Genomic DNA, 72,089 nt, shown 5'->3' on the forward strand with positions numbered 1-72,089 from the left:
AAGCTGATTGGCCGGTAATTTTTCATGTCCTTCATGACACCTTTCTTATGGCATAGGATGATGTTCGCGTTCTTCCGAAATTCCGATGCACTTGCGCTCATTACGCATTGCGTATACAGGTTTGCCAGTTTTTCAAGTGCGATTTCCCCGCCATCCTTCAAGAGGTCTGCTGTTATCTGATCCTTACCAGGTGCTTTGCCCCCTTTCATTTCTTTCAAAGCCTTCCTTACTTCTTCTGTCGTTACTGGTGGGATGTCTATATCCTCTTAACTGCTTTCTCGTTCAGCATTATTCTGTATGTCCCGGCTGCTGTACAGATCTCTACAGTACTCCTCGGCTACTATGACTATTTTATCCCTCTTTGGGATGACATTGCCTTGCTTGCTTTAAGCGCACACATCTGATTTTTACCACACGCCAAGACGTCTCTTCACTGCTTTCACGCTGCCTCCGTTCTTTGCAGCATATTCGTCCCTCTCGTCATTTTGCTTCCGTATGTCAGCTGTCTTACGCTTATTGACTACCTTTGAAGCCTCCACGAGTTTTATTCTGTCAGCTGGGGTGGAGATGTCATGATTTGCCGTTTCCTAATTAAATCTTTCGTCTCCTGGGAATGTTTTCCCATATCCTGTCTAGCTGCCGTGCCCCCGACTTCTACTGCACACTCCGTGATAATGCGTGTAAGATTGTCGCTGGTTTCCTGTGTCGTGAACTTTGCTTCCTCGGTTCTGCAGCGCGATCCTGAATTCTTCTACTTTGCGTCTTACTGTTAGCTGATTAATCTGCTTCTTTCGTACTAGCTTGTTGCGGTCCCTCCTCAAATCTAGCCTAATTCGAGACGTCACCCTACGGTGCTCACAAAACTTTACCCTTCCGAGCACTTCCACATCCTGCACGACGCCAGGGTTATCGCATTTCATTTTTATGCTCCCCATTCAGGCTGCTCCACGTCCCCTTCCGGCTCGTCCGTTTGCAGAAGAAGGTATTCATGATGCGTAGGTTATTCTGTTCGGCGAACTCCACTAGTAGGTCCCCCCTGCTATTTCTACAGCCCAGACCATAGTTCCGAACTGCCTTGTCTCCAGCCTGATTCTTAACTACTTTAGCATTGAAGTCTGTCATAACTACGGTATATTGTGTTTTTAATTTACAAATTGCCGATTCCACATCTTCATAGAAGCGTTCAACTAGTTGGTCGTCGTGGCTGGATGTGGGCGCGTAGCCCTCTACCGCATTGAGTTTGTACTTCTTATTGAGCCTAATTACAAGGCCTGCTGCCCTTTCGTTAATGCTATAGTATTCTACGTTGCCAGCTATGCTTTTATTCCCAGTTCTCTTCTGTCCATAGACCACTATAACATAGGGCGTGTCCATTTTTCAGCACCGTAAGGGCTTCACTTGTCCTCGTATCCTCACTAAGCCCTATGACATCCGATTTTAATGCCCTCTAATTTCTCGAACAACACCTCTTGACTCGCTTTTCTAGATACGTTCTCATGTTAAACGTTGCTAGGTTCAGATTCCAATGGCGGCTCATCAGGCTCCAGAGATTCTTCGTAACTTCTGTTGCGTCACAGGTCTGACCGCCGCCGTGGTCAGTTGCTTCGCAGCCACTGGAGACTGAGGACCATGGGTTAATTGGCCTATTCATAGGAGGTTGTGGCCGTTACACCAGGGTGGCAAATCCTGCTCTGGATATTACCCGCAATCGTCGCCGGGCTCAGGCCATACCCCAAGCCACATTCTGCAATTCCATCAATACGCGGATTTATTGTTTTAAATACGGTGGGAATGGTCCGGCACCGGGATTCAAACCACGGTACTTCTGCACACGAGGCGGCGGCTCTACCCCTACGCCACCGCGGCACGTCAGCACCACTTTACAGTATATACAATTCCAATCCGATCCAATTCGATACAATTCATTCTTTTCCAGTCCAATCCAATTCCAATTTAACTCCAATTCAATCCAATGCTCCTCGCGCATCCGCAACACTGTGTACACAGACGCCAAGGGTCAAGCCACGGACAAAGCTAGGTTTGAAGGTGCTTCAACTCTATTAACCTGCACGGCAATAACACTTACCTCCAATAGGGGATGTAGGAGATGGGCAAGGTGACTGGTGGTGCTTAGTGGGTGTACGAGCATGGTGAGAACTGTGCAATTTCAAATTATAATTAAACTCTTGGCATTTTGAAATGTTCTTGCTGATTTGTTTGGTTCAAGGGTCGTTGTGCTAAGCCACGCTTCTCTCTTGTTTACGGTCTTCTCCTGTGCCTTTTGTAAAACGTCGTTTTTTATTGTTCTTTTGTCGTGCTCGGGCGTTTGAGTCGGTGTACTTTGTCAGTAACTTGGTTTTCCTAGTGGGTATGCACCCTTTCGGTGAAGAGGGAGGAAAGTACGTAGCACGGAGGTTTCACGGCTTTTCTGTTCTGGTTTATCCGCCAGCGGAGGGGCTGCACGGATGCTATTTAAGCCCAGCCTGATTGTATGAAAATTTTTCATGGTATCTTCTTTTCAACGTGTGCGTACGTCACCACGTCAGGATTTATGTGACCTTCGTAGATACATAGTGCGTTTCTTCTACTTTTTGGTCCTGCGACAATGCCATCCCGGAGGCTACGTTGGGATGGGGAATTTATTGAAGAACTCAGGGACGGACAAATTTTCTCGCTGGAACCACATGTTAACACGCACTTCAAGAGCACTAAAACGGCAGACACGGACGAACGTAGAACTATACATCACCCCTGCCTTCTTTTTTAGTGCGTTTAAGCACGTGTTATGTAATACCAACGAGTTATGTCATGCAATCCATGAGGGCTTAATAAATTACCTGCGAAATATGCATGTAGTTGGCTGCTGTGCCAAAGGACGCCAGTTCAATCTCGGCTGTGGTGGCTGCTTTTCTGGTGGCGGCGAATAGCGAAAACGCTCATGTGCCGATAGTTCGGCGCAGGTTACAAATCCGTCGGTTGTAAAAATTAATCCGGATTTTTCCACTACGGCGCGCCTCATTGCCAAGGTGCAGCTTCGGCACGTTACGCCCCAGAATTGATTCAATAGTTTGAATTACATCCCTCAAAGCGCTAAAGTAAAAGATGCACTCACCAGTATTAAAAATTTGACAATATAGCTTTACCATTCATTCCCTACTCATAAATGTTGTGGTGTCATTGGAGCTTTCTTCTCTTGCTAGATTACTTTAGTGAAAACCAATTTGTCTAACTCAGTGACCCGAACACAAAACTCTGAAGCGGCTTCTCCAGTCATAGCGTGACGAACGAGCACTCAGTGGAAGCAATTTTTTGGGTGACTAAAATGAAGAATTGTAAACTCCTACACACGATGAGAACGATAATCGTGTGCACTATTTTGCGCTTTCGTTTCAGTTCAAGACGAAGTCAAATTTTGGCAAAGAACTGTCGTCTGGAGTGCAGAAACGAAAATTGAAAGGGAAGAGAAGGTGCTAAACAATCAGACACTCAACCACGCAGCGACAACCAGAACGAGAGGCTTTATTCGTTCCTCTAAGTGCGACAACAACCACTGTTTCGCATGAGTTTGGTGTATCTCAGTGCACGTAATTACTTTGGAAGTGTAGCACGGCTCGTTACGTGTACGCACTAACACGCCACGACGTGAACATAGGCTTCGAGGCCCTGGGGATGGAACTGAAGGGTCACACGCAGTTGAGAGCTACGGCACATCGGATATAGGGACGATGGATAGGGTAGATGGATGCGCTGCACAATTCTTGTGACGACAGGAGATATGTGATGACGCATGCTGAGAAAGACAGGAGACGAAGGATGACGATGCTGGTCACTGTGTCTGTCTGTGTTTGTCGACCGCATTCCCCCGTCACACGGCTGTCTAGTTGGGCGCTACTGTGGGATGTTAGGCCTTTTTTCGACCTGCCTTGCTTTTTTCCTTGCTTCCGTTTAGGTCCGCAAGTAAACTCTCGCGAACGAAGCAAGATTGAATTGGCAAGGCATAGCCACTTCCTTCTGTTCCAGCAGAAATAGTGCTGACGTATCTTAAGTTATTGACATCTAGTTGCGAGATGTGTCGTTAGTCGTTGCGCAAGTTGCGCTCACAGGTGAAAAAATATCAGCGGAGACACTCTTATTTTTCCTTCCAAGTGGGCTTTCTGCGTAAATAGAGAATCGAACGCTCCATCCACGTTACCATCACACAAACACTGCTCCACTCTGCCATACAGGCGAAGCCAACGCTACTTCATAGGCCTTGTGCGAGGCGCAACATTTAGGATACAAAGGAGCGAATTGTAAGAACACAGGACACTAGTCAGGAGCGGGTCTTCGTCGGCTCAACGGCGTCTTCATTGTCGCTCTTCACAACATGCCATCTATCACATCACCAACTATCCTAACAACGATGTCTATTGAACATCATTCTAAGGGTCGGGTTTTCTTCCAAACGGCTTTATTTGAGCGGAGCACGTCACGACAACCGTGTAACTAACACATTACCACGCTAAGAATTACATATATCCCCATCACTGTTAACGTTCAGCCTCGTTCTCCGCATAACCTCCATAGGAAACTACCATCGAAGCCTTCGTCGTTGTCACATTACGAACGAGCAGTTAATGTGTTCTCCGGAGAACAAAAAACACGATGCCAAAACAAAAATATAAACTTAAAGTTACAAATGCTCTGGTTACCTAAGTACAGGGGAATGAAGTCTTTTTTTAATTATTTTAGAGCGTTGTGCTGACGCCGTTTTTGAGTACAGCGTTCCGTAAAGTCGTCTTACTAACAACACCTATATTTCAAACTTATCGCCAATAATATTGACAAATTTCATTCGTCACTGGTTGAAAATTGTGAGTTCCATTTTTGGAAGCTTTACCGTTCAACTGAGCCCGTAAACGCTGATCCTCACAAGACGCGACGGCAGGAGCTTTTAACTGTAAGGTTCCATATGTTTGAACCTATTTAGGCGTAGTGATTTCCTTCGGGAGCGTTCCGTGTGACGAGGGACGATGCGCGTTGTTTCTTACAACCATCTTCGCTTCACCGCCTCAGCAGGTGGCGAGCATGAGCCCGGCGGGGGGAAGGCCGGCTCTCATCCGCCCTCCGCAACAACAGTCCGCGTGCCGCATTCGCAGACCCTCCGTCTTGCACGGGAACCGGCGATGGTGGTGGTGGTCCGGGTGGTCCAAGTGGTGGTGATAGTGGTGGTGGCGGCAATGGTGGCGGTTCCCGTGAGCATCGCCACGGCCAGTCGCAGCCTAGGACTCCTTCACCTTGGTGGGTTCACGACTCTGCATGGAAAGTTGCACGTGACGTCAGCGCGCTGCTGCTCTTATTGCCTGCAGATTTTACTCGAACATGCATTTTTCTCCGCGCACTCATGGTGAGTGAAGCTCGCGACCGACTGCGAATGAGAAAACGACGGAATGAGGGGACAGGGGGCACTGAAGACCCGTATCGTGCGTGACCGTATACCGACCCGGGCATTTTCCCGGCACTTGAGTTTTCAAAGACAATCCCTAAGTTACTAAATACGAAAATTTTAGTCTGCTTGCTTGCGTACCTGCCTGCCTGTCTGTCTGTCTGTCTGTCTGTCTGTCTGTCTGTCTGTCTGTCTGTCTGTCTGTCTGTCTGTCTGTCTGTGTAGGGATAAGGGACACTCACGGAGCATTCCTCGGTCGCACGGCCTCCAAACTCTGGTGTCTCAGGCGTCTGCAAACAAAGGCGAGGAAGTATAAGAAAAAAACAGGAACTTAACAGCTTATGCTGAAAAAGACTGCACCACCGAATACACCGAATACTCTTAATATCATGTGCTCAAGCAATCCGAGGAATGCTAACACTTGTGCAGAATTATGTGCTACGCACGCCACCAGAAGGGGTAATCATTTTCAGATCCAACAGCTAAAGAACAACCCTATGGCGAGAATTTCCTCAAAGTCAACAAGGTTTCCCTGCGATTTCCCAATCTTCCCGACGGAGCTTTAAACCCAACGCAGCATCACCACCTTCCTAAAACCTACCGAAGCGCAAAGCCACAAGTTCTAACTAAGAGTGCCAAATTTTGATTGAAAAGGTTGCATTTAGTAAAAATTAACTGCCCGAATTGATGCGAATTGACTCCGTGGCGCGGCTGCTCTTTTTCTGCTGGAAGCAAGAAACAAAGCCAACGCTGCGTACCATATTTTTCAAGGCCCTATAAATATCGAAGAAATTTCGCTGAACGAAATAACTTAGATGTGTGAATTGTGTTGTTAAATTACGAACTTCGCAATATCACAAAATATTAGGCCCTATGGACAACAGCAGAAGGAGGGGCCAACCTAAGTCGTTAGTTAGTTTCACACCTCCATTGCCCTTGTTTTCCTTATCGATGCCTGGAAACAAGAAAGTGGAAAGTAGAAAGGCCTTCATTCCCTGATAGGGTACATCTCGGTCACGTGGAGAAGAACAACAAAGGGCAAGGAAATGGGGACTGGGGTAAAATTGTTAGGGTCCTTAAAGGAGCCATGAAGAGAAAACACAAGTTTGGTTCATTCAAAAGATTGTCTCGTTAGAATCATACTGACACCACTTTTAACGTAAACTTCGCTCAAATAAGCTACATAATTAGGAAAAACGGGAATGGTCATGAGACCCACCAGCTCATTTCCCGCAACAGAACCTATGATGTCACATGAGCTAAGCTCTGCGATGGGCGGAGGCTGGCAGAAGCAGACGCAAATTAGGTAGAGCTTATAAACTAGACGAACGAGCGATTTGCGCTTAAATTTAGGGCACATTCTTTACAAAGCAATAAGAATGATGGGACAAACAGTGGAAGTTACGAAAGCACATGTAAACATAGAAGTACTGATGTGGTCTGCTGTTCGTACTGCGCACAGCATGCTTGGTTTAGCTGCACAGCACTACGGGGCTTGGGGTTGTCTCAGACGACACTGGCCGATTGACGCAAGTAACGGTGTCTTACGTGACCCCATTTGTCGAGCGAGCACTGTTTCAGGGAACGAATATTTTCTCCCAGAACAAAAACAAGCCAGGTTTAAATGCGCGCAAAAACAAACCAAACGCTTGCCACGGTATGGTGGCGCCATCTAGGTTACGGAACGTAAAGAAACGCGGGAACAACCCAACACCGCTGTACAGGGTGGAGACAACCTTTGAGCGGTCCCGTGCCGCCGCAATTGGGCCAACGGGCTCAACGCGTTATTCTTTTCGTTTCCCACGAGACCTAGCAACGTGAAACAGACAATATGATTCAAACTTCTTCAGTAAACCGCGTTGCGGCGATAATTTTAGCGCGGTTTTGACACAATGACTTGCTTCGGCGGCGAGCGAGCAACTGAAAATGGCGGCGCCAGCGTATACGTGTCTCTACCCTGTACGGCGGATGCGTGAATGAAGGGGTTCTAGGCTGCAGAGTGGTCGGTTCCAGTGATGTCCCTTGGGACCACGAAAACGCACGACTGAGCGGGAAAATCAAAATATTAACCTAAATTGTTTAATTTCTCAGTGAATTAAGCGCCGTTTGTATCCGGACAAGCGCTGGGGGCACTATAAAACACGAAATCTTTCGAATAAAACCAACTTGCATTTTCTCTTCATGGCTCCTTTAAGGACGGCATACTGAATCCTGGAAATTCGAATCAATAAATTATTCGCTAACGCCTCATAAGTATACAAAAACGTTTCTCGAGTGCTGCCACCGCACAACGATAAAGGTGCTTACTGGCAACATTACACTCAAACAGATCTTCAAACAGATTGATTGGCCGTGCCGTGAATTCACGCGAAACAGAACCTTCATGAATACCACCTCAGATACAAGCACCCATCTGGACCAACATAATTTAGCCAGTATAGCTGAAATCGCATTCAAACGTGGTATGACACGCTCAACTCCGCCCTACTCCCTACAAACTATTCTAACCCTACACTACTACGGATGACGCAGAACTGCATGGAGAGTGAGGAACGAAAGAACCCTGCCACTATCTTCGTCGAGGCAGAAGGACCAAGAGGAAGCTAAATGCGAACCGTCACAACTGTCGCCATCAACTTCGTCTGACGCCTCGGGCGGGGTATCGCATTACATGAGGTATGTTGCAGTGCCCAGCGACGCTTGATAGCAAATTTGAACACGAGCAAAACCCACAGTTCCGTTGTCATCGCAACACACTTCCCGTGATCGTCTGTCAATCTTCAATCTCTATATTTCCCAAGGTGCGTTGCGATAACGTCAGTAAATCAATTTATCTATATTCTCTCCCAATATATGTCGAAGCAGCCGTGGGTGCTTCAGCTGCGGCTTGACTAGAAGTGCTTAACAATAAGATTCCCAAGGCCAAAACAGCGACCCTCGCGACGCCCTCGCCGGTAGTATCGAGTAGCTGTCAATGTGGACGCTGCAAAGGAAAAAAAACGCAGTGCATTGCATGTCTGGCTTCCACTTATTCAAAGTGAGCGGACGATCTGGCATGTAACCGAGGCTCTCATGTGTCGAGTTCTAGTACACCTCTCACGCAGCAGTATGTAAGGTCCTATCAACCAGCCACATACCAGCCACAACAAAAACCAGCCACGAGAGGCAATCTTCCTGCCACAAAAAACTTTCCGCGTCGAAGACTCGGGGCTGCCTTGCATTCAACCCGCCCGGTTGCCAATATTCTTCACCCAGCCACCACAACCAGCTCAGTAAGCGAGAAAAGCAAAAAAAAAACAAGGTGAGCTGCGGCTGACCCAGACAAGGACGCCCCATTTTGCACAGCTAAAGGTGACCCCGATGGCGCAGGAGCCGAACTGTCTTCCCAGGCGCCAAACTCTATTCTTCTCACACGATCGATTCGCAAAGGGGGCAATAACTAAAGAAATTCTGCTACCGAAGTGGGCGCTTTAACACCGGACAGGAAGTAACGAAAAAGAACCGAGAGGATGCTCTCGTGGGTCGAAACGAAAGCCGCTGCCGCCGCGCAAGCTGGCGTTTATCTCACTTGGCGCTATGTAGCTGCAGCCGAAGAGAGAGGCTTCCACGAAAGCAAATGCATCCGCTATTCGTGAGCAAAAAACGATCAATACAAAATACAAAAGAAAAACAAGAAGCCACTGCACTCCGGCTAAATACTAAACTGGCAACGAGTAACGAGAGAGTTAAAGAGGGAACTTTTACGAACACAACCTAGAAACACGTGGATTGATATAAGCCTTTTCTTGGGTCTTTTTACAGACCTTCAACGCGCCTGAAACCTGCACTACACAGGAACGTACACGGCGGCGTAAATTTTATTTTCACGCTTTTCGCCGGTTCTGTTTATCTTAGTTCTATTAAACACCTCATATTCCCCGCAGAAACACAGAAGCAACACCGTAAAAAGAGACGCTATGCTCGGGTGCAAGCTAAGAACAGCTCTGTAGTGTATCACTCCACCAAAGCGACGGACCAGGATGTCAACACGCGTTCTCGTTTTAGAAGGAGATTGCACGTAATGCGAGATTCTGCTTTTTTGAGTAGCTTGTTTGTCGTCGCTGCAGTCTTTTATAAGCAGATAAGGTCCTAAAACTTATCGGAAACGATTTGTGTCGCGCACGAAATACTCGCAGTGACGCACTCGTTGTGCCGCGCGGAGGAACAGTCGCCTGTGGTCGCGAGGCCCAGAAGAAACTTTCGTTGCCGTTCTTAAGTTCTACCTGAGTATGAAAGAAACTCTCCACTCCCGCTTTGGTTGCCCTGCTCCACCAAGCCCGTTCTCTCCCCTCACGATGACTTCGTGTATGAGTACGACCTCCTCCTTTTTTAGTCTTATTTAATAAAGCATAAACAGCAACAACGACACACCACTCATGATGCGATCAGCGCTCGAGCTCTAAGAGCTACTACAGATTACCACGTTCGTTATGCGCTTTAAAATTTCGCAAGCACCGACCTTTTCGCTTTTCCTCCGCTCCAAAAAAAATGATGCCGTCGCCAGTGTGAATTTCCGTTCCAACGACCTCGTGCTCAGCAGCACAGAGCTCTACTTAGACATTGACCATCCACGGCGGTGCTTTTGTTTTTCTATTTTTTTTGCCAGAGCTCAAAAAACGCCGTAGTGGAGAGGGAATTCTAGTGGATCCTAGCCAACCTAAAGGGACATTTCTTTTGTCTGTTGATATTTTCATGGTTACACAAACTGATACAGGAAAATATAAAAGGCAAATGAATGCTCCAATTCACTCCGCACACATAGTTAACCAGCCAAGCTTTAACGCGCGATTGCTGTCTACGCGTGTTTTACCCCTTATGGTTTATTAATCTTTCTAATTATACGTTGATCGATTCTAGTATTCTGATTGTGCGGACGGTTCTTGCCATTGCCACTTCGACGCAACTCCTACCGCAGCAGCTCGCTGCGAGCGCGTTCTGTGGAGAGAAAGACTTCTTTCGCTCTCTCCGATGCGCTGTTCCTGCTTACAAGTGTCGGTAGATACGAGAGTGCGGCTCCGTCATCTGTAAACCCAACCAATTTCTCTCCCCTTACTTCGAACTTCTCTCCAACCTGGCGGGTCCGCGCATGCGCATCGGGTATCAACGGAGGAGGTTTCTGCGTACACGAGACCAGCGTATTTCCCTTTCACATAAAAAGCGCCGCCTGAAAAATGCGAGAGAAAGTCACAAGATTGCTGCAAGTATGTAGTCTTGCGAATCAGTCAAGTTACCAGAAGTGGTGCCTCAGTCGATGCTCACGAATAACCGCAAGAATCGAATGGGTGCTCAAGCGAGAATATGCAAAGTTAAAAAATCTCTGCGGAACGACTATGACTCCGAAGTATTAGGTGAAGGGATGCTCCAGCTAGGTTCCCAGTGCACCCCTGTACAGAGACTAGACTGTGGAAAGAAAAATAACCACTAACGATGCACCGCCGCGAATCTCTTGCCTTTACTACCATTGCTATAAATGGTAACCGGATGCCTGCATGGACCGACGTCATTTTCGCCAACGGTGCGACGGGATCAAGTCACACCCGCTCAAGCCATTTGCGCAATCCGTGACCGCCGGCCTCCCGTTTCCCTCTTACCGCGGTTTTTTTCGTCGTACCACTGATGATATTTCTCCGCATCAAGTAGTAGGAGAGCGGTGAGGAGAACGTGCCGTACCGCTTGCAGTGGAGGTGACATATATCCCCTAGTATAAACCCTGGAAACCCGAACTTACCCGCAGTTTGATATGGTATGCACAAAATACAGTGTTGTGCTCATATAAACCACTCTTCGTTCTGTTTGTCGAATCGTTCGTTATAATTAGTATTCTTCCTGTATTATAGACTGGTTGTTACAAAACCAGGAAATCACCCGACAATCCTGGAAATAAACTTCACTGTAATATTCGCGACGAGTCTCTATGGACGGGTGAGCTTTAGGACGTTCGTTTGTTAAATACAAGTGACACAAACCTCACATCAGGATATTTCTGCATCCCGCTCCTCGATGTGTAACCGAATTGGTTATTCGCTGGGTTGCAACATATAAAGGAGTTTTAACTGGCGCCAATGATCCAACCGCACAATACACCGACGCAACACCCTACCCTCATCGTCCAGCTCACGTAGGCATCGCGGTCAACAGCGCCGGAAACGACTAACTGCCCTCACCGCAATGACGACATCCAATGACTCTGCTGAAGAGATCGCCGTAGCTCTAGCAGCCACCACATACAACAAATCCCTGAGTACCTAAACACACGCGCAGTCCGCACGCCGAGGTTACCAACTGGCAAAATTTCTGCATCGGCTTTGTTTATTTATTTATTTGTTTGTTCAATACTGCCAGCAGCCTTTTAGCTGCCAAGGCAGGAGTGTACAAAGCAGTGAAATTGATTTTGCAAACTGCGAGCACAGAAGAGGAACAAGAGATAACTTAGACATATACAACAAATATGCTGAATATTAAAAGAACGATAACAACAAAAAACAAATATTACTGAATTCTGTAATGTGTGAGGAACAAGTTCGTAACAGTACGATTTGGCATGTAAATGATAAAGTACAAACTGGAACGCTTGCACACCGCAAGTCACTTTGAGAAATCCACATAATATGAATACCCGGTCACGCGGCGATGAACAGCCATGGACTGGCTAATGACGCGGCTCGCCAACTGATACACCACGTTATTGTGTTAGAAGCGACACGTCAGTAGACCTCCCAGGCTCGTTGCAGCCGCTGAAAACATGCGCAGATATCAAGGATCCAAGGCTTTCCTTTTGCCTTTGTTTACATGGCAAGGCCGACGACAAATTCTGCATAGAAGCAACTTGACGAGCCCGTCAGCTCGATTCCGGAGCTAAGCACCATGCGGCAATATGCATGCACGTAAAGTTTCTGCAGCAATTACAATAAGACACATCTGCAAGCTACCTCAATGCTATCACTGTATTTGAATTGAATACATTCAAGTTGGTATACAGACAAGGGTTCCATTGTCAACAAGCTGCAACGGGACCCTTGATTATTTACTAGAAAGTAAAGAATACACAGAAAGCATCACAACCAAACAAACAGTAACTAAAAACAAGTAACGAAAAGGAATGAACACAGCTTAGGGAGCGCTGAAGTACAATGAGAAAAAACAAAGAACCGGGTCAACAAAATGTTGAGCAAAAATCAGTGTTGCACATTATTACCACAATACTAATTCAAACAAGGTAAAAAAGGTTGGCAGCAAAACAAACAAAAAAACATTAAAAACATTAAAAACAAGCTCACTGACTAAGGAATCAAGCGAAGATAACATTCTGAAAATGAGCAGGGCGACAGAAAAAAAGAATCATTTGATGTTTTTCTGACAAGAACAAAAAGCACCTAAACGCACACTGAAAACTAAGCTCTCTATATACAAGTACGGTGTGTCTACAAACATACAGTTTAATAAAACAGCGATAAAAAAGATAGAAAGAGCACACACGTGAACTACGTCGTAGAACAGCAACATGCCCAACAATAAAAATGAAAACAACAGAAATGAAAATTTGCGGTCAGATACGTAATGCATTACAAAGTCCCAGGTAAAAACGTCATAGTCATTCCAGGCCCGAATATTTGAAAAGCGGAAAGCAAGAAAAAAACGAAAGCCTCCAAGAATTGCTTTGCGAAGCTGCGTCTAAGTACAATTTACAATGAAACCATCGGCGCTAGAAACACTACGCTGTCAATCCACACACTTCTTCCCTCGAAGCACGCGACATATCAATATTTTCTGCTTCAATTTTGTTCAGAATCGCGGTAAAGTATTTGATAAATTTTGCATACCATATGACACATATCTCGACACATTACCGGCATGAACGCACACCCGCAGTGGCGCGCCACGACAGCTGATTGATTGTAAGGTTTAACGAACCGACGCAACGCAGGCGATGAGGCGTGCCGTAGTGGAGGGCTCCGGATTAATTTTGGCCACCTAGGGATCTTTAACGTGCGCCGAAATCTCGCACACACAAGCGTTTTCGCTTTTCACCTGCATCAGAAAAGCGGCCGCCACGACCGAAAATTGAACCCGCGACCTCGTGATCAGCAGCTCAACGCCTCAGCCACTGAGCCGCCGCGGCGGGTGGGCCACGAGAGCTGAACCTACTACTTAATAAGGCTACAAATCAACAACCACAACCACCCAAATCTCCGTAAGTATATTCCCCTATCCAATACGCCACGCTCTGCCACCATTGTCCTAAACCCGGTACCCTAAACCATAGGCTAGGTGGAGTGACAGAAAATCTTACACCTCCCTTCATTTCACAATCTCTATTATTAAGCAGTGTATTTGCCTCGCTGGCCAGTCCGGATCCGACATTCAGTTTATTAATTGGACGCAGGCGAGGACTGCTAGCATTAACCAAGGTACCTTGTTATAAGGACGCCTTTCACACGGCAGGGATCGTAACAACTGTCCATTGCTCATTCGAATAAAGATTTATTAATTCAATCAACTTAAACAAGAGCGAACAAAGAAAATGTTTAAACTATTGACGACGGCAGCCTGAAAGGCTGTCTGATTTGCAACGAAAGATGGAATGACGATGATGTGCAGTTCACACGTTAAAAATAAACAGACAAAAGTAGTATATAAGCTGGCACTTTCCGTTCAACCCTGTGTTTTAGAGTCTCCGGAAACTTCATACGTCCGGTCCACCAGAATACACAACAGCAATTTCGTTGTACGGGACGCCGTATCAGATGTCCGCGGGCAAATAGCATCTTTTGCGGTGATGCTCAAGCGCAGACGCTAAGCAGCCGCTATCGCTAGCCTTGGAATTGTATAGCGAAGTTCTTGTAGTTTTTCGCAAAGTGTCAAAAGCGAGGCCACGTTGCTTTGCGTTAACTTCTCAGGGTCGTAGCGTAGCCCGGGTAGGTAATTAGTCGGTTCTTTCGTGAGTGTCTCAAATAAATATCTTCTGTTCTCATATATTATATTTTGAGTTAATGGTCATTACAGCGCAAAACACGACAAGAAAGGTCAAGCGGATGACACAGACAGGCGATGACTCTCGACTAAAGTTCACACGAAAAAAAAAAGAGCCTTATCCAGAGGGTCGCCACCCGAAGGATCATGAACAAAAATAGTAGAAAAAGCCCTACAGAGAACTTGAGCGTTACACATTAGTTCTAAGCCTTTCAATCGATACACAAATGTGCTACCTTTTTGTCGTCTAATGTGACAGAAGCCTGGAAGACGAATACCGGCGACTTTTTACAAATGTGCGCAGCCTCTTCAACATCCGTGACGTTTGGTTCCTATGTTTGATTGATATCGAAGTGGCACCAAACAGTGTTGTAAAATAACACTGCTGGAAATGTTCCAATAAATGGGAACTCGCCTACCCTGTCAAGGACCCTCTGCCTCACATATACTCGATTTAAAGACAGTGGGGCAGAGTACACATCAGAAGTGGGTCAACGTACATAGCTGTTAACGTACATAGCTTGTTCTGTGCTGCAATCATCGTGGATCCTCACCAAATGTCCAGGCTCACCACACTTCTGCACATTTACAGCCCTGGATATAGTTTACTTTGGCATTCTCTAGTATTAGACTTTAGTCGATGTGTGCATATATGCATGACGCACCAACGTTCGTAGCACCCCCATCTTCCTTTCCTGACACGACCTGAGAGGATAGTTTGCTGATAGCTAGGAGTAGGAATGCACACTTTCGACCCAAAGTTTTGCTGTTTATAAAACACTAGCAAGTGATCCCGGCACCAAATAATGTTCAGTTGGCTGCAGCAGCAAAGAATTCTGATACAATGAAAATTTCGCTTGAGCTCGTGCTCGCTGCATCACTTAAACCCTTGCTCACCACATTTATTCTGGATTAATCCCAATAGTGTCTCCACCACTTAGTCACATACCTGCCGTGTCTATCGTTGAAACGCCCCCACAAAATCTATTCCCTACGCGAATGCCGGGAATTGTGTTTTGCAAATGCACCTTTGTAGAAATGCAACGCGTGGCATGAACGGGCTAGTAGTGGCTTTGTATGACCATGAGTGGACAACGATATTGAATAAGCAGGAAGGGTAGTAACGAATGCCACGAGAAAAAACATTAACTATCATTATCTTTACCAGCAGCTCCAGAATCATCATCCTAACCTGCCAGGGCGATATCCTAAATTATACATGGGCGCACCTCAAGGATAATAGTTATAATAGTTATTTCTTCTGGCATATCCTATTACTCTCTTCTTACACTTACTATACAGGAATATTCTACCATTATTGCTCCTACGTAAGAGGCTTAATCCTGGCATGTGGAATTTGCTTATTATGCATACAATGAGTAAAAAATCACAGTTTGGCGCAAATCTTTGAGGATTACTAAGTACACATTTAAAGGTCAATTATGATTGGTTTACAATGTTGCAGGGCATTCATACCTCCGAGTAAACTGTAGCCAAGCCACTCCACCGATTGTCACTACTAAACCAAACTTCTAAACTTCGCGTTTTTAGGCATGAAGTTTCTGGTTGACGTCATATTTCTTGCCAACTGCATACATAACCAACGCGAGACGCGATGTCGGTAATTAATACTTACCATTATATCTGCACAAGATATATCCGTAAACTTTTGTTTTTAAGGACCGTCATAAGATACGCATTGCAACAGGTGGATCAAACCGATATATGCATTTTAAATAAGAGTAGCAACAGTAATTCTAAATATGTTCGTGAGTCTGTTCTACCACATTGCGTTCGGATGACCAAGCAATGTTTCGGAGGAAGTGAATTTTAAAAATAACGGAGGCCATGGTAATGCAGCTCAAAAGAGTACACTCACTTTTAAAATTTCACCTCGCGGGCCAGATAATGCCAAACTAATCGTATTCAAAGCCTAACCAGAAGCCTTCTCCGCCCCTTTCATTGCATCCCGTGTAAATCAGGCGCATGACAGTGAACCAGACCCGTGGGTGCTTCTAACGGTGCTGAACAAGATATGTCCATATCATCAAGCAAACGAAGATGACGCAAGGTTTCAGCATTATTCAAACCCTCACGTACCGATCGTGCGCTCAAAAATAAGAAAAGACAACGCGAAGATGTCAAAAAGCAGTCGAGAAATTGTCGTGCGCAGTTGGCAGCCAGCGAATCGAGTGCCACGGCTTTGGCAGGTGAGTATTTCTATTGCAGAAAATGTAGATTTGTATCTGGTACATTGTCGGAGAGCGATACGCAACGATTCGCTTTAGTCCGTGCAGCCATGCGCCGGCCTGAAGTTGCAGCAACAAACAAACATCTGAGACACCATACTATAGCAGTGCATTAACAGAGTATGCCTCGTGGAAATGGGCTCTTCGTGAAGGGGATGCATCCTTTAAAATACGCCTTCTATCTCTGTTATGCTTTCGCGTTCATTTCGAAAAACACACACAAAAAAGGCTTGACTTGATTGTTTTTTTTTTTTGTTGAGGACAATGGCAACTTCTGTGTGAGCCGCGTAACGTCTTTATGTAGATGCGTATGCAAGACGCAAGTTCTTTTCAACCTCGCGTAAATGGCCCTGTATTTGAAATTCGGCGCTTGAGGACAAGCCCGAGCTCTGATCTTTACTTTGAACCACGAATCCGCATGAAAGGAAAAAAAAAGTTTTAGCTAACCCACTTCTCTCACTTAAGTATAATTATTTCAACTGCAAATAGAGCGGAAAGAAGACCTATTGAGGGCACTTGAAAGAAGAGTCGGTGTTAATCTTAGGTTCTTTTCAAATCAGTGTCCCAAATAACACAACCTGTCAGGAGCGTAAAACTTCAGGTGCACAACATTCCTGGGGAAATACAACTAATCATGTACCGAACTGTCCTAATTGTTCGTGAACCAGGTGTGATAAGCTAGTTCGAGAATTTTAATGCGGAGCATTCTCTGTCGATTAACCGCACAGCCAGGACAGTGCATTTCTACAAAAAGACATAATTGGTTAAGTAACACACCTAAATAACGCAAAAGTTGATGATTTGTCGAACAGAATATTGAAATAAAAATTATAAAAACCGTCAGAATAACAGTTGCATAAATGAACTTCTGAAATAAACAATATGCACCGTATACATCTCCAAAAAAAACTAGGAACAAACTAAAAGCACCGAACAGAACGTTGAAATACCACTTAAAAATACGCAAAATAAGACAACCATGTTACACTCTCCATTTTCAGAAAAATGCATAATTAGCGGAAGTCACACAAATAATTACTGGCTATAACAGCGTAAGTGAAGACATACAATTGGTGGAGCAGACTTCGAAAAACCAAAAAATACAAAATATAGGAAATTTTAAAGGCAGTTTTATAAATTTACTGCGTACTCTTTGTCTCCAGTCTATGCCTCTTCAATCACACCTGAGTGACCCTTGACACATTGACTTTAAATGATGGAAAGTACAGCGATTATATCACTTAGCCGTTATGCATACATTCTGGCACTTTTATTCCGCTTTAAACCGGCAGTTTTATTCTCGCAATTGGGCTGTATCTCGCATCTCCTTAATTCAATACGATGGATGCGTGCTAGTTTTGCAGAGAACCATGCTTTACAAACAACAATGGCGACGAAATTGCCATTACCAGCATTCGACGTAAAAACACGCTCTTTATTCGTCCTCCCAGATCCACGCTCCATCAATTTTGCAACAGAAGCACCTGTCTTCCCACGCGCATAAAATTCCTGACATAGGCCATCGTAGGCAAGATGCCGCCACTCCGGCAGTCAACGTGAATGAGAGAGCGAAGACCCCATATGCCAGCTTACGAAACAATTAAGGAGTAAGTGTCCGAGAAGCCGAATTCCTAAAGCGCGGGTGCCTGCCGGTGATCAAATATTAGTCAACGAGTTGGTGCACTAACTCGCTCGCAAAGGACTAAGCAATTCGGATTAAAACAACTTCCTCTTTTCGGCCACCACAGGGTAATCCACTTCTGTCTGAATAGAGTTTCAAAGTTTTACAGCATCGTAACGAATGTTGAAGAAACAATACGAGTGCTGGATAACCAAGCACATTCTAATTCGAATAAGAAGCCTTATTCATTGTATGAGCAAGTCCTAGCCCTTACGACTGGTGGGCTGCCGAATGGTACTCCAAACTTTGAAACACTTTTTGCGAAGCATTTCGCACATAGGAATGCAAACACATGAGGCTTTTTTTGTTGTTTTGTTTTGTTTTTTTGTTTTTTTTGAAGTGGGCCAGATCGAGAAACACAAACTAAGTCGGATAAAACAGCAGTGACTAGAAAATAGTTGACATAACGGCCTGAAAACACGTACGCAGATCGGATTTCGTATTGAAAATGAGCCAGATCCAGCTGTTTCACGCAACAAAGTGAGCCAAATCCATTTGCCCAGTGGGTGTTTGCTTTTGGCTTGATTGTGCGGACTGTTTTATGGGTGTTTTTGGATGCTTTTTTAAATGCGAATGCATTTCTTAGTCGGGGGTTGTCGTGCTCCGTCGTCGTGCGCCTGCATTCCTCCAGCGCGAGCGCACGTCTCGTAGTTCTGCCTTCGTCGTCATCGTCGTCGTAAATGCGAATGCATTTTTTAGTCGGGGGTTGTCGTGCTCCGTCGGCGTACGCCCGCAGGTGTTATCTCTCCGCGCTCCTCCTCGCCCCTAGCAACAGCTGTGGCGCGCCTAGAAACCGGAGCAGTGGTAGCTCGGGCGGGAGTAGCGGAGGGCAAGGGGAGAGGAGGAGCGCGCTCGGGCGTGTTAGGGCGCTCGCATCGCGGAGCTCGGGTGGAGTAGCGGAGAGTGAGTGTAGAGGAGGAGCGCGCTCGGGCGTGTGAGGGCGCTCGCATCGCGGAGCTCGGCGGGAGAGAGAGCTCGCGCGCGGGGCGGGCGTGTTGCGCGGGTCTCTCTCTCCTCTCCGCGTACCCTCTCTCCGCTCGCTGCGCTCGGAAAATGTATATAAATGCAGTGGAGCGCACGCCTCTCTCCGTTACTGCTTGCCGCAGCGCACTCATCGGTGCACCCAATGCATTCGCATTTCCGCACGATCCCCTTCGGGGAGGTGGGGGGAGTTTTTTTTTTATTTTTCGTAGCTGGCTTATTATGACGGCAATTGTAAGATAAGCTTAAGATATATCCCCGGATTTCAACAACGAAGTGAACGGAAGAAGTGAACGAAATGAACCTGAGAGATGTCAAGCAATGATACCACTTCGCCTCACCCTACCCTAAGGAACAACTCTGGTTGTATTTATTTTCTTTACTCCCATATTTACCATTTCACTACTTAACTAAATAGCCGCCGCTTAGAAGCCCTGGCAAATCCACCCCCTTTCCCCTGTGAGAGTAAGAACCAATTCATTAAGGTGAAGAAGATATGAAGAGCCTTCCTCTGAAGCGTTTTGGGAAATCATGGCAAAGCAATGAAGAGCTTGCTTACTTAGTGAGTTCCTTCAGGCGCACCCAAAGAAAATTATCCTAGGGAAAAATTCGAAAAGAGCTGCTAATGGTGCCAAGAGGACTCATCTGTCTCCATCTCTACAGTTCTTGAAGCCCTGTAGCATATTTTAAATGCCGTTTCCACTAAAACTCACTTGCACCATGCTTGAGAGTCAGTTTAAATAACGCTTTCATAAGAATGCCGCATCACCTTGAGCGTTTCAATTCATTATGAGCCAAATCCAAGCTTATCACCCCAAATATTGCTCATAATCACGGCATAATTTTAAATTACTTGTGGCCGTGAACCTCGCCTACCTAACATGTAAAAGAAATCATATAATAGCTTTGACAGCGTTGCATTCTGGTCCTGTAAAAAACTTCAGCTTATTTCTCAAATTCGCGTGAGGGGGATCTGGCTGATTTCGAAAAAAAACGCCTCGATTGACAAAATGGCACCACAACATAAAATCCTTCACTGTATCCGTCCAAGAAGTTAGCAAAGTTCGTAAGGCATCCAACGCATACGCCGAAGGTCGTGGGTTTAGTCCCCACCCTGAGGGCGTGTTTTAGTGCGCAGTACTTAAGCGCCGGCTCCTGTGTTTTCACGGCAACGTCATCCCTCGTTGTAACCGAGCGGTCGAAGGGAATGCCGAAAGACAACGAGATGGAACGAGTAGGATTTCGCGGCGGCATGCCGAGACGGTCCGACAAAGCGAGAAGTGATATTATATTTGCACCACTCAATTACATGGACATTATCTCCGGCGGCGATGTGCAAGGAGGTAACCGAGAGAACGAAGAGGCCATCTAAGATAGAGCGAGCAGGAAAGCGGGGGATATGGCGAACGGCGCGAGACATAGAGTGCGTTCCAATTTCCCCTTTAGACGGCTTCGTTGCCATCTTCGCGGGCAGTCCGCCATGTTAAGCCCCGTTCCAATTCGAACAAAGCAGTCAACGAGACCTGACGTTCAGGAACGGTGGACGAGCACTACTGCGCATGCGCCAACTAGACATCAAAAAACAAAGCGACTTTTTTTTTTTGCCGGACGTGACGTCATGGTTAAAGAAAGATGGCAGCTGTTGCGCGGTCATCTCGCTGCGCTCTTCTCGCCGTGATTTTTGCCTGCCGCAGCGGTGCATAGGTGTTTGGCTTACAATTGTGATGAAGGCGCTCTGGAAGAACTTCTGGAGAGCACTTACGGTGGTGTGCAGCGTGTGATCGGGACGCTGAGTGTGTGCGACTGCCTAATTTTCGCGTAGTACATTGCGACGGTGACCGCGGGCGCTCTGCATCAATTCTGCCGCCTCGATTTACGACAGTGATGAGTGCGTTCCCCTCGAACTTCTGTACTGTGTTTTATTAGAGCGCCGTGTTGAGGCCGCTGGGCGTTTCGCCGCCTACGTGGTACGTGCCGTGGCGAGAGGCAGCAACGCCGGTCAGACGAGGGCACTGGGATGGCGCATGACCACTCCCATCGTAACAAAGCTAGCCACTGCAAACGTAGACCACAGGGCTGTGTTTTTGTCCCAGTACAACGGAGTTAACCTGTGCGAAGGTATAATTGTGTGTTCGGAGTCGTGAGGCAGGCAGGTAATGTTCACCATTGCGAAGGTGTAGTAACTACCATAATCTGTCTGCTAATCACTTTGTTGGTCTGAAACCTTAAGCCAGCTGATAATAGGACATGCAGCCCGGTGGGAGGTGGGGCTGCGCACAGGACAAAGGTTTTTTTGTTGTTACCAGCTGTAGGAACCAAGCCTTAATAATACACATCCAGGCCTCAAGTAGTGAATGAGAAAATATTAACTAGTTGCACTTAGCCCTGGTGCCAAGCATTTTTTTTTTTCGTGGGCCCTCTCAAGTTACCGTTTTTAAAATTATCCCTTCTAAGGCACGTTCAAGCTGGTAGAATGCCATGCATTCAACAGATGCTAGACAGTTCACCCAATATGTCCTTGATGTGTGCTGTCACATGCCGAAGAACAATATTGTACTTTAGTTGGTACATTTAGGAACAGATCTTATGATGTGCAATGCTTTCAAGTTCATTTCTTCTGTGCTTAGCGTGACTGAGGACTTGTCTGCAGCAATCTTACCGCAAATAAGTTATTGCTTGTCGAACAGCACAAAAGTACCACTACAACTTAAAACTGAAATTAGTCAGGAATGAGGTTTTGCTTGTCAGTTTTCTCTCTACAGCAGTGATGGCAATGGCAGCTGAGCAGTGGCGTTGCTGGGTAAACTTGCACCCGGGGCCCAGAAAATTTGTCTCCCCCTCACATATACAAAACAAATATTAATAATAAAACTAGTGTTATTGTTATTATTGATATTATTAATGTTTTCTATTGTTAGCATATGAAGGCTGGTTCACACTTGCGACTGGTGGTACCAAAAGCGATTTCTGTCACTTGTCACTCGGCATTGCTCTCATCGCGTGGCAAGAGCGATTGGTCTCGACAAATTTTGTGTCTTTCATTTGGATACCAATGTAAAAAAACTTTTTACAGCTACTGAATGCATGGGCTTCGAAACGTCAATGCAAGCATGCATAATATGCGACATGCGATGCGAAATGAAGCCATAGGATACTTGATGTGTAGTTATTTATAAAGAACTGGCAATATATTAGAAAAGTAAGCAGCAAGATAAGAAGCCGTGTGTTATTTAGGCAATAATAGCTACACAAGCTTGGTTTAGAGAACCCCAAACGACGACTCTGGTGCAGATCTTGATACCCAACACCGACCTTTTCCGTGAATTAGGAATCGATAAAAATTCTAACAGTAAGGAGCATCATGGTGTGTCACTCGTGAGCATGAAAACACCATTAGCAGCCGAGAAAGGAGTGGCCAAGAGCTACTTGCGGCAGCACAGGGTGTAATGCGCCAAACCAAAGTAGGGTAGGGGAAAAGTGAAGGCTGATATGCAGCAGTGTGGGAGTACCACATCTTACAGTCGATACCAAGCGAATGGATGCCTGCAAGAGCAATGGAGGTGTGAGAGTCTCGGGCCTCGTCAGAAAACGACACTATAAGGTGGTCGCCAGAGGCCTTCGGAAAGCTTTGCAGACCGCTGTGTCGGCTAAATCATGCAGATGTCCCGCGGGCCTGGAGGAGGGTGGCCAGCAATGATAGGGCTGTTTAAAGGCAACACATGCAAGACAAATAGTCGCTTCATTCGCATCAATTTCGCTGTGTCTAGGAACACACCTTGAACAAATTATGCTTGAGGGACCACAGGCGGAGCCTGGTGAAAGAAGGCTGGGGGAGAAATAGAAGTTGTTCCAGCAAATAAACAACAGCCGGACTTAAAAAAAAGCTATTTCCAAGTATTGTGCACGAAAAGTGGTATACAATGTGAAAGAAACGGCCGCCCCATAAATTAGGAAAAACCGCTTGCGCCTGCCTGTTTGTCACTAAAGGCAGCATCTGTGGCAGCATGCAACTGCTGGAAATTTCTCTAAGTGAGAATTTCAGTACGTTTGAAATAGATACATTGTCGGGTCTCTTTATTTCTATGTTTATGTGATTACTGAGAATGGAAGCAGATAGAAAGGGAACATTTAGTGTTGAAAGAGACGACTGGCCGTACATGAGTCGTCTAAGCGGCCAGTGCACGGCTAGTCGTGTGGATGTTTGTCTGCGACAATGCTGTGATTTCTTTCGTACGTTGTAAAAAGATTCCACCACACATTTGCAAATAAGTTAATTGACATTGGCGTCTTGGGAAAACGAACACAGTATAAAGTATAAAATGTGAGGTTCGGGCTTTCCAGTGAAGCAGCCACCAGCCAATGGAGGAAATCTGAATCGAAGGAGGTTACGAAGCGATAAAGAAAGAACTCTTGAGTAAAATATCAGATTCGTACGGCCCCGAGTGTATCAGCGCCACACGCTGGCTCACAACCGTTCGGTTGCGCCCATCCCGATGTGTTGGTGACGATTTCATTGACGTTGTTGTACAGTCGACTAGCTCAAGACAGATCCTAGATGAAACAACCTTTTCCCAGTAGCTGAGGAAATAATATCGCCCTCTCCAACCAAAAGTAATAACCAAGAACAAAACGTTTGGGACCCATCTCGATTCCCTCTTCCTTCAGGGGTGACTGGGGTCGCGTGGTAGCGCCGGGCACTCACAAAGCGCCTCGCTGTGGAGCGCGGTGCCCGCATGTACACAAGTGGGAGGGTTCGGAGGGAAGGATTTATGTTCTTTGCATCTTTTCCTCCAGTTGGTCATGCTTCCGGAGCGTTTCATTGAAGTCTCTTTTGCGGTCTGATTTTTTGCAGTACTGGGCGACGGTTTTCCAGCCGGACTTAGTCGTTGTGCTGCCTGAGTCGTTCCAGTAGATTTTTCCTCCCCAATGCATGGGTAGGGGCACTCAGCTCAAAAATCGTGTATACGACACTGGGCGTCCTGTCCTTTGTCTCACAGTCTTTATTTTTTTTTCTAGTAATGTTCACAAAGCACTCAGCAGAATGCTTTCACTAACACAGAAACTGCCCCTCACCCCCACCTCAATTATCATGGGGTCTCCCGACCATATTCCGGGATGGGAGCACTCAGCGGATCGAATGCCTAATGATGGAAAGTGGGTGACGTAGCTGGTGTTTATCTTTTTGTTATGCACTTAATTCGTTGTCCTGTCCTTTTTTTCTCACCCTCCACCTCGAAAGATGAACCTACCAGAGCCAAATATTTAGGTCATCAGCTTCAAATATTTCTTCACTTAGAACTCCTTGGGACGGCCACATGAAAACCATGATAAAATGGAAAGATGATGAACACACGGCTATCCGCTTTATTTTTGTGCGCAACGCAGATACTCATTTATATTGCTCTTAACTTACAGGGGAATGAAATAAAAAAACGTAGATTTACCTGATTAAAAGTTAGGTAAATGAAATAAATGCCTACATAACTGTTCTATTTCTTGCATAATTTGTTCGACAAGCTACTCGTTCGTTGTTCTTTTAGTTTAATTACACGGGGCCACATGGGATATGCCCCTTCCATATCTTCGTACAATTGCCATGTGCTGGCTGCGTCACTGGGCACGATGAAGGAAAGTCAACGACATAAAAAATATGAGCTATCAACACCCGATATCAGATCCTTCGCGATTGCTCAAATCGCAAATTGGTTGGTTAGTGCAAGCACTGAAGGAATCTGTAGGAGAAATCGCGACAACCCATTTGTCTCGCCTAATGTTGGACAACTGAGCTCCCACCCCTCCTCTTCCACTTGCGCCCCTCCTCCCAACACAGGCTTAATTTGTACAGTTAGCTCCCCCGCACCAACCTTCATTGCATGTTTCACACTTACTTTCATTTCGTTTTAATTATCAGTCCCCACTTCCTCAAGATTCAATCTTCCCCATGATTTTTTTTTTCAGGTCATTTTCACCTTTGTTTCCTTCTGAAAATATGACAACCGGACCGGGGTACACGGTCTCCGACACGTCACTGCGAAGACTCCAGAAAATGCTAAACATTCACCATGACCCGTACACAACATCTCATGTGCGTAAAAAAAGCCACATAAATAACCGCCGAGGACACATGACCAAAGTCTCGTAGGCTTGGATGCCTCCCCCTTCACTCCTCTTGCCTACTGATCTCGTCCACCACCCCAACAGTGGTTCTGGACGTGATGAAGGGGCTTTGTTAGGCCCCTGTCGACCAGGCATTGAAAAGCAAGCTCGCTCGCTACACACCCCTCTGAGCGTCGCAGTCGTATACCGATGCACCCCCTCTCCAGGAATCGTTCCTTGTTCGCCTCCGCTCACCCTGCAGCCAATTAACTTTTCAAGCCGCACCCATCCTCAACTACTGCGACATTCCTGGATGCCAAAATTCTCCTCACTTTCTTCCATTGTACCAGGAAACAAATTTGAATAGACTGGTGGGGACGTAAATTGAACAGGCCAAAGCTGTGGTCTCGTAACAGTTGTCTTCCAGTTTTCAACGTCAGCATTACACATTGTAGGGGCACAAGTGGCTCCCCCCCCCCTTTACCGAGGGGATGGTACCCGGGGCCCAGGCACCCCCGGCCCCCCTTAGCGACGCCACTGCAGTTGAGTGTTTTTTGTCACTACAAACGACAACTTACCTTTTGTATATATGTTTAGAGGTGTGTGATTATCAACTTTGCGTCTGTGAATTGAATACAAGTTAAACTTGGCTGTGAATTCAATAAAATATTTTTGAATACGAATAGTAAAAGCTGGCTGTGAATTGAATATTTTCAAACCACACTATCTTTGTTTTGGTGTTTCTAGAGTGTATAAAACATAACTACACCAAAAAAGACAGCTTAGGCAGTCAGAAATAGACACATCTCTGCTCAGGTACTTGTGCTTGTCATACAAAAAATTTAATGTAACAGAGAAAATAAAACAGACATGGAAACCAGTGCAACAAGAATTTTGCATACATTGAGGTAAAGAAATATGGGTTCCTCAAAATACTGTGAACACAGTAAGCATATTAGGTATATTTAATGTGATAGGCAGCAGTCCCCCCACACTCCTCAATGATTGAAAGGAGGCTGGGCATGCTAGTTGCCGGTGGGACCTCACCAACAAGCCAGCAATAACGTTTAATTTCTCACTTCTGCTGTTATATTTATAGGAAACCTATTTTAGATTATAAATTTTCCTTTCGTAGTGTTTCACTTGACCTAACATACACCACAGTTAGCGAACACTTGCTTGGTGCAAGGCTTCTGCATTAGGCTTTTGGCACGGCTTCGGTGTCATGCAGAAAAACCAACCCGCAAGTTCTTACCATGTAGTGAAGCTTTAAAGTTTGCATGTCTTCAGATAGAGCAAAAATTCGTTGCTCTACTATTTGTAAATTTCAAATATTTGAAACAGTGCTGCAAATCGAATATGAAAAAGTACTCGCACAGTATTCTAAGTTGCGAATGCTCACACACCTACAAATATACTGCCTGGTCACTTCAGTATAAGTGTATAATTTACACAAATAATTTCATGAACGAGAGTTAAAAATGTAGTAAGGTGTTTCATGCAAGTTTGACGCATTTATTGGAAATCACTGATAAGCATTGGGTGCAGTTGATTGGATGCTTAATTGCTCTGTCTTCCCTGTACTATCTCCTATATCCCCTCAAACTCAACGGGCATGGCTTCATTTCTCCTACTCCCCTCTTTAGACACTGCTATGCTTTCCTTTCTTTCTCCACCGGATTCGACCTCCCTCGAAGAATACGCCATTGCCCCAGCAATAGAGCACGCTACTCTTAATGTTCCTACCACCACGCCAGTATATATCTTCTCCGACTGTCAGTCAGCCTTTCGTAATTTCGCTAACCATGAGACCCACCCACACACCACTGATTTCATCACTCTGACACTTGCATCGAATCCTCGGCCACGCTTCACACTGGTTTGGGTTCCTGGCCACGCTGGCATGTGTGGAAACGCCTTAGCAGACGCGCTCACTCGAGCACCTTTCCCGGGTTCGCCCATGTGCTGGCCAACCTTGTACCACCCGCCGACGGTTCGTACTCAACACTGCGCTTCCCGCCTTTTACCAATTACACGCCCAACGCCTATCACGCACCCTGTACCTACCCCCCCGGTTCCCATCTAACTCGTGAGGCTCCGTGCCTCATTCGACAGGCTCAAACCTTTTCACTCCCCTCCCATCACATTCTTCACCGCATCTATCGGCGCCCTGGCCATCCTTCCTGTCCCACCTGTTCTTCCTACCCATTCATCCCTCATTCTTATTGGGACTTCATCCCACCATCTCTTACCCAATCCCTCACTTTCATCACTTCCTGGGAGCTCTGGCTGTCTCCCCCGCCGACAGTGAACATCCAGGCTGCCCAGGAAGCTCTCTACAAACACGTGCACCGGGTCCGCACAGGCATTCAGGAGTACTACGTGGATCCGGTGAATTGAACTTTCAAATTAGGACCAGGCATTCAGGAGTACTACGCGGATCCGGTAAATTGAACTTTCAAATTAGGACCTGGACTTAGAAATAAGTGTTTGTTCTCTCTCTCTCTCCTTCCTTCCTTTACAGGGTGGGCATTCATAGGGGCACGTGTTGGGTAATATGTTGTGTTGTAGTATGTGTGGGTCTGTAGGCATCTGTACAATGGCTTTGGACTTAGAGGTTGGTGAGGGAATCTGGCAGGTCTTTTCTGCTTTCTCCGAATCCGTGGCTAGTAAATTTGAGGGCAGCAGTGCGTGCCACCTCATTCCCTTGTAGAAAGGCGTGATGTCCAGGTGAGGTAGATGATCACTAGCTTTTGTATGCGTCGAAGTGTATTTGAGGTGTGATGCATCCTTCTTGATAAAGGGACATGCTTACTGGGAAGCACGGTGGAATCTGTCATGGCTGTGCTTGCATCTGTTTTTTGCAAAGTTACCATCACTCCCAAACCTCCCGCCTCAACCACCTACCACACAAGACACCCTTGAACTCCTCGTATATCCAGCGCCCCAAGAACAGCTACAAGTGCCCGTCCACATCCGTCAACACATTTGTACAGCTGCCATACCGCGATATACGCATCAATACGCTCGTCAGGAAAGCAATTAACCCTCTGGAGACCAACGAAACTAACGTGGATAATTACAAACTTTTCATGTCTGTGCGCCAAGAGTCCTCTGCAATGATTGAACAAGAATATGCAGCAGGACCATGACCTCCTGAATATAATGTCCCGGAGCTTATGATAGCACGCAGCAATTACAAGACACGGGGTTCGACGAACCAAAGCGACGCACAGGAATCACCTTTGTAGGTCGTAATAGTCTTGTCTTGTTATTTCTTAGTCAACGAACGTGTGGTGAGCGACAAGAGTTTCGTGCGAACGATCGTTCGTGGCTGGCCGGTCGCAATAGTCTTGTCTTGATATTTCTTAGTCAATGACCGTGTGGTGAGAGTTTCGTGCGAACGATCGTTCGCGGCTGGCCATGATAGCACCGCCGTTTGATGTTGAAGGCATATGCGCACTCGCACGTCGGAGACGAAACACCCAGCGGCCTCAACACGGTGCTCTAATGAAATGCAGCGCAGAAGCTTGTCGCGAGCGCACTCATCACTCTCGCCAATCGAGGCGGCACAACTGATGCAGAACGCCCGTGTTCACCGTCGTAACGCACTACGCGCAAATAAGGCGGCCGCACACGCTCAGCGTCTCAATCACACGCTGCACACCACCGTGAGTGCTCTCCAGAAGTTCTTCGAGAGCGCCCTTATCACAATCGCAAGCCGAACACCTATGCACCGCTGCAACGGCAGGCAAAAATCACGGCGAGAAGACCGCAGCGAGGTAACCGTACAACAGCTGCCATTTTTTTTATACTATGACGTCACATCCGGCAAAAAAAAGCCGCTTTCTTTGTTTTTTGAAGTCTAGTTGGCGCATGCGCAGTAGGGCTCGTCCACCGTTCCTGAACGTCAGGTGTCAACGAGTACTGCTTCGAAGAGGCAGCATCGAAGTCAGCAACGATGCAGGATACCTTCCTGTCTAAACCATTAAGCAACGGAAGCGCCATCTTTTTGTGTACGAATGTTGTGACCAATTAACTGGTTATTTCATTGAACCATTTAGTATAGTTTACTAGTGAGGAAGATACCTTTGTTTACTTTTTAAATTACATATTCTTTGTAATAATAACGATTATAATAGTTAGGAAACCTGCGGCTTGCGTTACTCAACATGTCTGCACCAAAGTGACAGCGAACTAGAATACTTGGGTTAGTCACTGTACTTGGGTAGTGGAAAAAGCATAGAAAAAGCGGCGGCTGCTCGCTGAAAGGGCGAAGACGGCAGGCCGCACCAACGGAGTCCTGGACTGAGGACCCCGACCTCGATCCCGCTCGACTTCACTGTTAATAAAGTTTGCCCCTCCTCCTCCCCACGTCGCCCTTGAAGCCAAACATGTTAACCGCCGCGCGTGGCGCTCTGTGCCGCGCCCGGGGTGATTCCGAAGCGGCGCGCGTTGAGCAAGGTGCCGCTATGCTGCGGTTCGGTGATTCACGCTGTGTTTTTACCTTTTTTAACCACTGCACATGATCATTTTGTGTTTAATTACAAGAGGAGGCTAGCAGGCATTACACTGATCCTTATATGTTCTTGATTCTTTATTTTATTGTTACTATGGAGAGGCTGTTATGCTTGCGAAGGTCTCTGATTGCAGAAGGGCCACAGCTGATGCAGTTTGAAAGGATTGCGCAATAATGTGGGATGGGTCTGCACCCCGAATAAATTTATGCGATTAATTTAAATATTTTACGCTTGCGATTTTTTTACCTTGCTTTTTATTGTTGAGCTCCTAACTGTTCATAATTATCTTACGTCTCAAGACGTTGGCAGTAGGGTTCATGAAGTTGTACATTTGCAATGCGGTAATTATTTTATGGTAATGGATGACCAGCATGCCGATGAACTGTGCAGTTGTAAAATGACCGCGCTATAAAATGTGCCGTGTGGTGCTTTTCTGAGAATTACCGTTGGGAATACTGATGCTTTTCGCTGACTCGACTGAAGTCGTTAAAACAGGCCTGTCCTGTGTGGTGTGTGCACTGCAACGGCCCGGGTGAGGCAGCCCTCATTTTCTCGGGCTCGGAACGTGCTCGGGCTTCAACAAAACTTTTTTCGGGCCATGGTAGCCCGGACGCATCCATGCAGTATTTGAGGCTCGGAAATCGTGTATGGCAAATTCTCAATTGCTAATACCAAGAAGTTACCCGCCGCGGTGGCTCAGTGGCTAAGGCGTTGCGCTGCTGAGCACGAGGTCGCGGGTTCGATTCCCGGCCGCGGCGGCCGCTTTTCTGATGGAGGCGAAAAGCAAAAACCCCCGTGTGTACGAGATTTCGGCGCACGATAAAGATCCCCAGGTGGTCAAAATTAATCCGGAGCCCTCCACTACGGCGCGCCTCATCGTCTGCGTTGCGTCGACGCGTTAAACCCCACAATCAATCAATCAATTAATACCAAGAAGTTTGCTCATTGATAGTTTACATTATTGAAAACAAAAAAAGCGAAGTACAAAGTCGCTACGGTGCCGTTAAAAAAATATTTTGCCGATATTCTCTAAAATTCATTTTTTGTACCAGGATATTTCTGTTGTACGAAGCTCAGTCCAGGTTCTTAAAAAAGTAAATTCAATATACTCGCTCTATGTTCTCTTCTTGTCCCTTAATGTTACACCTATCATCTTCCGCTCCATTTCTCGCTGAGTCGTCCTCAATTTAAGTTGAACGCTCTTAGTGAGCCTCCAGAATTCTGCCCCGTAGGTGAGTACCGGTAAGATGCAGCTGTCATGCACTTTCTTCTCCGGGAACAATGGTAGACTGACATTCATTATCTGAGAATGCCTGCTGTATGCACTTTACCCCATTCTTATCCTTCTAATTATCTCTGCCTCATGGTTGGCATCCGGGTTCACGACTTGGCCTAAGTAGATATATTCGTGTACCACTTCCACTGCCTCGCCAGCTATCTCAAACCGCTGTGCTGTTTCGAGGTTATTGATCGTTACTTTTGTTTTCTGCATATTAATATTAAGGCCCACGGTTCTACTCTGTTTGTCCAGTGTGGAAAGCATGCTTTGCAATTCGTCCCCCGAGTTTATTAGCAAGGCAACGTCATCAGCAAATCTGAGGTTACTGAGGTATTCTCCATTACCGCTACTCCTACCTGTTCCCAATGCAATGTTCTGAATACTTCTTGTAATCATGCTGTCAATAACATTGAAGAGATTGTGTCTCCTTGTCTGACGTCCTTCCTTGTAGGTATTTTACTGATCTCCTTATGGAGGAGGATGGTAGCCGTGGACCCATTGTAAATATCCTTAGTATTCTTCCGTAATGCTCATCTACACCCTGGTTCCGTAATGCCTGAATGACTGCTGAGGTTTCGACCGAGTGAAATGCTTTCTCATAATCTACGAAGGCTATATATATGGGTTCAGTATACTCAGCGCACTTCTCTAACACCTGATTGATCGTGTGAATATGGTCCATTGTTGCATAGCCTGTACGGAATTCTGCTTGTTCTTTAGGTTGACTGAAATCTAAGGTGGCAGAAGTTCTGTTAGCGATTACCTTTGTAAGTCCCTTGTAGACGACTGACAGTAAGCTGATCAGTCTGTAATTTTCCATGTCTTTCATGTCACCTTTCTTAGGGCATAGGATGATGTTCGCGTTCTTCCGAGATTCCGGTGCACTTGCGGTCATTAGGCATTGCGTATACAGGTTTGCCAGTTTTTCAAGGACAATTTCACCGCTATCCTTCAAGAGGTCTGCTGTTATCTGATCCTTACCAGGTGCTTTGCCCCATTTCATTTCTTTCAAAGCCTTCCTTACTTTTTCTGTCGTTACTGGTGGGATGTCTATATCCTCTGAACTGCTTTCTCGTTCGGCATTATCCTGGATGTCCCGGCTGCTGCACAGATCTCTACAGAACTCCTCGGCTACTATGACTATTTTATCTCTCTTTGGGATGACATTGTCTTGCTTGCCTTTAGGTGCATACATCTGAACCCCCCACCCCCTAAGACGCCTCTTCACTACTTTCAGGCTGCCTCCGTTCATTACAGCATATTCGCCACTCTCCATATTTTGCTTCGTATGTCAGCTGTTTACGCCTATTGATTAACTTTGAAGCCTCCGCTGGTTCTATTCTGTCAGCTGGGGTGGAGATTGTCATGGTTTGCCGTTTCCTAATTAAATATTTCGTCTCCTGGGAATGTTTGCCAGAATCCTGTCTAGCCGTCGTGCCCCCGACTTCTACTGCACACTCCGTGATAATGCGTGTAAGATTGTCGCTGGCTTCCTGTGCCGTAAGCTCTGCTTTCTAGGTTCTGCAGCGCGATCCTGAATTCTTCTACTTTGCGTCTTACTGTTAGCTCATTCATCGGCTTGTTTTGTACTAGCTTGTTACGGTCCCTCCTCAAATCTAGCCTAATTCGAGATCTTACCATATGGGGGTTGCTACACCTTACCCTCCCGAGCACTTCCACATCCTGCACGACGCCAGGGTTATCGCATAATATGAAGTCTATTTCATTTTTATGCCCCCCATTCCGGGTGTTCCACGTCCCCTTCCGGCTCGTCCGTTTGCAGAAGAAGGTATTCATGATGCGTAGGTTATTCCGTTCGGCGAACTCCACTAGTAGGTTCCCCCTTCTATTTCTACAGCCCAGACCATAGTTCCGAACTGCCTTGTCTCCAGCCTGACTCCTGTCTACTTGAGCATTGAAGTATCTCATAACTACGGTATACTGTGTTTTTACTTCAGAAATTGGCGATTCCACATCTTCATAGAAGCGTTCAACTAGTTTGTCGTGGTGGCTGGACGTGGGCGCGTAGCCGTGTACCGCCTTCAGTTTGTACCTCTTATTGAGCCTACTTACAAGACCTGTTACCCTTTCGTTTATGCTATAGTGTTCTTCTATGTTGCCAGCTATGCTTTTATTCCCAGTTCCTGCTGTCCATAGACCACGGTAACATAGGGCGTGTCCATTTTTCAGCCCCGTAAAGGCTTCAGTTGTCCTACTATCCTCACTAAGCCCTATGACATCCCATTTATGCCCTCTAATTCCTCGAACAACACCTCTTGACTCACTTCGCTAGATAAGTTCTCATGTCAAACGTTGCTAGGTTTAGATTCCAAAGGCGGCGTATCCGGCTCCAGGGATTTTTAGCACCCTCTGCTGCGTCACAGGTCTGACCGACGCCGTGGTCAGTTGCTTCGCACCCACTGGAGACTGAGGCCCGTGGGTTAATTGGCGTATTCATAGAAGGTTGTGGCCGTTACTACACCAGGGTGGCAAGTCCTGCTCGGGTGAGGTAGTCTGTTACCCGCAATGGTCGCCGGTGTCAGGCCACACCCCGAGCCTCATTCTGCAATTCCATCAATACGCGGAATTCTTTTTTAATCCGGTGGGAATTGTCCGGCACCGGGATTCGAGCCACGGTTCTCCTGCGCGCGAGGCGGGGGCTCTACCCCTACGCCACCGCTGCAGCCCTGCACCACTGTACAGTACATACAACTCCAATCCAATCCAATTCGATACAATTGAATTCATTCCAGTCGAATCCAACTCCAATCCAATCCAATCCAATGCTCTTCCCGCATGCGCAACACTGTGTACACAGACGCCAAGGGACAAGCCACGGACAAAGCGAGGTCCGAAGGCGCTTCGCCTCTAATAACCTACACGGCGATAACCCTTACCTCTATAAGGTGATGTAAGAGATAGGCGAGGTGACTGGTGGGGCTTAGTGGGTGTATGAGCGTGGTAAGAACTGTGCAATTTGAAACTATAATTAAACTCTTGCAATTTTAAAATGTTCTTAATGATATGTTTGGTTCAAGGGTCGTTGTGCTAAGCTACGCTTCTCGCGTGTTTACGGTCTTCTCTTGTGCCTTTTGTAAAACGTCCTATTTTTATTAGGTTTTGAGTACCATAGGATCGCGCAATATCCATCCGCGTCCGTGCGCATAGAATTTACAATCGCGAAAAATCCGGCGCCGGCAGGTATCGAGCCTGTGTCTGGTAGGCCAGACACAGTCCCATTAGGCTAGGTCCGTGTCTTACCCATTCGGCTAGGACCGTGAGTTAGTACCCGAGACTCAATCTGCTTACTACGTCGCCTGTAACTGTGTGGAGTACCTAAGGACCTCCCAATGTCCGTCCGCGTACATCCGTGCGCACACCACCATTAAGCGAAAATCAGGCGAAATTCGATTTCAGCCGTGAGTTGCAGTTTCCTTTAGGAAATAATCAAGGGGGAACTCACGGCTCATATCGAACGATGGTTGGGGCGCAAATCGGGTGTCACTCGGGGCGCACCTTGGATGTCATTTCGAGTCCCCGTACTCTGCACCCTCGCCATGATCCACGGCGTGGAGATGTTGGCATTTTTGGGTTTTTATCGTGCTTGGGCGTTTAGGTCGGTGTACTTTGTCAGTAACTTGGTTTTTCCAGTGGCTATGTATCCTTTCGATGTAGAGGGAGGGAGTACGTACCACGGAGGTTTCACAATTTTTCTGTTCTGGTTTATTCACCGGCGGAGGGGCTGCATGGAGGCTATTTAAGCCCACCCATATTGTATGAAAAATTTTCATGGTATTCTCTTTTCAACGTGTGCGTACGTCACCACGTCAGGTTTTTTTGGGGCCTTCGTAGTCACATAGTACAGTTTCGTCTTTTTGGTGCTGCCACACGGCCATCCCGGAGGCTACGTTGAGATGGGCAATTTAATGACGAACTCAGGGACAGACAAATTTTCTCGCTGGAGCCACATGATAACACGCACTAAAACGGCGGGCACGGACGAATGTAGACCTAGACATCGCTCCGTGCGTTCTTTTTTAATGCGTTTTAAGTACGTGTTATGTAATACCAGAGTCCTTCAAGCATTGAAAGACTCTGGTAATACCAACGAGTTATGTCATGCCATCCATGAAGGCTTAATAGATTACCCGGGAAATATGCATGTAGTTTGCTGCTGTGCCAAAGGACAACGGTTCAATGTCGGCTGTGGTGGCTGCTTTTTTGATGGCGGCGAAAAGTGAAAACGCCCGTGTGCCGATACTTCGGCGCACGTTACAAATCCGCAGGTTGTCAAAATTAATCCGGAGCTTTCTACTACGGCACGCCTTATTGCCAAGGTGTATCTTCGGCGCGTTAAACCCCAGAATTGATTCAATAGCTTGAAGTACATCCTTTGAAGCGCTAAAGTCGAAGATGCACTCACCAGTATTAAAAATTTGACATTGTAGCTTTCCGAGATCCCTACTCATAAATGCTTAGGTGTCATTGGAGCTTTCTTCTCTTGCTTGATTACTTTACTGAAAACCAATTTGTCTAACTCAGTGACCCGAACACAAAACTCTGAAGCGGCTTCTCCAGTCATAGCGTGACGAACGAGCACTCAGTGGAAGCAATTTTTTGGGTGACTAAAATGAAGAATTGTAAACTCCTACACACGATGAGAACGATAATCGTGTGCACTATTTTGCGCTTTCGTTTCAGTTCAAGACGAAGTCAAATTTTGGCAAAGAACTGTCGTCTGGAGTGCAGAAACAAAAATTGAAAGGGAAGAGAAGGTGCTAAACAATCAGACACTCAACCACGCAGCGACAACCAGAACGAGAGGCTTTATTCGTTCCTCTAAGTGCGACAACAACAACCATTGTTTGGCCTGAGTTTGATGTATCTCAGTGCACGTTATTACTTTGGAAGTGTAGCACGGCTCGTTACGTGTACCCACTAACACGCCACGACGTGAACGTGGGCTTAGAGGCCCTGGGGTATGGAACTGAAGGGTCACACGCAGTTGAGAGCTACGGCGCATCGGATATAGGGACGATGGATAGGGTAGATGGATGCGCTGCACAATTCTGGTCACGACAGGAGATATGTGATGGCGCATGCTGAGAAAGACAGGAGACGAAGGATGACGATGCTGGTCACTATGTGTCTGTCTGTGTTTGTCGACCGCATTCCCCCGTCACACGGCTGTCTAGTTGGGCGCTACTGCGGGATGTTAGGCCTTTTTTGGACCTGCCTTGCTTTTTTTCTTGCTTCCGTTTAGGTCCGCAAGTAAACTCTCGCGAACGAAGCAAGATTGAATTGGCAAGGCATAGCCACTTCCTTCTGTTCCAGCAAAAATAGTGCTGACGTATCTTAAGTTATTGACATCTAGTTGCGAGATGTGTCGTTAGTCGTTTCGCAAGTTGCGCTCACAGGTGAAAAAATATAAGCGGAGACACTCTTATTTTTCCTTCCAAGTGGGCTTTCTGCGTAAATCGAGAATCGAACGCTCCATCCACGTTACCATCACACAAACACTGCTCCACTCTGCCATACAGGCGAAGCCAACGCTACTTCATAGGCCTTGTGCGAGGCGCAACATTTAGGATACAAAGGAGCGAATTGTAAGAACACAGGACACTAGTCAGGCGCGGGTCTTCGTCGGCCCAACGGCGTCTTCATTGTCGCTCTTCACAACATGCCATCTATCACATCACCAACTATCCTAACAACGATGTCTATTGAACATCATTCTAAGGGTCGGGTTTTCTTCCAAACGGCTTTATTTGAGCGGAGCACGTCACGACAACAGTGTAACTAACACATTACCACGCTAAGAATTACATTTATCGCCATTACTGTTAACGTTCAGCCTCGTTCTCAGCATAACCTCCATAGGAAACTACCATCGAAGCCTACGTCGTTGTCACATTACGAACGAGCAGTTAATGTGTTCTCCGGAGAAAAAAAAACACGATGCCAAAACAAAAATATAAACTTAAAGTTACAAATGCTCTGGTTACCTAAGTACAGGGGAATGAAGACTTTTTTTAATTATTTTAGGGCGTTGTGCTGTGACGCCGTTTTCGAGTACAGCGCTCCGTAAAGTCGTCTTCTTAACAACATCTATATTTCAAACTTATCGCCAATAATATTGACAAATTTCATTCGTCACTGGTTGAAAATTTTGAGTGCCGTTTTTGGAAGCTTCACCGTTCAACTGAGCCCGTAAACGCTGATCCTCACAAGACGCGACGGCACGGGCTTTTAACTTTAAGGTTCCATATGTTCGAACCTATTTAGGCGTAGTGATTTCCTTCGGAAGCGTTCCGTGTGACGAGGGACGATGCGCGTTGTTTCTTACAACCATCTTCGCTTCACCGCCTCAGCAGGTGGCGAGCATGAGCCCGGCGGGGGGAAGGCCGGCTCTCATCCACCCTCCGCAACAACAGTCCGCGTGCCGCATTCGCAGACCCTCCGTCTTGCACGGGAACCGGCGATGGTGGTGGTGGTCCGGGTGGTCCAAGTGGTGGTGATAGTGGTGGTGGCGGCAATGGTGGCGGTTCCCGTGAGCATCGCCACGGCCAGTCGCAGCCTAGGACTCCTTCACCTTAGTGGGTTCACGACTCTGCATGGAAAGTTGCACGTGACGTCAGCGCGCTTCTGCTCTTATTGCCTGCAGATTTTACTCGAACATGCATTTTGCTCCGCACACTCATGGTGAGTGAAGCTCGCGACCGACTGCGAATGAGAAAACGACGGAACGAGGGGACAGGGGGCACTGAAGACACGTATCGTGCGTGACCGTATACCGACCCGGGCATTTTCCCGGCACTTGAGTTTTCAAACACAATCCCTAAGTTACTAAACACGAAAATTTTACTCTGCTTGCTTGCGTACCTGCCTGCATGTCTGTCTGTCTGTCTGTCTGTCTGTCTGTCTGTCTGTCTGTCTGTCTGTCTGTATGTGTAGGGATAAGGGACACTCACGGAGCATTCCTCGGTCGCACGGCCTCCAAACTCTGGTGTCTCAGGCGTCTGCAAACAAAGGTGAGGAAGTATAAGAAAAAAACAGGAACTTAACAGCTTATGCTGGAAAAAGACTGCACCACAGGGCTATGGTACACCGAATACTCTTAATATCATGTGCTCAGGCAATCCGAGGAATGCTAACACTTGTGCAGAATTATGTCCTACGCACGCCACCAGAAGGGGTAATCATTTTCAGATCCAACAGCTAAAGAACAACCTTATGGCGAGAATTTCCTCAAAGTCAACAAGGTTTCCCTGCGATTTCCCAAGCCTCCCGACGGAGTTTTAAATCCAACGCAGCATCACCACCATATTAAAACCTACCGAAGCGCAAAGCCACAAGTTCCAACAAAAAGTGCCAAATTTTGATTGAAGAGGTGGCATTTAGTAAAAATTAACTGCCCGAATTGATGCAAATTGACTCCGTGGCGCGGCTGCTCTTTCTCTGCTGGAAGCAAGAAACAAAGCCAACGCTGCGTACCATATTTTTCAAGGCCCTATAAATATCGAAGAAATTTCGCTGAACGAAGTAACTTAGATGTGTGAATTGTGTTGTTAAATCGCGAACTTCGCAAAATCAAAAAATATTAGGCCCTATGGGCAACAGCAGAAGGAGGGGCCAACCTAAGTCGTTAGTTAGTTTCACACCTCCATTGCCCTTGTTTTCCTTATCGATGCCTGGAAAGAAGAAAGTGGAAAGTAGAAAGGCCTTCATTCCCTGATAGGGTACATCTCGGTCACGTGGAGAAGAACAACAAAGGGCAAGGAAATGGGGACTGGGGTAAAATTGTTAGGGTCCTTAAGGACTGCATACTGAATCCTGGAAATTCGAATCAATAAATTATTCGCTAACGCCTCATAAGTATACCAAAACGTTTCTCGAGTGCTGCCACCGCACAACAATAAAAGTGCTTACTGGCAACATTACACTCAAATAGATCTTCAAACAGATTGATTGGCAGTGCCGTGAATTCACGCGAAACAGAACCTTCATGAATACCACCTCAGATACAAGCACCCATCTGGACCAACATAATTTAGTCAGTATAGCTGAAATCGCATTCAAACGTCGTATGACACGCTCAACTTCGCCCTACTCCCTACAAACTATTCTAACCCTACACTTCTACGGATCACGCAGAACTGCATGGAGAGTGAGGAACGAAAGAACCCTGCCACTATCTTCGTCGAGGCAGAACGACCAAGAGGACGCTAAATGCGAACCGTCACAACTGTCGCCATCAACTTCGTCTAACGCCTCGGGCGGGGTATCGCATTACATGAGGTATGTTGCGGTGCCCAGCGACGCTTGATAGCAAATTTGAACACGGGCAAAACCCACAGTTCCGTTGTAATCGCAACACACTTTCCGTGATCGTCTGTCAATCTTCAATCTCTATATTTCCCAAGGTGCGTTGCGATAACGTCAATCAATCAATTTATCTATATTCTCTCCCAATAGACGTCGAAGCAGCCGTGAGTGCTCCAGCTGCGGCCCGACCAGAAGTGAGTAACCGGATGCAGCAGCACAATAAGATTCCCATGGCCAAAACAGCGACCCTCGCGACGCCCTCGCCGGTAGTATCCAGTAGCTGTCAATATGCACGCTGCAAAGGAAAAAAAATGCAGTGCGTTGCATGTCTGGCTTCCACTTATTCAAAGTGAGCGGACGACCTGACATGTAACCGAGGCTCTCATGTGTCGAGTTCTAGTACACCACTCACGCAGCAGTATGTAAGGTCCTATCTACAAGGCCTATACCAGCCACAACAAAAACCAGCCACGAGAGGCAATCTTCCTGCCACGAAAAACTTTCCGCGTCGAAGACTCGGGGCTGCCTTGCATTCAACCCGCCCGGTTGCCAATATTCTTCACCCAGCCACCACAACCAGCTCAGTAAGCGAGAAAAGCAAAAAAAAAAACAAGGTGAGCTGCGGCTGACCCAGACAAGGACGCCCCATTTTGCACAGCTAAAGGTGACCCCGATGGCGCAGGAGCCGAACTGTCTTCCCAGGCGCCAAACTCTATTCTTCTCACACGATCGATTCGCGAGAAGGGCAATAACTAAAGAAATTCTGCTGCCGAAGTCGGTGCTTTAACACCGGACAGGAAGTAACGAAAAAGAACCGAGAGGATGCTTTCGCGGGTCGAAACTAAAGCCGCTGCCGTCGCGCAAGCTGGCGTTTATCTCACTTTTCTACATAGCTGCGGCCTAGAGAGGGGCTTCAACGAAAGCAAATGCATCCGCTATACGTGAACAAAAAACGAAGAATACAAAATACAAGATAAAAACAAGGAGCCCCTGCACTCCGGCTAAATACTAAACTGGCAACGAGTAACGAGAGAGTTAAAGAGGGAACTTTTACGAACACAACCTAGAAACACGTGGATTGATATAAGCCTTTTCTTGGGTCTTTTTACAGACCTTCAACGCGCCTGAAACCTGCACTACACAGGAACGTACACGGTGGCGTAAATTTCATTTTCACGCTTTTCGCCGGTTGTGTTTATCTTAGTTCTATTAAACACATCATACTCCCCGCCGAAACCCAAAAGCAGCAACACCGGAAAAGGAGGCGCTATACTCGTGTGCAAGCTAAGAACAGCTCTGTAGTGTATCACTCCGCCGAAGCGACCGACCAGGAACACGCGTTCGCGTTTTAGAAGGAGATTACACGTAATGGAGATTCTGCTTTTTCTGAGTGGCTTGTTTGTCGTCGCTGCAGTGTTTTATAAGAAATTAAGGGCGTAAAACTTATCGGAAACGATTTGTGTCACGCACGCAATACTCGCAGTGACGCACTCTTTGTACCGCGCGGAGGAACAGTCGCGTGTGGTCGCGAGGCCCAGGAGAAACTTTTGTTGCCGTTCTTAAGTTCCACCCGAGTATGCAAGAAACTCTCCACTCAAGCTTTGGTTGCCCTGCTCCACCAAGCCCGTTCTCTCCCCTCACGATGGCTTCGTGTATGAGTACGAGCTCCTCGTTTTTTAGTCTTATTTAATAAAGCATAAACAGCACCAACGGCACACCACTCATGATGCGATCAGCGCTCGAGCTCTCAGGGCTACTACAGATTACCACGTTCGTTATGCGCTTTAAAATTTCGCAAGCACCGACCTATTCACTTTTCTGCGTTAGGCAGCTCGGATCCGCGGGTCCAGCAAGGACTCGCTGAACGAGCAGCCCAGGTCACCGGCGCCCTTCAAGCGCTGGTCACCACTCGCCGTTGACCCAACAGCTCCAGAATAAAGTTATTTCTCTCTCTCTCTCTCTCTCTCTCTCTCTCTCTCTCTCTCTCCTGCGCTCCAAAAAAATAACGCCGTCGCCACTGTCCACTGTGAATTTCCGTTCTAACGATCTCGTGCTCAGCAACACAGAGCTCTACTTAGACATCGACCATCCACGGCGGTGCTTTTGTTTTTCTATTATTTTTTGCCAGAGCTCCAAAAACGCCATAGTGGAGAGGGAATTCTCGCGGATCCTAGCCAACATAAAGAGACATTTCTTTTGTGTGTTGATATTTTCATAGTCACACAAACTGATACAGGCAAATAATCAAGGCAAATGAATACTCCAATTCACTCCGTACAGAGAGTTAACCTGCGAAGCTTTAACGCGTCACTGCTGTCTACGCATGTTTTACCCTTTATGGTTTATTATTCTTTCTAATTATACGTTGACCGATTGTAGTATTTCGTTGTGCGGACGGTGCTTGCCATTGCCACTTCGACGCAACTCCTCCCGCCGCAGCTCGCTGCGAGTGCGCTCTGTAGCGAGAAAGACTTTCTTTCGCTCCCTCCGATGCGCTGTTCCTGCTTACCAGTGTCGGTAGATACGAGAGTGCGGCTCCGTCATCTGTAAACCCAACCAATTTCTCTCCCCCTTACTTCGAACTTCTCTCCAACCTGGCGTGTCCGCGCATGCGCATCGGGTATCAACGGAGGAGGTTTCTGCGTACACGAGACCAGCGTATTTCCCTTTCACATATAAAGCCCCGCCTGAAAAATGCGAGAGAAATTCAGAAGATTGCTGCAAGTATGTAGTCTTGCGAAGTAGTCAAGTTACCAGCGGTGGCGCCTCAGTCGATGCTCGAGAGCAACAGCAAGAATCGAATGGGTGCTCAATCGAGAATCTGCAGCGTTAAAAAATCTATGCGGACCTACCATGAGTCCGAAATATTAGGTGAAGGGATACTCCAGTTAGACTCCCAGTGCACCCCTGCACAGAGACTACCCTGTGGAAAGAAAAATAACCACTAACGATGCACCGCCGCGCCTCTCTTGGCTTTACTGCCGTTGCTATAAACGGAAGCAGCGTGTCTCCATCGACCGACGTCATTTTCGCCAACGGTGCCACGGGGTCGAGTCACACCCACTGAGCCGCACGCCATTTGCGCAATCCGTGACCGCCGGCCGCCCGTCTCCCCCTTACCGCATTTTTTTTTCATCTTGTCAGTGATGCTATGTCTCCACATCAAGTAGTAAGAGAACGGTGAGGAGAGCATGCCGTACCGCGTGTAGTAGAGGTGACAAGTCCTAGTATAAACCCTGGAAACCCGATCTTACCCGCAGTTTGATATGGTATATCCAAAATACAGTGTTGTGCTCATATAAACCACTCTTCGTTCTGTTTAGCGAATCGTTCGTTATAATTATTATTCCTACTGTATTATGTACTGATTGTTAAAAGTCCGGGAAATCACGGGACAATCCTGGAAAACAACTTCACTGTCATATTCGCGACGAGTCTCTGTGGACGGGTGAGCTTTAGGACGTTCGTTTGTTAAGTATAAGTGACACAAACCTCACATCAGGATATTTCTACATCCCGCTCCTCGATGTGTAACCGAATTGGTTATTCGCTTGGTTGCAACATATCAAGGAATTCTAATTGGCGCCAATGATCCAACTGCACAATACACCGACTCAACACCCTACCCTCATCGTCCAGCTCACGTAGGCATCGCGGTCAACAGCGCCGGCAACGACTAACTGCCCTCACCGCAATGACGACATCCAATGACTCTGCTGAAGAGATCGCCGTAGCTCTAGCAGCCACCACAAACAACAAAACCCTGAGTACCTAAACCCACGCGCAGTCCGCACGCCGAGGTTACCAACTGGCAAACATTTCTGCATCTGTTTTGTGCATACTTGCGCACCGCAAGTCACTTCGAGAAATCAACATAATATGAACACACGGTCACGCGGCCAGCAACGGGCATGGACTGGCTAGTGACGCGGCTCGCGAACTGATACACCGAGAAGTAGAGGACCTCCAAGACTCATTGCAGCCGCTGAGAACATGCACAGGTATCACGGATCTAACGTTTTCATTTTGCCGTTCTCTACAATGCAAGGCCGACGAATATTGCTGCATAGGAGCAACTTGCTGAGCTCGTCAGCTCGATTTCGGCTCTAAGCAGCAGACGGCAATACATCATGTTCTCAGTTTCTGCAGCAATCACCATAAGACACATCACCAATCTACCGCAATGATATCAAAGTAACAAAAATATGTAAATAAAAACATTAAAAATATGCGCACTGAACAACTAAGGAAACAACCGAAGATAGGATTCTAAAAATGAGCCGGGCGACAGAAAAAAGCATCATTTGATGTTTTACTGACAAGAAAAAAAGCAACAAAACTCATACTGAAAAATAATTTCTCTATACACAAGTATGGTGTGTCTACAAAGATTCCCACTGTAACAAAAGAGCGATTAAAAAGAAAGGAAGAGTACACACGTGAACTACGTCGTGGAACAGAAACATGCCCAACAATAAAAATGAAAATAGGAATGAAAACGCAGGGCCAGATACATAACGCATTACAGAGTCACACATAAAAGAGTTATATTCTTTCAAGCCCCGAATAATTTAAAAGCGGAAACAACCAAGAAAAAGAGAAAAGCCTCCAAAGAAATGCTTTGCGAGGCTGCGTCTAAGTATTGCAAAATACCAGCACGGCGGTAACTGCGCAGATGACATAAATACAATTTACAATGAAACCAACGACGTTAGCAAAACAACGCTATCAATCCACAAACATTTTTTTCCTTAGAAGCATGCGACATATCTATATTTCCTGCTTTAATTTTGTTCAGCAGCGCGGTAAAGTGTTTGATAAATTTTGCATACCGTGTGACACATATCTCGACACATTACCGCAATGAACGCAAACCCACAGTGGCGCGCCACGAGAGCAAAACCTACGACTAATGAAGACTACGAACCAACAACCACCGCCACCCAACTCTCCCTAAGTTTATTCCCCTGTGCAATACCCTTGCTCTGCCACCATTATCCTAAACCCGGTACCCCATATCATAGGGGGTTGAGTGACAGAAAACATCGCGCCTCACTCCAGTTCACAACCCCTCTATAAATAAAGCAGTGTATAAATGCGTCCCTGGCCGTCCGGATCCCGACATCCAGTTTATTAATGGGACGCCGGCGGGGACTGCCAGCAATAGCCAAGGTATCTTGTAATAAGGACGCCTTTCACACGGCAGGGATCGCAACTACACTCCATTGCTCATTCGAATAAAGATTTATTCACTCAATCAATTTAAACAAGTGCGAACAAGGAAAAAAATTAGTCTATTGACGAGGTCAACCTGAAAGGCTGCCTGATTTGCCACGAAAGATAGGATGACGATGACTTGCAGTTCACACGTTAGAAATAAACAGACCAATGTAGCATATGAGCTGGAGCCTTCAGCTCAACCCTGTGTTTTAGAGTCTCCGGAAACTTCATACGTCCGCTGCACCGTAATACACAGCAGATATTTTGTTGTTTGTTGTACGGGACGCCGTATCAGATGTCCACGGACCAATAGCATCTTTTGCGGTGATGCTCAAGCGCAGACGCTAAGAAGCCGCTATCGCTAGCCTTGGAATTATATAGCGAAGTTCTGGTAGTGTTTCGCGAAGTGTCGAAAGCGATATATTTGAGAGCAGGGGGAGGCCACGTTGCTTTGCGTCAAATTCCCGGGATCGTAGCGTAGTCCATGTGGGTAATTTGTGGGTTCTTCCGTGAATGTCTCAAACAAATGTATATCTGTTCCCACATATTATATTATCAGTTAATGGTGATTACAGCGAAAAACAAGACGAAAACGTCTAAACGGATGACACAGACAAGCGATGACTCTCGACTAAGGTTTACTCGGAAAAAAAGACACAATGTCCAGGGCATCGCAACCACAAAGAGCATGCACGTAAAGAGAAGAAAATCCCCACAGCGAACTTGAGCGGTGCAGATTAGTGCTAAGCCTTCCAATCGATACTCCAATTGTGCTACCTCTTTGTCGTCCAATGCGACAGAAGCCTGAAAGACGAATACCGGCGCCTTTTTAGAAATGTGCGCAGCCTCGTCAAGCGTCCGTGCCCTTTGGCTCCTAGCTATACATAATATCGAAGTGGCACCAAAGTGTGGTGCAAAATCACACTGCTGGAAATGTTCATTTCAATGAATTGTGGTGTTCCCTTAGACACACTGAGGCAGCGCCCCTTCTGCCCTACATATAGTACTTGATTGAAAGACAATGAGCCAAAGCTAGCACACATCAGAAGTGGGTCAACGTACATAGCTGTTAACAAACATAGCCTGTTTAGCGTTACAATCACCATGGATCCTTACCAACTGGCCAGGCTCACCACACTGCTGCGCATTTATAGTCCTGGACATATTTTACGCTGGAAATCTCTAGGACAGCATTCAACTTTAGTCTATGTGTGCATATACGCATGACGCACCAACACTCGTGGCACAACCGTTTCCCTTCGTGACACAACCTGAGAGGATTCTTTGCTGAGATCGCTAGTATAGCAGGAAGGCACACTTTTGACCCAAAGTTCTGCTGTATACCCCAGCATCAAAAAATGTTCAGTCGGCTTCCGCAGCAAAAAAAAAATTCTGATACAATAAAAATTTCGCTCGAACTCGTCACCACTGCATGACTTGAACCCTTACTCACCGCATTTTATTCTAATTTAAACACAATAGTGTCTCCTCCCCCCAGTCGTTGATGATGATGATGTTCCTTGGTGAATGGCGCATACCCAAACAGGGGATCGTTAAAACCTGAGTGGTATGAAAAAAGATCTAATTTATTTACAGGCTCCTGTAAATAGGGAATTTAGAGCGGTTAAAAATCCTTTTTGAAAGTAAAACCCAAGATTAACAATTGACGGGGGAGTGGAATTTGGAAGACTTAAACTAATTCCTAAGTTTTCGGCGTAAAAGAACCCAGTCAGAACGGAAATCGAATATAGTTTTCTATGAACCACGGAAGAGCCGAGAACACACCGCGGCGGCGGAATTCCGTCTTGGATGCCCTAAGTGAAAGGATAAGCGGCACCGATAATGCAATCCCCAGGCTGCGAAGCGGCGCTTCAAGAAGCTGGAATCTGATTCTAGAAAAACGTGGACAGGCCATCAGGTAATGATCGACAGATTCATCTTTATTACAGTAGCTACACAGAGGAGATTGTGCGAGATGTGACCTGTAAAGACACCTATTTAATTGTGGAACACGACAGCGGATAGCGGTAAAAATAACCTCAAGGTTACGCGAAGGGCCTCAATCTGGTTTCCAGAGAAATTTAAGGTGATGAAATTCTGACAGCGGTATTAGATTCCTGCTGGCGTTGAAGTTTTAGCATTCTACGATACCTTTCCACCGTAATTGCCGATGTTCGCTGGATGACCTCTACGACTGACCGAGAAAGCGCTATCCCTGCCAGAGAGTCAGCAGCTTCGTCTAGAGAAATGCCTGCATTCCAAGGAACCCAAAGAAGGCTAACCTCAGTCATGAGTGGCGCAAGAGATCCAAATGTTCGTTGTATAGGGGAATCTTTAGGTGCAATTAGGCCAGAGAAAACTGAAAGAGAATCTGTGCTTACAACCGGAGAAACAATCGATGCACCTAACTTCTGTAGTGCCAATAGGATCGCCGAAGATCCAGCATAAAATATGTGGTGAAATCATCTAACCAAAGCGAAAAGCACCAGTTAACGGAAGGGGAATATATACCCATTCTTGATTTTCTTAGCACTGTGAGGCATCTGTGGCAACAACTGCATCAGGCTGAATGAAGGTCAAATGATCTTCGAGGAGCCCATTGAGCATACGAGAAGGCCATAATTTGGCATTTTGGGGGAAGATGTTGCTCAAGTTCATCTTGAGGAGAACACTCCTATCAATAAAAGGAGTAACCCTCTTGATCAGCACCTGTAATGGAGAAATAAAGCTTTATATCCGCAGTCTTCATCGTTGAAACGTTCACACGAAAACTATTTCCTACGCGCGCGCCGGGAATTGTGCTTTCCAAATGTAACTTTGTACACGCCCCTTCATGCAACGGTGTGTCACGAACAGCCTTGTGATGACTTTGTATGACCATGAGGGGACAACGGTATTGTGTAAGCAGGAAGTGTTATAATACCGCGAGAAAAAATAATGGCTATCAGCATCATCATCAGCAGCAGCAGAATCATCAGCCCAACCTGCCAGAGCGATATCCGAAAGTTTGCAATGGCGCACCTTAAGTTAGCCAAATTGTTGTAATAACGGTGACACGGTAATAACGGTGATACAGGAAGATTCTCCAATTAATACACGTAAGAGGCATAACCCTAGCCTGTGGTGTTTTCTTATTATGCATACAATGAGCACCAAATTCACAGGTGTACGCAAATCTTTCAGTAACACGAAATACAGATTTGATGGTCAATGATGATTCGTTTTTAATGTTGCAGGGCAATCATAGCTCCGAGTCAACTGTAGCCAAGCCACTCCACTGATTTTCACTACAAACCAAACTTCTGAACTCGCGTGTTGGGTATAAAATTTTTCGTTGATGTCGTATTTCTTTCTAACTGCATACATAACCAACACGAGACGCTATGTCGACAGTCATCACTTACCATTGTATCTGCACAAGAGATGTCCGTAAACGTTTGGTTTTGAGTACTGTCCTCTAATACATGTTACAACACGCGGATAGAACCGACATATACATTTTAAATAAAAGTAGTAACAGTAATTGTAAACCTTTTAGTAGCTTTGTTCTGCCACAATGCGTTCGGATGACCCAATGGTGCCTCCGAGGAAGCGAAACTTAAAAATAACGAGGACCGACGTTTGAAAACACTACTGTCATTTTTGAAATGTCACATCGCGGGCCTGACAATTCAATACAGATCGCATTCAAAGCCTAACCAGAAGTCTACACCACCCCTTTCATTGCAATCCTGTGTAAATCAGGTGCACGACAGTGAACCAGACGTGTGGGTGCTTCTAACGGTGCTTAACCAGATAAGTTTATATCATCACGCATACGAAGGTGACGCAAGTTTTCAGCATTCAGCAAACCCTAACGTACCCAACTTCCGCTCAAAAATAAAAAAAGACAACGCGAAGATGTCAAAAAAGCAGTCAAAAAATTGTCGTGTGCAGTTGACAGCCCAGCGAATCGAGCGCCATGGCTTTGTCAGGCGAGTATTGCAGCAAATGTAGATTTGTATCTGGTACGTTGTCGGAGAACGGGACACAACGCTTCGCTTTATACTCCACAGCCGTGCGTTGGCCTTAAGTTGCCAGCAACAAATATATACTGCGCTCTGAGCCATCATACTATACAAGTGTGACGCCTAACATCGGCAAGAAAACATTAACAGAGTATGCCTCGTGGCGTGTGCTCGTCGTGAAGGGAGTGCATCCCTTCAAAATAAGCCTTCTATTTCTGTTGAGTTTTCGCATTCCTTTCCATAAACACGCACAAAAAAGCTTGACTTGATTGTTTTCTTTGTTCCGAACACTTGCGACTTCTGTGTGAGACGCGTGACGTTTTTATGCAGATGCGTATGCAAGCCGCAAGTTCTTTTCAGCCTCGCGTAAATGGGCCTGTGTTTGAGATTCGGCGCTGAAGGACAAGCATGGCGCCCGAGCTCTGATCTTTCCTTTGAAACACGTAGACGCACTAAAGAAAAAAAGTTTTACTCTTCGCTTCTCTCATTTAAGTATAATGATTTCAATTGCAAATAAAGCGAAAGTAAGACCTATAGAGGGTACTTCAAGCACACCTAGGTGCTGATCTTAGATTCTTTTCAGATTAGTATCTAGAATAAAAAACGTTTTATCAGTATAACACTTGCGACAAGAAATCGATGCAAATGAAAGTATTTGTGTACCAAAATGTCCTAATTGTGCGTATACCAGGTATCATGAGCTGGTTCGAGAATGTTATTGCGTAGCATTTTTTTGCCGAGTGCCCCCACAGCCAGTACCGTGTAACGCTCTGCATTTCTACAGAAAGGCATAATTTCGGGCGTAACACACGTAATCGTTATGATAACATAAAAGGAGATTACTTGCCGAGCAGAATTTTGAATTAAAAATACAACAAATCGACACAATAACTATTTCGGAAAAATGAACTCATGAAATAAAAATACGCATCACATTCATCTCCTCCAGAAAAACTAGGAACAAACTACAAAGCCCAGAACAGGACGTTGGAAATACGAATGAAAAAAAACACCGAAAATTTAAAACCGTGGCACGCACTACATTTTAACCGAACTGCGTAATTAGTGAATGTAGACCGTTTAATCGCTGCAGCAGCTTAAATGGAGATACATGATTGGTGGAACTGACTTTGTAAAACCAAGAAGTACAAGAAATAAGAAATTATAAAGACAGTTTTATAAATTTACTGCGTACTCTTATGATAAAAACTGCGGTGACTATATCACCTCGCCGTTAAGCATAGATTCCGGTACGAGAACTCTGGATGCGTGCCAGTTTTGGAGAGAACCATTCTTTACAAGCAGCTTTATTTGTTAAAAAACTAATTCCTGCGATGACGGACCTGTTCAAGAATGCCGACGTAATAGCCATTACCAGCATTCCACGTGAAAACGCAGTCTAGATAAGATGGGAACCCTTCGTCCTCCAAAATCCCCGTTCCCCTTTTCCATCAATTTTGCAACACAAGCATGCCCACTTCCATAAACTTCCTGACATAGGCCATCGTGGGCAAGATACCACGGCTCCGGCAGCCAACGTGACTGAGCCAGTGACGACCCCATATGTCAGCTTACGAAACAATGAAGGGGTCATTGCCCAGAATCCAAATTCCTAAAGCGCGGGGACCTACCTATGATGAAATATTAGGCAAGGAGTTCGTACACTAACTCGCTCGCGATGATAAGGTATTTCTAAAAAAAACACTTCCTCTTTTCGGCAACCATAGGGCAAACCACTTCTTTCTGAAAGAAGTTTCAAAGCTTTACAAGATCGGAACAAATGCTGAACAAACAGAACGACTGTGTTGGGCAACCAAGCAAATTATAATTCAAATGAAAAGCCTCATTCACTGTATGGGCACGTGCGGCCCCCAGACTTTACGACTGCTGCGCTGCCCAAAGGTCCTCCAAACTTTAAAACACCTTTCGCGAAGCATTTCGCCCATAGGAGCGCCAACAATTGACAAAATGGCACCGCAACATAAAATCCTTCACTGTATCCGTCCAGGCAGTTAGCAAAGTTGGTAAGGCATCGAACGCACACGCCGAAGGTCATGGGTTCAGTCCCCACCCTGAGGGCGTGTTTTAATGCCCACTACTTAAGCGCCGCCCCTGTGGTTTGACGGCAACGTCGTCCCTCGTTGTAACCGTGCGATCGAAGGGAACGCCGAAGGGAAACGAGATGGAACGAGCAGGAAATCGGGGCGCCATGCCGAGACGGTCCGACAATGCGAGAAGTGACATTATATTTACACCACTCAATTACATGGACATTATCTCCGGCGGCGATGTGCAAGGAGGTGACGGAGAGAACGAAGAGGCCACCTAACGCAGAGCGAGCAGGAAAGCGGGGGATATGGCGAACGGCGCGAGACATGGGGTGCGTTCCAATTTACCTTTTTGGACGGCTTCGTTGCCGTCTTCGCGGAGAGTCCACCATGTTAAGCCCCGTTCCTATTCGAACGAAGACTGCTTCGAAGAGACAGCATGGAAGTCAGCAACGATGCAGGCTACCTTCCTGTCTAAACCACTAAGCTACGGCAGCGCCACCTTTTTGTGTCCTAATGTTGTGACAAATTAACTGATTATTTTGTTTAACTATTTAGTATAGTTTACTAGTGAGCAAGATACCTTTGTTTACTTTTTAAAATACATATTCTTTGTAATAATAACGATTATAATAGTTACGAAACCTGCGGCTTGCGTTACTCAACATGTCTGCACCAAAGTTGTCGTCTGCGTTTGTGACCGCTGCGCCGTTTCAATTCTGCTTCCTTAAGACGTCTAATTTGACCATTCGTAACCTGTCTACCAAGCTGTCCGCGATTTGGAACGCAGCCATGGTCTCCCGCGTTGACGCGCTACAAGAAAACGCCAGATACCGCATCTTCGTGCGTTCCCTGATGCGGTACGCTAGTGAGAAACTATGGCGGCGATCACTTTGTGAGACGCAGCGGGTATGCGCCGTCACCCAGAATACTGGTTTCCCTCTGCGCACAAATTTTCCATTAGGGAGTATCGAAATCGTCAGCCAACATTTTTTCTACACGTCTTTTTTCAATTGTTTCTAAAAAGTTATCTTCATCTAAAAAGCGTACACGATTCATACTCAAGATGTATCTGCGGCGCGTTAATCAACAACACCAAATTAAATTATTACACAGCCTTCAAATACGTCGTCACTTCACATTCCCGGGCTTAGTTTCAGTGCTTATAACCCCTACTGCAGAATTAAATCCGTTCATACCCAACAATGCTAATCAAAGTGGGAATGCAAGTAGAAAACCCGGAAAACCCTCCGTATACGGCGACCGTCTCCCGAACGCGTTATTCTAGAGAAGCTCTTCAGTGACGAAAGAAAAAACAAGCGCATAGCACCGCACGGCTGGACTGAAAGGCGGGCGGAATCTATTTATTTATTTATTTATTTATTTATTTATTTATTTATTTATTTATTTATTTATTTATTGATTGATTGATTTATTTATTTGAAATGCTCACCAACAGCGCAATGGCCTTCTCGGGTGATGCATAGAATACAGACATATAAGGCATACAAAAGACAGAATATGAAAAGGGAAGTAACAGTACAATTATATGGGTATATATACACAATGAAGGAGAGTTATTAAAGATACACATACATTTTCTGAGCAACAAGAGCACGGATATTGTGTGTACACTAAACGACAAATACAAGCACAATCGTGATGATTCTCTTCGCTCCGACACACAAGAACAGAGGGAGAAGTGCATGTGCGACCGCGCTATAGAACATGTGCATTCAAGATGGAAAATTTTTCAAAGAGCGTTTAAAAAGAACCTTGTCGTTGCAAAAAATGTCAATGGCAGATAAAAAAGACAGTTAAAGGCATGTTGGCATCGGTTAGCTGGTACCAAGCTCAGAATTTTGTCAACATGAAAGCAGCCATGCGGCCGCAGTGGCCTGCTTGGCACTTGGTGCTGCGCAGTAATTTATGCTAGTTTTAGTGCGCCCACATTTTGTTAACATATGCGGTTTATGCGTGACACTCCAACCGTGAAATCAATACTAAAAGAATGCAATAAAACTTTGCATTTGCGGAACAGAGGTTAAAAATAAATTTCGCGCGATGTCACTGGCAGGGTTTATGAATGAAAATTTTATATTTCCCGTTTGTCCTCTAAGATACTACTACAGCTGTGCCGAGACTTACGTCTCCCTAATTTATAATTCACAGTCATGTTGCGAGAAAATATCACTAGGAGGTTGCCCTTTGTTCCGTAACTTCCGCGCGGCCTTTGAGGTTCGTATTTTCATTGGAAGCGCCGCTTCATGGCGTTCGATTGCAGGAATGTTAAAACAGCTTACACCCATTCTTCGCCCTTAAACGTGTCTATATTCATACAGAGTTATGTTCCCAGATCATTACTGTAATTGACAACCGGATTTTTCAAGATACTCTCCATAACTATGCAGCCGCTATAGCGGCTGCACCGATGTGGTGCAATTGTATGAATTTGGTGGAACAAGTCATAGAGATTCTTACGCACTATAAAATAATACTCTAAGCTCACCGAATTTCGTAAAGCGAGCTAGCGCGGGAGTACGCCGATTAGTAGTTTTAAGCAGATCGCAATTTCGTTTCTAAATTATAGAAATGGTGACACACGAAGAACCGACAGAACCAGAGTCCTACTTGAAGTAATGTAATAAAGCGCAGTACTTTCAATTACCCATTTTCATTACCTTTCACTTATTTGGTCAAAACAGCGATTACGACAGTGCAGCGGTCACGTTCAGCGCAGCCTAGAATTTTACGCCCACATAAGTAACCTGGTAAAAGTAACCTTTTACCAGGGTAAAAGGTTAAAAGTAGCCTTTCAACCTTTTACGTTTTACCACTGAGGGATGGCAAATGTAACCTTTTGCCATTCTCTCAGTGGGCATTGTTGCGGTAAGGCAGACTTAATTATCGCAGATTTAAAGATGTCTAGTACAAGCATTTATACCCCCATGGGTTATTGTGCACTGTTTCTAACAGCAAGGCCACCGATTTGTACCCTAATGGACACTAGACTCTGAGGCGACACATCTCGCGCCTTCATCTCCAGTTTCTACAAGACACCAACGTTCATGAGTCTTGGGGATGTGCAGTGCGTAGTTTTAGAAGGGTGCAACGCGGGCTGCGCGTTCGCCTGCGGACCGTCCTTTCAAGATCTGCTTGCCAACAGCACTTCGTCACGTCTTCAATATATTGCACCTTCATTCGGTTGCGCATGCGGCTGATTGAAACTCCGGTTCCCGCGACCCACACATGAACATGTACAGTCATGGACAAAAGGAACGTGAACGCGAAAATATGAACCGTAACAGACAAGCAGCGCGATTTCTTCTCATCATCATCATCATCAGCCTGTCTACGCCCTCTCCAGGGCAAAGGCCTCTCCCATTCATCTCCGATTACCCCGGTCCTGTGATAACTGCGACCAATTTATTCGCGCGAACTTCTTGATCACACCTTGATTTCTTTCCATGCAAGGCAGAATGACGCGTGGCGTAATTGCAAAAACAAAGTTGGAAGTTTTTGCTTTCCAGATATACCAAAATGGTGCCATTATTGGACGTCTACGAACAGTATTTTTTAATTTTGCCTTTTCTGTACTCTTAAACCTCTATGTAACCAATTCCTGGATTTAACGAAGTTTTTTTCATTCCCCATTGCCAGCCCCATCGAAACGGTTGTGTTTCGGATCTCTATGTAACGAAGGCATGGCTACGGATAACCTTGACAAGGAATTCGCTACGCAGATGAGCTATTGTTTTTTGCATTTTTCTGAAAAAATCGGCTGGTGAGGTGTACAAAATCTGCGAATTTAGCGTGTACCGCAAAATACCGTGAGTTTCCAGGTGTGAGTGCGGTGTCGGTTACGTGCTAGGCCTGCCTGTCGGCGTGTAGTCGCGCGTCTGCAGTGCTATCTGTGGTGTCCGTTCGTCGGTGATGATTTCTGCTGCAGAAACCTGAAACTTTCATCTTTCCAAGGCAGCTCGCAATTGTAAATGCTGTCTCCGCCGGCGAGAAAGAAGAAAGTCGCCGCCTGGTACAGTATCCCAGCTGGCACCCTCTCATCAATTTTCAGTGCGGAAAAGAGCACCCCAGTTAGCGAAAAGGCGTCCTTTCAACATAAATTCGGTCCTTGAGACGAGTTCGGGCACCGGAAAGTGTCGAAAGCAAAAGTTATTCTTAAGTTACGTTTGTGAATACGTGGGTAAGTGACCTCGCTTCACTGTAGCGATTAAGCTCGTGGGGAAGCAGCAGCCGCAAATCGCGACGTTTTTCCCACTGGAACAAATGCTTGAAGGGGGAGTTCACCGTAAAAGATGCCTAGCATGATTTCGTTTCGTTTCTAAATCATTCATGTGAGCCCTAACTTGAAATCTGCATGTAACGAAAAATTGCGAATTTTTGTCAACATCGTTATATCCAGGTTTAACTGCATCATGTTTTTCATGTTCGCATTGCATTTGTCTTGACTGTACGTAGAGCTAACACCACCAAAGCAAAGGGCTTTCGACGTGCACCTCGCTTTTATGAAGTCTCAAAATGGCCTTAGTTGCATGAATGACGTCTTTCAAAACTTGGTTTACTTTCAGAACTGTTCTGCTCTTATTGTCCGAGATACGCGCTAGGTTTCCTTTGCGTAAGTACTGCTCATATGGGCGAATCTTTTCAGCGATGCCAAATGTAATTACTTGTATTCCTATTCCGCTTGGCACTAGGCACTGTTGTCGTAGCGGGGTCTTTGGACAGCGCCAAAGGTTTCATACAACATTGGAGTTGTGCGATTGAGTTTTATTTGCGCCGACTTTTATTTCGCCGGGGCTCGCTTCATCATTTCGGTTTTTCGATCGTACCGGCATTCATTATTGGTTATTTTAAAGTTCACGTTTAAGTCGTTCCTAACTGTTCCCTTCCTAGCTCTGCTAGTTCAAAAGTCTCCGCGGGGAACATGTGACAGGTGCAGTAATCTCTAGAGCGGATAAGCCTGGACATCCACCGCGTAGTTTGCAGATATACGTGACTCTACGATTGAGATAAGTAAGTGTTTGTAAGTTTAGGTAACTTTTTTTGCAAACAGGTTTTAGGGCAGCTCGAGCCATTCCGTAACAGCTTTGAGGGCGGCTATTACTAGCCTGGATACGCTTATTCAGTTTGGAAGGGCTGCCTTGAACGCACATGCAAACATGAAGCCAAGCACATGAGAGGGGAGAAATTTACTTCATTTACCTTTGATGGCCCCTGCGTGGCTAGTAATACTGCTATAACACTGGCATTGGGTCACAGTGCTTTTCAGCACTTTCTGTTTTGCTGTCATGCTGTTCCAACAACAGAGCTGCGCCATCGGACGCGTTCTGCGTATGCCAAGGAAGCCATCCTGACTTTCGCAATGAAGTGCGCATAACGCCGACAACGACGTACACCAAGCGTCCTTAAAAAAAAAAAAGAGCCCCACTTCGCTGAGCTCGTAAAACATCGCTGATCGAATGTCACGTGCACGACCCGGCAGAGCGCCGGCGCCGCGCACGCATCGGTTTACCGTTAAGTGGTCTGAGTCTGGGGAGCTGCTCGCGAGTGCGCAATTGGGTCACGGCCTGCTCTCGTGCGCCGGGGAACTTCATCCCCCAGGGAACATGGAGAGCGAAGGGACGGCGAGTGGCGAACGCGATCGACGATCAGGCGGCGACGTGCACTGTCTCGAAGGGTTGGACACAAAGGCATGGTATGGGGTCGGATGGGTGACCTGGGAGTCGGATGGGTGACTATTGCCGAGGATGAAGCCGCTGTAACGGCGTGACTGCCGCAGAGTTTGAGTTGGGCGCACCCGGCCTGCCATGAGCTCCCCAGAATCGGTCGTCCGATGGGGCGAGTGGAAAGTAATTACCACGGTTATCTGGAACTGTCATTTAACAAGCTGTCATGCATATCTACCACACACACGTCCGCCAGCGGAAACTTGAAGCGCACGCACCGGCACCCACTGTTCGCATTCCTGGAGCGGTAGTTTTGCGATCGGGCCGAGAACATACCTGCGTCGTGGACCTCGCCGGCGGCTCGACGGAGTGCCTTCCGACGGTGGCCCTCACGAGGGCGCCGAGGTTGCTCAGGAAGAGCACGAACTCGACGCACATGGCTCACAGCGGGGAGGAGACAAAGGGCCTCTGGCTTCCGATCGTCGCCGCCTACGCGGGATGGATCGCACCGCCGGGGCTGAGACCAGTGGCAAGAAGTGGTGGCGTCGTAGTCGGCGGCGGCTGTTAACTGAACCCGGGGTTCACGCTCCTGGCCAGAAGGAACGCAGTGCGCCGTCCCATCGATTGGCGCCGCTGCGCAGAAAGAGCCCGCCGCCGGTTCCGGGGAAGAGGGCGGGAGGAGGAGGGTACCGTCCGCGCTTTCCCCCGTCTGCTTCGCGCACTCGTTACTGCCTCCGGGCGGGATCAAAGCTGTCGGCGGCATGCGTGTACTCTTGGCGAGGGGAGTGAAGTTACACCCCTTCCACTTAGCGTCGGCGGTTTGCGCAATCGGCGCCGAGCGACGGCGCATTTCAGCTTTACGCACGCGACCCGCGATTTCCATTCGCAGACAGCATGCAATCATTGTGGAGTCTCCTCCACGAGTCATTACCGACGCTCCTTAGAACCAACGGAGCAAATATGCAACGAACGGTACTGGATGCAGCTGCCAATGTCGCTCCATTTTTCTGTGCGCCCGTGGGGGAAAAAACGAGGTATAACGGCACGCATGCGCTGTAAGGCGCAGGGATGGTAGACCCAAAGGCTCTTTACATTCTGAGAAAACGCCGATGACTCACTCAGAAGACAGCGCTAGAAGAAATCCCCGGTATTAAGTTTCCTGAAACTCATCGACCTCTTCTGCATTGTGTCGCCGACAGTGCAGAGGCGTTTATGCCAGGAAAGCACATGCCCAATATGCATCAAATTTGCTCCTACTAGACTGGGTTTTGAGCTTTTTTTGGGCTTATCAGCCTTGCCCTTCCGAGTGGTGTCAGCGAGAACTGACAAACGAATTTATTGGCAATATAGGAGGGCTTAGATAAGCAGCTGTTGTGCTACGCGCTCGGTTATTTTCGTTGCGATGCATCGTTAAGTGCGCACAAATAGGCGCGTCGCTTCCTGTGGAATTTTGCCAAGCAGAGCCATTTGGATGCATATACGATTACGTCACTGTTCCTCGCTTGCGAAAACTAAAATCAAAGTAATCCGTCCTTATTGCCCGGGCATACGTGTTTGCATAAGTGATTTGTCTACTGCGACGGAAACAAAGTGGCCAATATTGGCGACATTTCCACAGAATCGCGATATTCGGAACACTTTGAAAGGGAAACACTCGGGTTGGTTTTTATTTGAGCGTAACCGGTGTCAATCCCTATTCGAATTAAAAATAAACGTTGCCACTCCATGTACTCTTTGAAGGTGTATAACAATAGAGCCTGCTTAGCACACGGCACAGAGAAGACAGAATTTTTACCAACGTTACTAACGCTTTTATTCTGAAATAATTACGACAAGTAAGTGAAACGGTATAATGATAGAGCTTCCTCAACGGTCAGTTTCCATAAAGTTTTTGTTCCGTAAGTTTCGACAAAAGAGGAGTTACAGCTGTTTTCTGTAACCACGATACTCTGTAGGTGCTATGCGTTGACAGCAGACGAGAATTCTGTGACGTTTACAACTGGGCTGAAAGAACGAATTATGGCATGTAAATAATACTTGCCGTAGTGATGGATTTATCTTAGTAACAAATTACCATAAATTTTGTCGGGATTATTTTAATAAAACAATAATTACAGCCGTTATCTGCAACCAGAGCCTTCGGAAGCATTTTTAAGGTGGAGGGTAAAGACAAAGTTCGATATAGCGCTAATACGGGACAAAAAAAAGGCGAGACGAGGTTAGGGGCTGACTAACACCAACGGGTTTATTTTACCGCAGCTGAATATACACCCTGAGAAACACAGAAAACAATAAAACGCACAAGCATAAAAGTGCGAAGGTAAAGGCTCATTTGTATAAAATGATGCACATACGCAAAACTTACAATCCATGAATTGCGTGATTGTGCTCTTTTTAGGGACGAAGCCCCTTAGGGGCTGTGACTGTTGGCGTCATCTCCTGTCGTAGTCGTAATCGTCGTCACATGTAGTCACGGTACTAAAACACCGCGAAACTCGTTTACACCTCGCGCTAGAATGTAAGGCGCACTAAAAAAACACAGGGACACTCGTTTATGCATCGCGCTAGAGAGCTTCGTGCTTCAAAAAAAAAAAGACTTTTACAGGAAAGACGTATAGCTCTACCCCTAACGGTTGTCAAAAACGCCCAAGCGTCAAGAATACACTTGTACACTGCATGCTTCGCCCCTCCCCAAGTTTCCCGTTAGTGGAGATGGCCCGGGATTTTTTATGCAACTCAATTGACGCCATGTTGACGGAGTTGTCATTTCTTGTATGGATAACGTAGGCCTTGAGGATTTGCCTGGTGCGTTGGTCCTTATATCTCTTTACCACGCGTGTGTTTTAAAGTGTAGGCGTGAGTCCACATTTCGCACAATGAAGAGCTACATTACTGCCTTTTCCTGTTTTTTGATTACAGTGTTTTCTCGCAGCCGGTAATTTAAAAAGTGCACTCTAAACTTTTTTTCCTCCCATATACTCCCTAGAGGTTCTTTTTCGCCTGTCCTCTAGTGGTCCTCCTTGTAGGAATTTTTTTACTACATGGAACAGGGAGGTTTTGTTTACCTCCTCAAAACAGGGCGTTTTTAGGTTATAGAAAGGAGGTATTTAGGGAGTGTTAAGAAATGTTCGGGAGAATTTAAGGAGGTCAAAATGGAGTATTCTTTACTTCCTGAAGGGCGTTTTTAAGTTATGTTTATGGAATTTTTAGGCGGTTGAATAGGAGCCTATTATGGCTCCCTTTGGAAGTACTTATGTTAGTTTAGGGGCGTTTTTAGGAGGTTTAAGGGAAGCATTTACTTCTTTTGAATGGAGTTTGACGAAAGCTTGGGGAGTTTTGTAGGCCTTCCGAAAGGAGGTTTTCAAGGCCACAAAGGAGAATTTCTAGTTCCCTGCGGGAGTACTGATTTCACACGGTTTTTCTCGATTTCAGGTTTATTTCAAACGAACTTTCGCAGACAAGTTTACATGGTACATGGTGTACACAAGGAGGTTCCAAAATAAATACTTATAGCGACCTCATATTAGAAATCACAAATGGTACATTGCTAAATAACACGCCAGTTAGGAATTGAAGACAGCAATACGATGCTAGTTGAACAAACCGTAGAAACAATATTACTACAAGAACTGGAAATACGCGAAAAATGAAGATAGGCACAAACACAACCGCATGGTAAGTGAAATCATTATAGAATACTAGCGGATCGAGAACGCGTCAGTACTTATCAGAACTTATCAGTACGCATCAGCGCTCAGTACAGTGAAAAAAATGGCTGCAGTGGTTTACAACAAAAAAAAAAATCAGTAGGTGGTGAAATGAGCGAGAGCTGTCTGCTAGTTGAACAAATCGTAGAAACAATAATAATACAAGAACTGGAAATACTTGAAAAACAGATAGGCACAAACACAACCGCATGGTAAGTGAAATCATTATATAATACTAGAGGATCGAGAACGCGTCAGTATTTATCAGAACTTATCAGTACGCATCAGTACTAAGTACACAAAGTGAAGAAAAAATGGTTGCAGTGGTTTACAACAACAAAACAATTTTTCAATTTGTGGTGAAATGAGCGAGAGCTGTGCAACGATTTGATATTGAAAGGTAACAAGCATTTTGTAGTTGGTAAAGGCACAAGAGATAAATGATGCAGGAGACAGACAGCAGTGAGATGGCTATGGATAAATGAGTAATATAAAGAACGAAAAATATGCTGCGGAAAATACCAGTGCGTTTTGATAAAGACACAACTGCGCCAAGAAAAGTGACCGAGTCTGACGGGTTAATTGCAATGATATAGAACAGAATGGGTGGTATCGCGACAGCTTCTTTAGAGTGAGAACAAAAAGCCATGAAATTCGTGTTTTTCGGATAATTTTTAGTTGATTCATTTCGCACCAGTTGCCCATATTATTTAGATAATTGTTTCAAGTTAAATTAGTTTGTTAATAAAATTGCTTCACTGAAAGATAGCTGTATTATCAGCATACAGAACGGCCCATCAAATATCCCCTTTTCAGTAAAAAAAAAAAGAAAAAGTCAGAAATATATTACGGAATTCTTTTTGACTACTATCCAATGATTACAGGATTGAAAACAAATATTAGTGAGCGATATTGATGCGATAAAAGTTAATTAGTTCTAAATCCTTCACACGTGGTTTGGTGCAGGCAAGGTCCAAAAAGGCATGTTCCACAAACGTTAGAGCTCTGTGTGCCTTCTTGGGATATTGAATGTTCAAAACCCAGAACGATGCAAACAGACTACACAGTCCTCCCAGTAAAGATGATGCAGTCAAGACACGCTAGCCATCGATGAGGAGGCTAACTTCCCCGTTCACGGAATGCAGGCAGGGAGTCAGAGGAACATCTGCCTGAAAAAGCAAAAAAAAAAAATGCCCCACACGTAAAATTCAAAACAGACACTATGGTTAAATGAACTTAATAATTCGGTACAGTAATAAAATTGTAAGGCCAGGTTCCCTGCGAATTCCACTACCTAAATTAGGAATGCAAAGGCTTCATAAAACCAAGTGCCAGTACATTAACCGTCGTGGCTTTTGCAGCAATAAAAAAGATATTACTTCCGCACAATATACGCGAGCACAACTGTAAATGACAGTGAAGATAAAATGCAAGACTACGTAGGTTGATAGATTAGTTTTTGTTTTTGACTGAAAAACACTTTGGTATTGCATGATTTTATTAACTGCTGTTTCTTGCTTTAAGATGCCAGCTTGCATCTATTCAAGTGAGTGGGCACACAGTTAAAGATGCAAACCCTTACCCTGCCTCTCCCCTACCATGGTGGCTCACTTTCATAGAAAAAGTGCAGCTTTTTCGAGCTGGACTTCTGCTAGAGGGGCCAACTTGGTTTCCGAATGCAGCCTTGCCTTGTACAGCACAGCCTATCCTGCCTTAAGATCTATGAAGTCATTCAACTCGATCATGTATCAGGATCTGCAGAAGAAAATCGTGCCAGCAAATAATGAATTCATGCCGGACAGGCACCCACTGTTTCAGTTATACTTGCAGATACCTCCACCTATTTCCCTCCTGGTGTTACATCCAAAGCTAATTTGTTACGGCTTGTCTCATCAAGTATGGTCATCTGTCATAACACAGCTAGTCATACAGGAAAGTCCTTCACTGGGTCAGAAAACACTTTCTTTTTTTACAGTAGTGATAAACTAGGCGACTCAGTCATCCGTATTCTGACAACTTAATATTCTGTGTCACGGAGCTGACAAGCACGATTGGTGCATAAGGTCATTTGTAGCCGCAACCGTTACTACAGCTTTGTTAGCTAACGTAAACCTCGTTCATGGCACCAAATTACTTGTGACTGCATGGCAACAAAAAAAAACAGCTGAAATGGAAACGCTATTCTCGCAAACTTACCAACGCTGCATGCCACACACACCTGCCTTAGTTAATTTACCGTGATTGTAGAAGTTTCCGTCACGCAAAACCACAGTGCACTTTTTGGAGCTGCAAGCTCCGTGTCAAACTCGAATGTCGGATGAATCGAGTAATTTTTGTGTATGGCCTTACTATTGATTATGACAAAGTTATTACCAAGAAAAGAAGAGTGTGTGCATTCTTCTTCTAAAAAAATGATATCCTTTTTTATGGCCGGCAGACTTGTGTCATGCTACGGCAAACTCGGTTCTCTTCCATAAGGGCATGAATTTGTGTTTTTAATTACGTGGCCTTTGCTGGCGACTTACGGGCCCCAATTGTATACAGACCCCTCATTATCATCCGAAAGGGAATAAAAACATTTCGGTTTCGAACCACGTCGCCGTCGTGGTCCACACTATATGCATTTATTCGTTCGATAGGCTCATAGCATCTTTTACGCATGTCACCGTTTCCTTAATAGGGTACGCTGTTAGAAGTTAAGAGTCGACTCAAGCGAGCTAACAACCCCACCGAATCTACAGGGCACAGTTTTCGAAGGGGGTGGCCGTCTGATCTGCGGCTTTCGCCGACCAGAGCGCTAAGAATGAGTCAGAGCCTTGAACAAAAACAACACACAGACTTATATTTGGACAGGCAAGCCATCAGGAGCGTTAACAAATAGATATTACAAAGTAGAGCAGTTAACTAAAAAGAACACGAGCAGTTCGATGCTTATGAGAGACAGAGTCCCACAATATTCACCGACCGGGCCCGACGATGCACCGCTGTCGGAGGCGATTCGGGTACCTGATTAACCGTCACGTTGCTTTGAAACGACGCCGCGCGCGACAAACGATTTCATCTCGAATGCCCTGTTACACCAAATACCCCGAATACCCCAAAAGCCACAAACAAGTACAATAAAACGAGTGTGCACTTTTTTCTTTGCCCGTGCGTGTACGTGCTGTGTGCGGCACGGGTACTTCGCAGTTAACCCTATCCAAACGTTCGACAAACGCATCGACTGCTGACAGACCACTTACCAGCGAGCTTTCCACAGCTGTCGCCGTATCCAAATGTTGTTAGCGGCCGTTCGTCGTGTGACAGGGGCACATAAAAATCTTTCCACCAAATGGCACTACTAGTCCTTCTCAAATAAGAAAAAATGATGGCCCAAGGCGAGGCGCTTGAAGCTCCGGCCGCACCAAGTCACCGGCGGCGCTGCATTGATAGCACGGAGGTTGTTTACATCCGGGCACCAAGTCGTGCCGCCAGGGCAAGTTGAGTCGCTGCAGTCGGGTGCGTCGGCGTGCTGGCACGAGAATTTAAATTGTCTATATATGCGCAAGCAAGCGAAGCAGATGATCATTGCAATTGTTTGCAACGGCGAGAACTGTCTATTTGTTAGCAGCAGAGTTTGACAACACCTACCGCCAAAATAAACAGATTGAAACAACACGGCCGCGCTGTCTGCTTGTGATCGCGCTGGCTGAAGCATCTATACGGGTATACGTACGGTATCGGTTTTGTAGCTGCATGCAACCGTCGCGTCCTGCTTTCTCGTTCTAATTAGCCTTAGTCCACGGTTGAAGTGCTGACACACGGAAACAACACAAGACTAACATGGCGACCGCCCGCTTGAGATGATTACCCCAGATGGGGAGTTTATTGTGGACGTGGTTGTATACAAGGAACCGAACGCCATCTCACAAATGGTGTTAAGTCGTTCTAAATTCTCCCTTTTGCTACACGGATGGGCAACGGTACTACCATGGAGGTTCGTCCACTTTTTTAGACCATGCCTAGGGAGTACATTTTTTGCTATAATACTTTTCAGGGCACATTACTTGATTAAAACTTCATTTCCGGCTAGTTTGCGTTCACAGTGTGGCCTGTTTGACCGGAGTACAACTTACCGCAAGACAGCGGTAAGTCATACACTACCCCCGATGAGCAATTTACGAATTGCTGTGCGCGACCCCCGGAGCAAGGTCTTGTAGACGTTTTTACGGTGTTTACTCTGCTGCACAGACAGCTTAATGTTTTGTAAGCGCTGAACACCCTAGAGACTCCCACTCGAGCAGCAACCTTTTTTTTTAGTTTTTGGGAAACTCCATGAGTATACGGAACGAACGCAAACTTTTTCGTTGTGTCTCTTCGCGCTCTTTCACTGGTTTTTTGCCTTCGTAGTTCCTTCAGCAGGGTTTCCGATATCCTGAACAGCATGGGAGCGAGTAATGCCGCCTTGGGCATCCTGCCAACTTGATCAGAAAAGCTGGATCCCATTTGAGGCCAGCAGGATCTGTTGAGGGCGTTCTGGAGAGCCGAGATGGCAATGCCTCTTCAGAATATTTTTGAAGGCGCTGACTTGAAAAACAGTAGGCTTTGCCTGGAGTGAGGCGAGCATTTCCAACACGCGTGCTCGGGATGCAATGTCAGCAGTAGGTCGAGGAACCTAACGCGGTCGTCACAAGGTTCTTTGGTAGTCAGGGTGAAGCTTTGAAGGGTTGATTTAAACAACCTCAGAATACACTGCACTACTTTTTGTTGGCTACACGAAGTTGAAGCGCGCTCAAAGAACAATAAAAAATCGTCCACGCATCGAAAAATCCACAGAGTCCGACTACCGACGAGGCTCTCTGCGAGTATCCTATCGTAGCGCGCAAGTAACAAGTCGCTTAATACCGGAGAAAGCAAGCGTCACTGCCCACACCTTTCTCTTGGACGTAATAGTCTCCCTTGAAAGCCATCATGGACGACTCCAAGTAGAAATTCAGAAGACCAAGGCCCAATTAAGGTCTCGCGCTTCCGATGACCACCGGAGATACCATCGATGCGAATGTACGTTAGCACATGATCGATGCCATTTATTTTAATACCTACCTGCAATGCCCCATCGGCATGCCAACAACTGAAGGAATACAAAAGTGACGTCGAAGGCACTTGACGTTTCGCCGCGGCAGAAGGTGGGGTCATTGCTCATTACCGCCATTCCATCCTTATTAGAAACATCAAGGATGCGCTGAGCTTTGATTGTTGTTTTCATAGGCTACCCCGCAATGATAGGGAGCAATAAATTATGGGGAAGCCGCAGGTGAACGCAAAAAAAAATAATGCAATGATAGCTCAGTTCATGCTCCGGGACAACGACGGAAATACGTGCATACGTAGGCAACAGTGCCACGAAAACAACATATTGGACACCCGCGAAACCGTCACAAGCAGAATAAATATACAATTCACGAACATGTATTACACGTATAGAATAAAAAAATAGCAGTGGCTTAGCTCGGCTATGCCAGGATACACGTACCGTGAGCTAAGGTTCAGCTGCTTATTCTTGGGTTTTCTGGTTGTCTAGGATTAGCTAATTATCATGCTTACTGCTGCTAAAACGATTTCCAATCCAATCCAATCCAGTCCAGTCCAGTCCAGTCACTGCTCCTCGCGCATGCGCAGCACGGCTCTCCAAAAGCCATGCCAAACGGCTATCAAGCGGCTCTGGCGCACCGTCAACTTGGCTGCTGCGCAACGGAGACGCCCAGCTGGGCACGCAACGGCGTCAGGGCGTCTGCCACGGCTATGACGTCACTCCTCTGGAATTCTCTGACTGGCGAATGTGCAGACCCAACTCTCTACACACCCGTACTGAAATAATCCAATACAATCCAATACAATCCAATTTAATCTAATCCAATCCAATCCAATCCAATGTTCCTCGCGTTTGCGCAGCACGGCCCTTCAAGGCCCACGCGAAACTGCTCAATCTCGGCCAGTGTAGCTTACGCTACAAAACACGGAAAAGTCGACGCAACGAGGAGCCGTCACTAACGAGGCACCCATCAGCGCTTTGCACTGCACAGAACACCGATGTTGCACGCGCCTGAGCGAGAGCTACGCGTCAGCGCTGAGCGAAACCTCAACTGAAGCTTCCCTCCGAGGACCACGTTCTGCCCACTCGCGTCGTCCGGCAGACCAACGTCGCAGCGGCTGAGAGCAGCCTCGTCTACCTCAAACGGTGACCGCATCGTCGGACTATCCCACCCATAATTTTCGTCGAGCTCTAGGGTTTTATTACTGACATCTCAAATGCCGCGAACCGTCGCCAATTCGGCTACAGCCGTGATAACTCAGATAAAGGAGTAAAACACGGATTGCGCCAATTTAGGCAGGTTTAATTAAACGTTCTGCCCTCTGGTTTCGTCAGCACTGCGCGCCGTTTGCAACCCCTACTTGGTTCCCTCCGCCCGTTATCTCCGAGGAGCCATTTACGTGACAAACGGTTACTCGCTAGCTCTTTGTCCCGTGCACGCCGAATAAGCCAGCTGTAGGAGAATGGCAGTGAGAATGGGACGCAGCTAGAGTTTCGCGCTAAGAGCATTAAAACCGTGAGGTGCGCGGTGAGAATGAAACGGCGAATAAAAACAGCAATTCACGCTCCCTTTATACTTCTCCGCTATAGCACTGGCCCCGTCGCGGGCGTAATATTTCGCCCAGCGTTCACAGCCCATTGCATTTGCATGCGAGCCGCGGCTGAATTAACCATCTCACTGAGCCCGCACATAACCTCGCCGTGTCCGGGGCGAAAAGGCTGCGGATCGTTAGCGAGCACGGAGTGTGATCGCAACAATGGCGACAACGGTCCGCGGGATCTGGCGGGCCCCGGGGGATCCTGTATACGCTGCTGTTCTCTCTGTGCAGTTTCGCTGCAACGCTGCGAAAGGGCGACATGAAATGGGCCATCGTCGGACAAAGCGGAAACGGGCGTTATTGTTGCTCTTGGGTACACGTGTGGTGTTTATGAAACGTCCCCACGTCGTGCCAAAACTTTCTTCGCCATAAATAATTCCCAGCAAAAGCTTGTCTTTTGAAATCAAAGAGAATATTTGTACTTTTAATTATGCGAAAGCCCTAATCGTTGTATCGAAAATATTCTGATTGCACTCGCGTTAAGCTTTTGCTATGTTTAATCGTTACCTGGGGACTTTTGGCCAGTACTGTGTACGTCACACCGAATGTTATCGGCGTTTATGCAGCGAGGAGGATATAAGATCTAAACATTTTTATGCATGCTCGGTAGACTTGCGCGTTCATGGCACGATTCAGGCGGTGAAGGCTTGAAATCATCGCGAAAAAAATTGAAGGAATGGTATGCTTACACGTTACCTGAATAATAACAAACAAAACGGATGAATCAATGCGTCCAAGACCTCTGTTGGGGCTCTTTTTTTATTTTTAGCCCACCGAAAGTTATTGGGGGAAAGGAACCGAACCTTGGACGTACGGTGACAGACAGGTGTCTTAACCTCTATAATTTGCGCCAACGCCATGCGAAACGCGCTGTTCGACGTGCTTTAAATATGCCCAAATTGGTGCCAAAAGTACAAATAAAACGGAAAAAAGAGGCGAGCGCTACCCTCGTCGACAATCTGAATAGTGGATGATGTAATGGCGAATATTTAACAATACGTAAGCATCTCATTCCATAGATATGCATACGAAGCACGATCAGTTACGCAGAACACGACGCGCCCAACACCTATCACCCCCCCTCCCCCCCACCGCTAAAGTCTACGTGGACGCTGCCAGCCCAAAACAATGTTGTAAACACAGGAAAGCAGCAGCTTGCTCGTCCAGCGGTAGGCCGGTAGCCATGCCATCCATCTTAAACTACTTATCTGACCCGCGCGGAAGAGGCGGCCATCAGCCCTGGCCACCTCTGTCCACCCTCCCGCAGTAATAATGACCGATTCCAAACAGGTTTCCTGAAATCGAAATTTTAACAAAGCCGGCGTCTGTCGCCGGGGCCTTCGCCTAATTGCGAATCACCCGCCTGAATGAACGCAGATAGTATGCTTTCCGGGTGATCAGGGACAGACTGGGGGAACGTTACCGGGCACTCGTTAACCAACGATTTTAATGAGTAGCATTCTTTGCCGAGAACCCCTGCACCCCCCCCCTCCCCCACCCCCGACCAACGGCCAGGACTGTGCAACACCCTCTATTCGCACGAACAGGCAGAAATGGCGGATCAGACAATTTTATCCGTTAGTATCGCGCAAATGGTGATAATTGGTCGAGCGGAATCTCGAAAAACCAAGAAATAAGAAAATGAGATAACTAAAATTTTCACAAAAATCAACTGACATCAAAAATATTTAGCGGATGTACCTTTTTCTCAAAAAACGGACTAAACAAAAAATCCCCGAAAAGAACGTTGCTAGCACGAATGAAAACTAGCGAGTAGGAGGAGCAAACCACGAAAAGCTCTGCATTTTCACAAAAATGCAAAACTAGCGGAAGTAACATAACTAATCGTTATAATAACGTAAAACGAGATAATTTGTGAAACGTGATTTCGAAAAACCAAAAAATAAGCACAATAGAAAAAAGTTAGATTCTGACAAAATTGAACTGACGAAATCAAAGATATGCATATTATACGCCACCTCCAAACAAAAACGGAGGTTAAACAATGAAAGCCCGGAAAAGGACATTGTAAGTAGGAATAAAAAATATCGGAAATGTGGAAATCGTGTAAGGCCCTGCTTTTCCACAAACATGCGCAACTGGCGGAAGTAACACAATTAATCGTTATAATAGCGCAAATGAAGATAATTTGTCAAACAGTATTTCGAACAAAAAAATAAGAACAAAAAATATGATTTTCACAGAAAAAAACTGACTAAATCAAAAATACGCATCCCATACCTCCAAAGGCCAAGACAAACTATGAAAGCACTAAAGCGAATGTTAATGATAGAAATAAAAATTAGCCAAAAGGAGAAACCGTCTAACGCCCTGCCTTTCCACAAGCCTGCATAACTGGCGTAATTAACACAATCGTTATAACAGCGCAAAAAGGGATAATCGGTCGAAGGGAATTTCGAAAATTACGTATAAGAAAATAGACAAAATTAAAATTTTGCAAAAATGAATTTCGGCAATAAAAAGTATACATCTTCCATATGTGCTAAAAAAACGGAGAATAAACCAAAAAAATGTACAAAGCTCTCACTAACGCGTAAGACTAGAAGGTACCGAAGCTGTACGCAACCTTCACGACCATCACGACCGTTTAAGCCCATAACTGCAGCCTGTTTGCTTCTTCTTCGCTGCCGCAAGGACCTTTACTGCAACATTGTTTCTATAAGTGTCAGCTTCCTTCTCTTTTTTTTTTTTTTTGGAAATGATAATCATTGAACATGACCTTGGAGGGGCGCATGCTATGACGTCTTTTTGTCGTTCCGAGCAAGTGTTGCCACGATTACGGCGAACACTGAAGTTTTTTCTTTTGTTAGTAGGTACGCTTAGCTTGACAAACGTGCGCTCGAGGCACGCATGCACGAGTACTCGGACTTTTCTTGGTGTCTTTATGCAAGCAGCTTGGTGCGGGACTTAAGCTGAGGGCTGTTTTGGGTCCTTGGTCGGGTCCCAGTCAGGCTGCACGTCCAGTGCGTCCGGGAGGCCCTGGAGAGGCAGCGGGTAGGCGGCGCGAGCCCCTTGGGGCCGAGCGCCGGACGCCTGACCTGAGGCTCCTAGGGCTGGCCCGGATGATGCCATCGGCGCCACCGGACCGTTATTAGTCAATAAAGTATTTTCTCTCTCTGCAATCAAAGCTCTTTTGGAGTTTCTTCGTAGCACAGAAGTGGACAGAGTTCTGTGATTGAAAATTTTGGGCACATCAAATGACATCTTTTCATTTTCACATTTTTTTCTCTTTTTTCTTTTTTTTTTCTTCTCTCATCTAGCGTAGCAAACCAGCCCGACGGCTCGGCTAACATCGCTGGTCTTCATTAAAGTTATGCTCTCTCCCTCTCTCTCTCTCTCTCTCTCTCTCTCTCTCTCTCTCTCTCTCTCTCTCTCTCTCTCTCTCTCTCTCTCTCTTAACTGCGGGCATCATACACAAACGATTTGCTCAACAGCTTCGCTGTTAAAAAACACCATGATGCGAGTGGCTTCATCTACTGCAGCAGACAATAAGGGCTAATGTTGAAAAGAAAGTCCAACAGTTTCTCGTACCTGGGGCCATGCGGCCACCGGTGACTATCGGGAGGGTGGCCTGGGCGATGTCCTGTGGCCCCCATGTGAAGGGCTGGGGCTGGTTGGGGCCGTGTACACGTACTAGGAAGTGATACAATGTAGCCCCCGCAACGGGAGAAGGGCAGTAGGGGTAGGTCGAAGATGGGACTGTAAGGCCAGAAGTCCATTTCTGGCGGACAGTAGGCGTCAGTGCGACGCCCAGGCGAATACTCCGAAACCCGATCTCCTCCAGGCGAGTTAAAACGCCAGGAAGGTTAGACTCACGCGGCGAGAGATGGGCACGCGTGGAGCGCTGAAGAATGTCTTTTTTTGTCTTCCAGTGACAGCTGTAGATGCGAAAGCAAAGCACCACTTGCTGCGGATGTCTAGAGGACGCGAGGATGTCAAGAGGATGTCTATAGGATATATAGAGGACGCGTGTCTAGAGGACGCGAAAAGGGCCCGGGAGCGATTCTAGTATCTGGCGCACCTCGCATGTAATACCAAGAGTGCTGATAACGCGCCGGAGCTCTCCAGTATGCACGGTGGTGGGGCAGGGCAGTGGTCAGGAGCTAAAGCACCCGGGCCTTCACGAATGGCAAACATGCCGCTCCACCAACACAGAAGCAAGTAGCGTCTCCGGGATATATAACGAGCCTGTGTGGTTAAAGGGACCCTGCAACACTTTTTGCAACTTTTTGGAAATCTCAAGTCCTTGCAGAACGCAGTCCCTCAACCCTCCAAGTACTTATATTAGGGGGTCGCAAAGCACCTCAGCCAAAAATAACTGCTCTACGCTCATCAGATGACTTGGAAACTCGCTCAAAATATTTTTATCTCTTTCTCGGTCTTGGCGTTCTTTGACGGCCCGAATTACGTCACTTAGCCCATGTAGCGGCTGTTGGCCGATTTTCCTTCAGTTGCAGCAATTAAGGCCTTACGATAGCAACTTTAAAAAGAAAGCCACAAAAACAAAGCAGAAACGGAAGGTGTATCTCGCGCGACGAGCAAATCACGCAGTGCCGCTCTGTGCTGGCGATATAGCTTTCGCAGTGCTTCCAGACGTGAAGGAAAGAGTGAAATCGTTTATCGAAAGTGTTACAGGGTCCGTTTAATGGATGATATTCTTGAACAGACGAGGCTTGTGTGGAAGGACGGAAGGAAGGAAGAAAGACTGTTGAATGCCTGCAACAGACACAGTGTGTACACTGCGCCCGGACGTAGCCACTCGTCGATCCCGACGTCATCCCTACTCGGACCACCCCTTCGCTACTCGCTACGGGGTTGGACGCCGCTTCCCCGTAAGGGAGGGCGTCGTCCCGCAGCTTTCACTCCAGTGCTGCTTTTCGACGGCCGCCAGGACCTGCTGGACGGCTGATAGCTGAGTGTCCTTGTCCCAACTGCGCACTGCTTCTTGGATCCATGGCGGTAGGTCTGTCCTGGTTGCCGCCTCGTTAGGTGGCACTTCACAGTCCCACAGTAAGTGGGTGGTCGAGGCCCTAGCATTGTTACACAACACGCACGTGTCGTCCGTATAGAGTTCTGGCTGTATGTGCTTCATGACAACCGGGGTCATCAGTGAATTTGCCCGCAGCTGTCTGAACGTGGACGCTTCCTCCCTGATTAGCTCGAGGTGA

General features: G+C 46.3%; 1 protein-coding gene across 1 annotated transcript; it reads right to left on the minus strand.

The window, feature by feature from the left end:
* Positions 1 to 36,047: 36,047 nt before the first annotated feature.
* On the minus strand, positions 36,048 to 57,256 carry LOC144147375 (uncharacterized). Its single transcript, XM_077679494.1, has 3 exons — positions 56,861 to 57,256; positions 38,212 to 38,259; positions 36,048 to 37,850 (listed from the first exon to the last, which is right to left on the minus strand). The coding sequence occupies exons 1-3, from the start codon at positions 56,960 to 56,962 to the stop codon at positions 37,818 to 37,820; spliced, it is 183 nt and encodes a 60-aa protein (XP_077535620.1). The 5' UTR covers positions 56,963 to 57,256; the 3' UTR covers positions 36,048 to 37,817.
* Between the last annotated feature and the right edge of the window lie 14,833 nt (positions 57,257 to 72,089).

The sequence above is a fragment of the Haemaphysalis longicornis genome, unplaced genomic scaffold (assembly GCF_048455015.1).
Source record: "Haemaphysalis longicornis isolate Haplotype H1 unplaced genomic scaffold, Haemaphysalis longicornis Haplotype H1 scaffold_7, whole genome shotgun sequence".
Classification (NCBI taxonomy): Eukaryota; Metazoa; Arthropoda; class Arachnida; order Ixodida; family Ixodidae; genus Haemaphysalis; species Haemaphysalis longicornis.

Excerpts from the sequence above, each read along its gene's own strand:
- LOC144147375 (XM_077679494.1), bottom strand. The coding sequence starts at position 56,962 with ATGTGCGTCGAGTTCGTGCTCTTCCTGAGCAACCTCGGCGCCCTCGTG. Across the intron at positions 38,260-56,860 it reads CGGCGAGGTCCACGACGCAG|ACGCCTGAGACACCAGAGTT; the intron begins GTATGTTCTCGG and ends CTTTGTTTGCAG. Across the intron at positions 37,851-38,211 it reads GTGCGACCGAGGAATGCTCC|AGTCGTGAACCCACTAAGGT; the intron begins GTGAGTGTCCCT and ends CTTTCCATGCAG.